This window comes from Amphibalanus amphitrite, unplaced genomic scaffold (genome assembly GCF_019059575.1).
Source record: "Amphibalanus amphitrite isolate SeventyFive unplaced genomic scaffold, NRLGWU_Aamphi_draft 000818F_arrow, whole genome shotgun sequence".
Lineage (NCBI taxonomy): Eukaryota > Metazoa > Arthropoda > Thecostraca > Balanomorpha > Balanidae > Amphibalanus > Amphibalanus amphitrite.
The window spans coordinates 15998-76945 of NW_024882312.1; the positions used below are offsets into that span (position 1 = coordinate 15998).

The 60948-nt window shown below is 52.9% G+C and overlaps 2 protein-coding genes across 4 annotated transcripts in view; both read left to right on the top strand.

The window, feature by feature from the left end:
- The window catches only part of LOC122366596 (ethylmalonyl-CoA decarboxylase-like), a 4960-nt gene extending 3876 nt beyond the window's left edge, over window positions 1-1084 (top strand). For all 3 annotated transcript variants that reach the window (XR_006253916.1, XM_043339014.1, XM_043339015.1), the window contains one exon: window positions 94-1084. Coding sequence is in view for 2 of the 3 variants with exons in the window: in XM_043339014.1 (XP_043194949.1) it covers window positions 94-767 (674 nt within the window). In the remaining variant the exon portion in view is untranslated. The remainder of the gene's footprint in view (window positions 1-93) is intronic.
- Window positions 1085-7684: 6600 nt separating this feature from the next.
- LOC122366595 (junctophilin-1-like) lies at window positions 7685-60706 on the top strand. The gene is made up of 9 exons (XM_043339012.1): window positions 7685-7954; window positions 16743-16954; window positions 36173-36450; window positions 37366-37536; window positions 38777-39111; window positions 52731-52849; window positions 57685-58565; window positions 59070-59273; window positions 59761-60706. The coding sequence occupies exons 1-9, from the start codon at window positions 7761-7763 to the stop codon at window positions 59845-59847; spliced, it is 2481 nt and encodes an 826-aa protein (XP_043194947.1). The 5' UTR covers window positions 7685-7760; the 3' UTR covers window positions 59848-60706.
- The last annotated feature ends 242 nt before the right edge of the window (window positions 60707-60948 follow it).

The window sequence follows — 60948 nt, forward strand, 5'->3', positions numbered from 1 at the left end:
TGATGTTCAGTATTCACCAGGCCAGCCGCCGATTCCTGGATGCTCTACTCGGTGCCTGCGCCCCTCACCGTCCCGCTCCCTCTCCTCCGTCAGGCGCAATGATGTGTCAGCTGGAGGAGGCAGTCGGCGAGCTCGAACGGTGGCCTCGGGGCCGCGGTCTGTTGCTGCACGCTGATGGTGATACCTTCTGCTCGGGCGGTGACCTAGACACGGTTCGCGCCCTCTGCCGGCCGGGCGACGGCGGACGCATGTCGGCGTTCATGCAGTCGGCGCTGGCGCGTCTGTCCGACCTGCCGCTGGTCACTGTGGCCGTGGTGTCGGGCCGCGCGCTCGGCGGCGGCGCGGAGCTCACCCTGGCCGCGGATTTCCGCGTGTGGTCGGCCGCCGGTCAGCTGCGTTTCGTCCAGGCCAGGATGGGCCTGCTGACGGGGTGGGGCGGCGGCGCGCGGCTGGCCCGCCTCGTGGGACCGCGAGCCGCCCTCGACCTGCTCCTCTCTTGCCGCCCTGTCGGCGCCGAGGACGCCCTCCGGCTGGGTCTGGCCGACGGACCCGTGGTGCCGCCGGACGTGGACCCCCTACAGCACGCGCGCCAGTGGCTGGAAGCCAGGGTGGCACACGATCCGTCCGTGGTTCGCGCTGTGAAGAAAATGATTGTGAACACGCGTGGTGATCTGACTGACCTCTGGCGGAAGGAGCGTGAACTGTTTGATCCTCTGTGGGGAGGAGAGGCGAACCGGAGAGCGCTGGGTGAAAATATTAAACATTAGGCCCACGGAAGACGAGCACAGTCACGGGTAGTGTGTAGTGTGTGACCGAGAGATCTGGAGTGGGGACTGGGAAATACGGGCGACGACTTATCTTGCCAAGTACTGTTTCTGTGAGATGTTTTGAGTGGAATGAACCGAGATTGTTGAGGTGCTATTTTGTGTCGCATTACAGGGAGCTCTCGTGTGGGAGCTCTCGTGTAAGATTGCTCGTGATGTTTTATTTTGTGCGGTGGCTGTTCGAGCTCAATGTGCTGTGCTGGAATACGGTGTAAGTACACCTATGCCATATCGCTGAATATACCTTGTGAGTTGTACAATGTGGCATATATTCATCGAAGGGAGCGTCATAGATGTTGGAGAAACTTGCCTCTCATTCACTGCTCCGCAGTTTTATTGGTCGTAGCGCGCCTGTGCTTCTCACAAAAATAGTACATTTTATTCATTGGAGTCTGAGTTGATCTTGATGGGCTTGTCTCTTGACAGCTTTGCCAGAACTCTTAGGTTTGATTTCAATTCAACTGTGATTGTCAAATCTGATTTATTTCGCCTCCAGAGTTGAAGATTGAGTAAATGAATAGTTCAACGAATCAGAAACACATTTCGGGTCAAATCCTATGTCGCTCGCAAGCTTCGAATGGGACCTTAATGTTACTTAACGCTGCGTATGCACCAACAAATTAAAATTGTTTGTTTTTTCATTATTGACATTCCCGTCTGGCAAGTGCGTGTATTCTGCGGCGACATGAACATTGACGGTAAAAGCGTGATGGGATTGTGGCCCACTCGTGTCCTTACTTGATACTGTTAGTCTTTTGATCTGTTCATAGATGGCGCTGTGTGTTCTGCGCCTGAATAACGCTGCACCGCAATGCATGTTTGAGTGGTAGGTTTATATGCTCGCTCATACTCGCTTATATGTAAGCACAGGCGCGGGCACAAAGACGTTGTAATGACCAGGGCTGTGGAGTCGGAGTCGGATTCGGAGTCGGTCGGAGTCGATAGTTGTGACCGGAGTCGGAGTCGATTTTGGAAACCCGAGCCGGAGTCGGAGTCACCGAAAATCCGTCGACTCCGCAGCCCTGCCAGGTCTGCGGAGTTGGAGTCGGTTGGAGTGGAGGCAACAGTTCTGCCCGGAGTCGGAGTCGGAGTCGCCGAAAATCTATCGACTCCGCAGCCCTGGTAATGACAGAGCAAAATTATGCTTGCATTAGTTAGGCAATGGATTGATGCATCCACTGTGCGCTGACTGGCTGTTTCAGTGATCAGTCTATGTAAGCAGATAATGGAGCGGTGGTTTTCTCAGTTGCCCGACATGGGAGAGATGACCCACGTCCCTTGAACCTATGTTTATGGAGCATCCAGTATGCACACCGTCTAACCACGACTCGGATGAACAGGCAGAATAGACCAGGGACTCATTGGCACGACACCCGACATCCCAACGTTTAAAAATCGGTAGTACCTACCTATCTCTGAGCTATGCGATTCATGAGCATTGAGCAGTGATGTCTCTTCTCGGCTGTGGTAAGAAGTTTTGAGTCTAATGTAACGCGCATGCTCATTTATCACCTTATCTTCAGCCCTCGTTTCGTTCGACCAAAATTCTACCGGTTTTAGAAGAGCTCCACCAGCCAATCACACGGCTCGGTCGTCATCTACCGCCTCACGCGCCGCACGTTTCACCGTCGTCGATTCCGACGGTCGTCGGACACTCAGACAGGGGCGAAACCCTCATGGACAGACCCATTAATCTCCCGCCCAGCGGCGGAGTAAGGCGGCACTGCAGGGGGAGACGGGCCGGCCGCCACGTCCAGGCTCGCCGCAGACGTGCCATAGAGTACGAGCGGCGCCCGAGCCGCGGCCGTGTCCTGATCCCCCTAACAGGCAGCCCCGGACTCGCCCATGCAGGACGAGACCGGACGGCTGAACCCCGGGATGGGCCGGGCCTGCCAGCGGACAGCAGCCGGCAGGAAGGCGTTGGGGCCAGTGGGTCCCGCCGTGTAGAGCGCCACCCTTCACTGGGTGAAACCAACCGATGTCTGCCCCGGCACACTCTGAGCATCGGTCATTCAAACATCAGTGGAAAGCCAGCTGACAACACGTACGACCGGGCTTACCTTATAGCGGGGCGTGAGAGGGTGAGGGGTGGTGCGAATAGCAAAATCGCCCAGACCATCCGAAGCAGTCTCCCAGCGCGCCTGACACATTTGGTCCGCCGCTCACATCAGCCAATCCGTGCCATTTGTGGATCTAACCGGCGGCCCCGTCCCATCGCCATTAGAGATGCAGGATACCAACAGCGAACGATCACGGTCCCAGCCCGACTCAGCATCGCGGAGACTCGCAGGGTACTGGGATCAGGGAAACAGCTAGCACCAGCCATCTTCCTGACCAACCCCACGTCACTCAACAATAAATTGGACGAGCTATACGCGAACATACTGGAGTATGCCCCTGACGTTGTCTGCATCTCGGAAGTCTGGCAGGTCGATCAGGACAAGGCAAATTTCCCCGGCTTCAGCTTCTTTCAGCGACCCAGACTGCATCGTCGGGGAGGTGGCGTCGGCTGCTACGTCAGACAGTCTATTCCAGTGAAGCTACTGAATAGCCTCCAACCCTCTGAGGAAGACGTTGAAGTGATATGGCTTCAATTACGGCCTAAACACCTTCCGGCAGGTTCATCTAATATCTGCATCGCCACAGTCTACTTCCCACCAGGCTCGTGTGCAGAGCTGCGAGTGAAATATGAGGAGCACCTTCAGTTCGCCATTGATGAGCTCCGTACCCTGTATGACTGCCCTCGATTTATCATCTGCGGTGATTTCAACAGCTTTCCAGTTGAGTCCCTCTGCCGGCTCAATGGTTTGCATCAAATTGTAACAGCCCCCACGCACGGGGACTCAGTTCTGGACCTCATCCTGACCGATCTGGGTGACTATTATCACGAGCCTGTGATGCTGTCGCCCCTCGGGCGCTCCAAGCACGTCATCGTGCACGCTCGACCGCGCACCATCCAGCCGACACCGAGGGAACGAACGACCGTGCGAATGCTGCCGGACTCGGGAGTTAGAGCATTCGGCAGGTGGATCACAGCACATGACTGGACCCCCGTATATGAGGCGTCTTCCCCCGATGAACAGGTGGCGGTGCTGCAGTCAACGCTCTCCACTGCTCTAGACCGGTTTCTGCCTACCAAAACATTGCCAGTGCGACATCGAGGGAAGCCTCACATCACCGCCACCGTCCGACACGCCATTGCCCAGAAGCACAGAGTTTTCCGACTCGAGGGCATGTCCGACCGGTGGCGACATCTACGAAATAAGGCCACTCATCTGTGCCGCAAAGCCAAGGCGGAATTCTACGACAGGAAAATACGAGGAATGAGGACAGCAAAGCCGGCTACTTGGTACCGTCAAATCAAGAGTCTGACCGGCCGAGTAAAGAACGAACAGCTTAACTTCGCTGAGTATGAGACTGGTGGGGCGCTGGCGGAAGCGGTCAACCAGCACTTCGCATCTATCTCATCCCAGCTGCCGGCACTCAACCTGGGGGAATTCCCTGCCTACCTACCGGCGGACGCACCCCCACCGGTCATCCGACGAGCTGACGTCCAGAGGGAACTGAGCAGCATCCGCCCCAACATCTCCACCACACCGAATGAGCTACCAGCACGGCTGGTCAAGGAGTTTGCCTTCGAATTATCGCAGCCACTCACTCACATCTTCAACTCCTCGCTATCCTCCGGAAAATTTCCGTCTGCTTGGAAGCTATCCTTCATCACCCCCATTCCCAAGGTCAACCCTCCAACCTCTTTCAACGATCTTAGACCCATTTCACTCACCCCGCTCTTCTCCAAAATCTTTGAAGGATTTTTGACAACCTGGATCATGGCTGACATTACCCCATCACTTGACCCACACCAGTTCGGAAACAGGCCAGGCTACTCTACGGTACATTACCTGATCTCGCTATATGACTTCCTGGCTAAGAACACAGACAGCTCTTCAAACGCTGCGGCCATCCTGGCGATCGATTTTTCCAAGGCCTTCGACCTGGTTAGCCATGATGTCGTGCTCAGGAAACTACTGGACCAGCAAGTTCGTCCCTCCATCGTGCCTACAGTAGCCAGCTTCCTCAACGAGCGGAAACAGGTCGTTCGACTTGGTGGCTCGAATCCTGTCTCATCAGAGCTCACTACCACGTGTGGAACGCCCCAAGGGACAAAAATCGCCCCGATTGCATTTTTGGCTCATATAAATGACTGCGCAGTTACCGAAGATCATCGGTGGAAGTATGTGGACGACCTCAGTATCGGCATCCTGTCTCCTGCAAGAGATGCAAACATTGTCCTTCAGAAAGCCCAGACGGCCGCATCCACTCTGGAAACATGGTCAGAGAACAATCTCATGAAGATCAACGGAAAAAAGTGTCATATACTCATCTGCAACTTCTCTCACAACACGGATATGGACGGCACAGTAATCATTAACAACGAACCAGTACCTGTCGTCTCTACCATGAAACTTCTCGGAGTCCATATTACTTCTGACTTAAAGTGGACGGCAAATACAAATCATATCACAAAAAACGCCTCTCGCAGGCTGTTCATGCTCACAGTCCTCCGTCAGTTCCATGCAGATCTGAGCGATATCCGCGCCGTCTACATCAGCTTCATTCGTCCATGTCTGGAATACTGCTCTCAACTGTGGCACACGGGACTGACACAGCAACAAGCACAAGCAATCGAGCAAGTTCAGAAAAGAGCTTGCAAAATCATGATAGGATACGAAAACTACACCGACTACGCCTCTGCCTGCCAGCTTCTCAACCTCGAGACTCTGAGTGAGCGTCGCGATGCTGTCCTCTGCAAGCTGGCGGCCGACATCCTCGCCAACCCCGCCCACCCACTGTACCCGGGCGAGCAGCTGGCAAATGTGAGGCGCCCTCTGCGCCGGCAGCGAAAGTTTGTCGTACCGCGGGCCAAAACTGAGCGGTATAAAAAGTCCACTGTGCCTGTACTCATAGATCTAATGAACAGGATGTGATCCCCACGTAGATATGTTCGGAGCTCTTTTGAAATGCACTGTGTTTTTAATTTTTGTGGTGCTTTTCACTTCTTCATGTGGTGCCACCATTGCACAGCTCATGTACGGCCTTTTTACCAGTCGTTGACTGTCACGTGGTCAAATAAACCTTTATGTACAGGGTGGGGCAGCATAATCGGGAATAAATATCAAACGGGATTATTTGGTCATGAATCTAAAAATATAGCTCCAAGCACTATTTTAGCAACATCCTATCAATCGGTCACCTTTTACCTATCCCTCATCCTATTTGACCGCCCTCGGCGTCGATGACCTTCTCAAGGCGGGTCCAAAAGCACGCGCATGCACGTGCAACCTCCTGCTTGTCCATGATCGCCCATCAGCTTCGTACCTTGCACTGAAGACTGTTTTTACTAATGATAAGTTGTTCATTAAACTTCTACCAAAAAACGCTCCATGTAAAGAATTTGGTCGGATTTAAATCGGCGGAGTTGAAGGACCAGAAGTTTTTGGTTCATCTCAGGTGGAGGTGCCCTACACAATAACATGTCGTCCTCACTGCAGTACCAGCACGGACAGAGTCCTCGTAAGACGTGATTTGGACCGTCAGTGATCCTCTCTTCCGACGGCTCCACGTGAGTCTGCCAGAGTGCGGTTGTATTTACCAGAGGTGCTCATTTTATCCGGGCTCGATGAAGTAGGGTGCACCACGTGCACCTCCCTTGAAGACCACCCATAGGTCCATCACCCCAACAGGATGTTTACTTTGCATGACCGCTGGAATATTCTCGATACAATCCCCTATATGGCATGCCATTCTTTTTTATCGTATTCCAGTCGGTGATAAGATTTTTTGTCGCTGAAGTTTTGAACATTGTTTCTTTTTAATATGCTCAAGTGCTTCTTCCTTATATTCAAGTGAGTCATCTTGTATGTCCTCTGCTAAGAGTTATTTTACGACGATTACGTTAACCTGTTGTCCTAAGTATCCCCACACAATCCTTATCGTCCGTGATAACACGTTGACCTGCCCAGCAACCTTTACGTGGAATTGCAGGGTTTTAAACAAAATGTTCTTGTTTTACTTGTTTAACATTAGTGTCTATGGGCGCGCGCAAAGCACTTGGAGCACCGTCGAACTATTTTGCTGCTCTTTTCCAGGAAGTTGCATGCTCATGGATGTAGTCATGTCAGATGATGCACAACTTTTGGGCGTTTCATTGCCATAATATAATCTATAAAAATAATGCCATGCCTACTCATGATCAGAGCCCAAAAAGCATTCCCGATTATGCTGCCCCACCCTGTATGTATGTATGTATGTATGTTTGGTGCGAAACATTTCTACTATGATCAGCAACAGCGCGTCTGTTTGCTCGACTTGTTTACCCTGAGTCCACAGCAACTCTGCAACGCACGATAACTGAGTTAGCCAGTGTTTTGGTTCGATATTAAATCTGATATCACGCTCAACCGAGGGGTAATGATCCTGTCTAATTGAAAGGCAATGAAAGTAGCAATAGGGGCTTGCACCGTGCAGCTGAAAACTCTACTCAAAAAGCGTGCTAATTAGTACAGAACACTGCTTAACAAGTCAGCCCGACAGCTCAGACAACCGTGGTGGGACTTCCTGTGACGGCAGTGTGACGCGCCACGGCTCACACCGGCGCGCGTGGCGTGACGCGGCACCGTCATCGCGCCGGTCGCCGGCGGTCGCGAGCTGGCGGCCCGACGCGGCGCCTCCGTCCGCGCTGGCACGCCGCCCGGCCCGCCGCCACGGCATCCGTTGCCCGGCTATCTCCGACGCGACGGCGCGCGCGCACGCGCCGATCGATCGCCGCTGCCGACGACGTCGACGGAGGCCGCGGCGGCGGCGGCGGCGGTGCGACAGCGTCCGAGCGGCGGCGAGTGAGCGGGCGCGGCGCGCAGCGAGCCGCCACCGGAGGCCATGGCGCTGCCCACGGCTAAGCCGCAGGTCAACGGCGGCCGGTTCGACTTTGACGACGGCGGCACGTACTGCGGCGGCTGGGAGGACGGCAAGGCGCACGGCCACGGCGTCTGCACTGGCCCCAAGGCGCAGGGCGAGTACTCGGGCTCGTGGCACTACGGCTTCGAGGTGTCCGGCGTCTACACCTGGCCCAGGTGAGTGGCCCGCCGGCGGCGGCCGACCGATGTTTACCTGACGGCGGCGTGGGGACGATCGATGCGACGTGCCGTCGCGCTGCTACACCTGTACCCGGGGGCTGCCGGTGCGTGCCGCTACTTTGATCTGTCTCTGTGCCGCCGCGCGGCCACCCGGGACTAAGAACGGTTGCCCCATCTTCCAACTGTCACATCTGCTGTTATTGTCTGATGGTCTGTCTCGGGTTGGCTAAACCGTCTTTCTGTCTGGAAGTCTGACAATTTGATCGTTTGACCTGACCACCTAGCCGTCCAACTTCCTGACTGTTGGGTCATCTGACCATCTGTCTGACTATTTGACTGATGAGTTGACCGTCTGACTTATTACTCAACAGTCTGACCATCGTAACCGTCTAAAAGTTCGGTTACCCGATAGTCTGATCGTGTGACCGTACCTGGCCGTGGTCTGACCTTCTAACTCTTTGACCGTCTGACCGTCTGACTGTCTGACCGTCTGACCGTCTGACCGCACCTGAGTCTAACTGGCTAGCCCAGCTGACTTGCGCCATTGTGCCGCGCTGGTGCTCCTCCGAAGTTTCTGGCACCGGCCGAGCCGCCGACCTGACGCCGCTTGTGTCACAGCTGGCGCACGGAGTCTGGCCTCAGAATAGACCCCTGCACTCGGCCCGGGTCGCCCCCGGGTCGCCGGGGCCTAGACGGGGTGCCACGGGTGGACGATGGACCCGTGGGTTGTGGGAATGGACAGAACAGAGGGCGATAAACTGTAATCGGTCGTGGTAGAAACCGTTCCGGATCAAAGGTGGGGTGTCCAGTCGAGCGGTGACACGCGAACAAGCGATCATCCTTGGTGACACTGTCTGCCCTTCGCCTGGGGTCCACAGCAGAGTAAGCTGCACGGCTGGGCCGGAGCTTCCGTTGAGCCCTGCAGTTTCATCGACGAACGTTCCGGCTTCCACGACACACGTCACGCTGGCTCGCCGATCCGGCACTTAATTGGATGAAATGCGGCGCTTGCTTCTTCGTGGAAACTCTTGCCTCAACGTTCTACCGCAAAATAAGGTCTGCACTGCGGACTGCGGAGGATAAATTATGCTGCTCGAATCTTACATGGGCGATAGTTTTCGTGTCTCGGCCCGGATGTAGGCGAAGTTCGTTTCTCAGTAGTGCCGTTGTTCGCATGCGGATCAGCTGGCCCCTCGGCTCACTTAGCTTAAAATCGAATTCCTGCGAACAAAGCATCGTCCAAATGCGTCATTTATCCTCCTTTTCACCCAAGTCCAGGCTGAATTCTTGAGCCGCTGAATGATCACCGGCGACATTCTTTTGCCGACGGCGAGGGGGGACGTCACGTGACTCACGTCACGTCACTTAGTGTCGCGTCACGTCTCGGGGGACAGCGGCGGCCAGCCCTCGGTGACGAACGGCTCGGCAGCTGGCCGCGAGCCTGGTGACGTCAGTGGCCGGTGATGACGTCGGAACGGCTGAATTCCAGAGAGGAACAGCCGCCCGGCGCGGCGCGGCTATCATGGTAGCAGCCCGGTAGAGGGGCCAAGTGATGATTCGCGGGGTTTTTGGACTCAGTTGGCCATTCGCCGCTCGGTTTGAGACGCGATGAGTTGTGTGTTGACGCTCGGATGGCACGGCGCTGAGTCAGATGAAGTGATAGAGAAACACTGCAGACACGGCACAGGCGACGTGTTTTTGTAGCGAGTGTTTCCGAGACGGCAAATTGGCGACGTCCGTGACATTGAGTGTGTTGGAATGTCGCCTAAGCACTTAACTTAATTTTTTCGCAATCGCTGCCAAAGGTCTCGAAGTGCATCACAGCAGGTGTCTTCTAGGTACAGCAACATTTGCTGTAAAATACAGATCTACTTAACAAATTAAAATCACTAATACTTGTGCAAAAATCAGAACTCAGCATTTACTTTGCATGCTATTCGTCTGGAACATAAATTATGCAACAACTCATGTACGCTACTAAAACATTAACTAAACAGCGCGATGTGTTTAGCCCGGAGTGGCCGACTTGAGCGACGGAGTGTCAGAGCAAATCGCAACTCAGGGGCAGCGCGGCACCTTTGATGTTGAAACTGCCAGTCGTCGGACGCTGCTCAAAGGACTCGTGTACCGGGGTCGCTCGACCCCGAGGGTGCACACTGCACACCGTTCTCTCGATATTCGGGTCAAGGTCACAGCTGCAGGGCACTGGAAAGGCCCCCCACCGAGACGATCGAGCGAGGGGACTCACTCTGCTCCGGCAACTAGGTCGGTGCCGGGAGCGCTGTTACTTTGACCCTGAATCGGCCGATCAATAGTTTACATATGCAGCTGCGAAAATAGGTAAAACTGATGGCAGGAAGGCCTTAGTATATGATAGCGTGCAATTCACGTTGGAATGGATACTTTCAAGTTTCAGTAGTTCCTTGGGACAGAAATGTGAATTCATTGCATATAGCAGAGCTTTTACAAAACTTACAAACCCACATAGATGACTACATATGGTCATATTTGACCGGTTAGGTACAACTGACCGGCTACAACCGACCTGTTATAACCCGCGCACCGACGGGGGTCTGCGCCAACTTAGAACCGACGGGGGGGGGCGGATGACCGCCCCCCCCCCCTCTGAGATCTCGAGAACGAAACAAGATAGCGACAAGCGGTAAACGGCATGGGATACGCACGAACAAGGTATACAATTTTTACAAAGGCCATTTTCAGGTCAGGTCAAAGATGACGTCACAAGGGTCAAAAAAGTCAAAATGGTGGCACTCGATATGGAGATAGTTTTTTTTTTCTCGAATAACTTTTGAACCAGTCAAGATAAGAACAAACTAAGGGCATCATCGTGATCCTCTCGTCAATCCACATCGAATGATATAAATGCTGACCTAGAAAGGTCAAGGTCAAAGGTTGACCTCGGGTCACGTGACCTCGAGGTCATCATGTATATCATTCGATGCGCCTTAACGAGCTGAATACAATGAGATCATCCGAAAACAGGGAGTTGATTTTCCCCCATTGACTTATAATGGGGAGGTCGCCAAATTGACCTGACCTTAGGTCATCGATATCAAAATTCCGAGATATACAAATTGTAGCTACTAATGACCTCATAACATCCTGCGACTTTCAAAGGCCTCCGACATCTACATACTGTAGCTCTGGCACGGTGACAAAGTTGCAAAAAAGTGACTTGAGGTTGGGTCATTCAAAGTGACCTGGTGACCGGACCTTAAAAGTAAGGAGATTCAAACTTGCACACAATGTGTAAAATTGATGAGAGAATAGTCGTACCAAATTTCGCGGCGCGGTTTTTCCGCTATCTACGAAAAACCTCAGGGGGGGGGCCGATATCCGCCCCCCCCCGTCGGTGCGCGGGATACTTGACCGGCTATAGCTGAACTGTTTTGACCGACCGTCTAGTTATAATCGACCAGTCTTGATTGACTGGTTATAACATACCAATTATAACTACCGGTTATAGCTGACTGGTTATAGTCGACCAGTTACAACTAACCATTTACAACTTTCATTTACAACTCACCGGTAATAATCAGCCGGTTATACTTAACTGGTTACAATCGATCAACTACAAGTGACTGGTTAAATCGCTCGGTTATTATTCAAGTTCAACATCTGAAAATAATTATTTGGCCACTATCATGTGATATCGGTGCCGGATTGCCGAGCCGTGCATCCCGCTCGCTGCCGTCAGCGGCCGGTCAGTGATCCACCGCCGGTCAGTCAGTTGGCCACGGCCCGCCGCGGCTGTCGTGTCGGTATGAGGTCGGTTTGTGCGCCCACACATCGACCGACGTACCACCCCACCCCCCCCCCCCCCCGCCTGAGGAGGCCCAACTGGGTCACAGCTGATGGCGCACGGGTCAGGTGGTGGGGGAGCGAGTCAGCTGCTGGGGATACGGTCATCTGGCAGATAATTAGGGATCATTGGAGACAGATGGAAGAAAAATAGGTTCGCTGATGACTTGGCTGCGGGAGCCAGGACAGACGCATCTTCTGGTGCGAGGAGGCGCATGGGTCAGATTCTTATCTTGTGGTGGATTGGGTTGCTGAGGGAGCTATCAGCTGAATCGATTTTTCTTTCAGCACAGAGACTAGAGAATGTAGGAAGTAAAGCCTTGGTACCTGGAAATGCGTAGTCAAAACTTCGATGAATCGGATAAAATTTGAAGGAAGCCGTTTGCTATCTTTCTCTTTTGCAAAGTTAGTCGGCAAGATATTTTGTATTCATTCAACAGCCTTAAACACGCAACTTTCCCCAAGTGCTGGATAAACTACATGAACCATGGTTCCGATGAGAAAATGTCGTAACTTCTGTTCATGCTTGAGGGAAGTTAAGCAGACTTAATTTTGCCGAGCATGACCAAGCATTCAATTATACCTATGTTATGTACGGCGCTCGGATTTGAGCATCGGTCATACTCGGATTACAAGAAATACATATTATCTTATCTCTTGCAAGTACAGGCAGATATGTGCATTCATAAAGGCACCCAGATTAGCTCAGTAGATGCGAACTGTTGACGAGCCACATTTCTTTCTTTTGCGTTTGTGGTAGGTAATCTGCGCCTATTTTAATCGGTACCTGCCGGCTGCCCAGACAGTCTCCCTCCATATCCCAGACGGACATATCCTACCCCTCTTCAGAACGGAACGCGTATTTGACAAGCGCTGACAGCTCGGATATAGACTGTCTGTCGGCTGCTGAGGTAGAGCGGCGGAGCGGCAGGCAGAGGGACGGAGCACCGGGCAGAGCGCCGGTGGTGATTGGCGCCGGTGCCGCCTCCTCCCTCTCCTCAACCCGGAAGTGAGAGGAGCTCGTCAAGCGGCCGGAACGGGCGGTCCATCTGCACGGAGTTGGTCAGAGGGGACTGTAACGCGACCAGAGGCTGCAGGAGCGGCGCTGGCAGGATGAGCTGAGGGTGAGGTGTAGTACACGGATGGTATAATTGCGCTAGAAGCAAATGAAGCCGAGGTTATTCCGCTTTGGTATGCGTTTGCGTAATGCTGGGATGATGGGAGCACCAACACACAATTGCAACATAATCAATTGCATTATAACAAACCTAGGCGCTACAATCCTGCGCATCAGACGGATAAACGGGCAACGGCTTTATTTTAGAAGTATTTTCTGCGCTTTCAACAAAAAGTAAGCCGACGAGTTTCTTCTTATGTCTGGGAATGATTTTTTATTCCTATTTTGTTCCTCGACTACATGCCTAAGCCAGTAGGTCTTTGCTCGCTTCCTGCCTCAGTCTCAGTGCTCAGCGTCAGCGTCAGCTTCAGTGTTCAGCCTCTTACTGTCAGTCATCGCTAGCCCTACTGCGGGCTGAATTCCGTCCCCATTTGTCCTTTACTCCTGCATTTCTTTGCACCATTACTCGACCCCGCGGTCGGTGTTACACTGCGGCTTTGTAAGCTGCGGCCGTGGAACAAAAGATCGCCCCCAACAACCAGGAAGCCGTACCGTACCGACTGACCCCGTCAGCTCCACCCTCCAAGGTCACGCAGCCGACGGACGGGCAAACGGAGCAGGTCGTCACTCTTCCCTCCGCAGTCCGAGGGCTCTCCAAGGCTGGAAAAACATCTGGTCAAGGAACGGGGACGGTGAAATGAATTAGTCAGTGGCTCGGAATCTGTGGCGGTTTTTACTGTTATATACTCACCGGAGGTCATCTTTGGGATTTTCTGCCAGAAATATAAACGATACAAATTACGAACTTATGTATTTATCAGTATCCTTCTTGCAGTTCGATCGTGGTTGATGAAGATTATGTAACAAAGTGATAGAAGCTCACGACGCAATATACGCAGAATGGCAGATATGAGATAACACTTTGAAAAAAGCTGTTTTAATTTATTTCGTGCTGTCAGGAATATCGCCCCACCTACCAACTTGTGTTCGTAATGCACCCGGCACAATGATGTAAAGGAAATGGAAGCCATTAGCCAGTAACGTTCAGCACTGCTCCCACTGCCGCTGTTAGAAGTAGGTACGGTGTATCTGTCACAGACCCCAGCCGCGGTATCCGACCAGTAAAATCCCGCAGGCCTGCGGGCGGGTCTCGTTTCCCGGAAACGACAAAAGTCGAGGGCCTCACTAACCACGCTAAGCTCCGTGGTCGGACAGCGTGCTCCGCAATATTAATGAGCTCGGCGGACTGCGGCGTGCTTGGTGGTTTGAGCCGGGACAGACAGGGGTGATGTCATAGGTCACGTGAGCACAAGGGCAAGTCTTGTGCTCTGTGAGCATAGCGGAAAGCTGCCTTATATACCGGATGGATGGCTGGTTGCGAAAAACCATAATTACATAAACCAAGTCCTAACACCAAACAGGCGCTCTCTGTTTCCAAGAAACTGGTGAGCCGCAGGACTCAGCGGTAAAACGGACCAGACCGGAAATCGAGCACGGGTCACTGGAATCAAACTGGGGCAATGCATAGAAGACTGCGGGATGTTTTTATTTTGCGCCTTTTAAATAGTCGACACTCGGCATCGTGTATACGTCAGCGTCTCTACATAAATAATCACGGATCAGGAAAGCCGTTCGACCGTAGAGCCGGTCACGACTTCGGACCCGAGTTCTCCGACTCTATACCCTCAAGTACTATGATGCACACACTCGCAGCGCAGGGTGGAATTAGCAATAGTGTACGACTTGATTGCAGTAGCGGGAAACTCTTTTCCCGGACCGGGTCTAGGACGTTCCCAGGATTACGCGTATTTTCATTGGGCTTGAACAGCAGCAGTGTTATTGCAACTCGAGCTGACTTTGATCTCTTAGTGGTCTTCTTTTGCCTGATGAATATTAGGTACGCGGTTTTTCCTTGAACTCGTACATTTTCAGAAAATGATTTCAGGCTCTGTGGTTCTGAGGTACCTACTTTTGCACAAAGTTTTAGGCTGCAGGAATGTTAAAATGTGTGCCACGTGGAGGTGTCTACCAAATCCTGGATTCGTCGAAAGGCGCAAGACTTATCGCCAACGAATATGTCCCTGTTACGGTCGTCTATTTACTATGTAAGCTGTAGGTATTATCCCCCACCAAAAACAAAAAGCAAAAAAAAAAGAAAAAAAAAGAAAAACATAAAATAGTAGAGTGTAGTGTCCCTCTAAAAATATTTTCTTGGTTTACCTGTCCTTCTGCGAACTCTAAGCGGTGCCATCGGCGATAGGTCAGCGGGCCAGGTCTGTTTGGGTTGGCCGGGCCGTCCGGTCGGCGGGCGCCGGTCCCACCGGGGCCGCCAGGCCCGGGGCCGGATTCTGGACCAGCCCCGAGCCGCTATTGTCCCTCAACTCCGGACTCAAGGAGGGTGACAGGGCGGCGATCGTCGGGCTGGACACTGGACAGTTTGTTTACCAAACTAAACGATTCTCCTATCGGGCTGGAGTGTCGGCTTGCCTGTTGACGAGTCTGCTTGTTGGTCTGGTCAGGCAGCTCGCGGGCTTTGAGGCTTGCTTACATTTGAATGATCTGCTTGCTGGACTGAGCCATTTTCTCGCTGCGGGACTGAGTCGCTTGCTCACCGGACGGAGCCGGCCATTTGCTGGACTGAACCGTCAACCCGCCGGACTGAGCCGTCTACTCGTATGTATGTAGGTGCTGGACTGGGCCATCTATTCGCTGCACTGAGCTTGGTTGAGCCTAGGCTTGATGACCTGAGCCATTCGCTCGCTGTACATACATACTACCCGTACTGGGTTGTGTGCTAACATGCTAGTGATATGGCTCAGGGTGGAAAAGCTCAGAAACGGATGCTGAGAACACAATGGTCACGGAACTGCGGTTGATTCCTTTGAGATATCGGAAGAACGTATAGAGCTAACAGCACTGTTCTCTGTGTTATTGACTGCAAAGAACTGGCACGGACAGACGCTTACATACACACGTGCTGACGACGACGCGTAATAGTTGCATTCGTCAGGCCCGGCCGTATAGTGCAAACATCCGGTGGTATTACAACATAAATTGTCCAAAACTATTAACATTTACTCCACGGAGCTTGTCAGGTATTTTCTGCGTGTACAATGGAGGGCATTACCACTTCGAAACGACTACTAGATCAATTTTATTACGACACTCTTACAACAATCGACATCAAACTCCTGTTATAACTCTGCCGTGCCTATATATCTGATGTATGTACTGAGTCATTAGCGTCCGGGGTATCTACCTACTCACACAACGTCGCACCTGTGTGTCGCATATTGGATTCAGTCGTATGATGCAATTGTAATGTCAAAGGTAGACATCATTACAATAATGATCTGCTAATCGTCATAGGGCTGGATGCATAAATTGGGTGTTTGTAACTCATTTGAGTTGAATGCTGCGCGTAGTTTCCAAGTCGATGTCCATAAACTGAACCGGCACCGAGCATTTGTAGACGGAATTGGGGAGGACAAGACGTGTGTATGGATTATGCTATAGCCGCGCTTCCATTAGACATCCAACGAGACGCTGAACGCATCTTACTGGCGTGAAATTCCCTAACCGTTTTTCACTTTATGAGAGCCTTCATTATAATTTTTCGTAAATGTTATCACATTCAAAGCTACTTCCCGTAATCATTCTTCCCCGGTAATCTTGGCTGCGCCACCGGGGTAAAGACCTTGTATTCCGTCGATCCTTCTGACTCTGACATAATGACCCTGATAACCTCACGTTGACATGGCCTGACCTCTGTTGACCTGAGTGGACCCGTGCTGACCAGCTCCGCCCTACACCCCCCGTTACTGACCTGTGACCTCTGCGTTTCAGCGGCAGCACCTACGAGGGTCATTGGCAGAACGGGCGGCGCCACGGCCTGGGTGTGGAAACACGCGGCCGATGGCTCTACCGCGGCGAGTGGACGCAGGGCTTCAAAGGCCGCTACGGCGTGCGCCAGTCGACCACCTCGTCGGCCAAATACGAGGGCACCTGGGCCAACGGCCTGCAGGACGGCTACGGCTCCGAGACGTACGCCGACTCAGGTGGGTCCCGCACGGGCCAGGAGGGTCCCAGTGAACTCAGGTGGGTCCCACGGGCCAGGAGGGTCCCAGTGAACTCAGGTGGGTCCCACGGACCAGGAGGGACCCAGTGAACTCAGGTGGGTCCCACGGACCAGGAGGGACCCAGTGAACTCAGGTGGGTCCCACGGGACAGGAGGGTCCTAGTGAACTCAGGTGGGTCCCGACAGGATCTGGTGGGTGAACTGATGGGCATTGTGGAAAAAGTGACAACATCGTTTTGCAGCGCAGTGTAAACGCGCCGGTATCGATATTGCTACGAGCCACGAGATGAATTTTAAAATGAAAACTTCAATAGGTCTTGTAATCACTTCGACCAGCGCCCATTTTGATCGTGACATTATACAATGAACACCCTCACCACGTACATCCTGTCCAATGTCTATTGTCCACTCTGTCCATTGTCCACTGTCCAGTGTCTATTCGGGGCCAGCCGGCCATCTGTGATCAGCCGGCCGTCCCACCGCTGCCAGATAGCAATCGGCGTCAGACAAACACCAGACTGGACCGCTGCTGTACCGCCTGGCAGCCCTCCCCTGACAGTCCCTGGAAGGGCGGCGGGGAAACAGTGGCCCGCAATCAAGCTGTATTGCTGCATTGTGACGCTAGGCATATGATTTCAGATTTCAGATTTCAGATTTATTTGGCGAAAGATCCACATTATCACACACTTTTCACACTTTTCACAATCGCACGTCAGCAATTCAAACGTTAAAAACCATTGACCTATAACCAGTAAAACGCCTTTTGGGCGAAGAACGAGCGAGCGAGATAGTGAGCCCTGCACGTGCGGAAGGGCGAGAGGGTGCTTCCAACGGGCTTGTGCAAAGCACCCTTCTAACCGGTCGCTAGCGGTGTGCCAAATTTGAACGCAATCGGCCCAGCCGTTCCTGAGATCTGGAAGCGGCATTCTGCACGTGCGCACGTGCAAACGGGGTCCAAAATGACTTTTGCACGGCACCCTACTAACTGGTCCCCAACCGTGTACCAAATTTGAGCGCAATCGGCCCAGTCGTTCTCGAGATCTGGAAACGCCCCCTGCACGTGCGCACGTGCAGTAGCACCCTAACCGCAACACATGGGAATGCAATGCCTGGTGGGTGCCTACCTGTATGCCAAGTTTCAGCGAAATCGCCCCAGTAATTACCGAGTTACTGAAATGGGAACAAATTTGGCACCTCTTATTGTTGTATTTTGCACGTGCACTGGGGGTGACCCACATACATCGAGAGTATCCTATTTTGGGAAGAAGGGATGCTGCTACCCTACAAAAATTACCGCAAGTCAATCGCCCAAGAGGCTGCTGAGATATGAGCCTCTCAAAATCACTACTTTTGCAAAACAGCTTGAACACCCCTGACTTTTCACGTGGCACGTGCCACGACGGTCACTGAGATGTATCAAAAGTAGTCAATTACGGGGTAGAAGGGATGGGGCTACCCAACAAAAAAGACCGCAGGCCAATCGATCCAGCGGTTGCTGAGATATAAGCCTCTCAAAAGCGTTACAGGCCGGGCCGGGCCGGGCCGGGCCGCTCATACTGAGATTTTTCCGTTATATTGAAAAGACTCACTTCGCTCGCTGCGCTCGCTCGCTCGTAATAAGTATAGACAGACTACACTGGCTTAATCAGCGCCTGAAGGCCGTTCCCGCTGAGCGACACTAGCGCCACCGTACGTGTAAGGGCACGAACTAATGACACAATGCTTTGTCTATGGGAAAAACGCGAAAGTTTATCAACTTCTTTCTCGTAAATAATACGACGGAAGGGAACGAGACTACGTCTACAATGTAGAAGCGTCCAAGCTTAATCACCTGAACATAGCACAAAGTCATAGGTTGAGGGACACGGCACGCGCCACGTGCCATATAAGTGGTGACAAATTTGTTCGATCTACAATAACTTTACAACGACTGGGTTGATTGAGCTGAAACTTGGCATGTCAGTGGACATGCAAATGATAATGCATTTCCACGTGTCACGGTTAGGGTGCTGCTGCACGTGCGCACGCGCAGGGGACGCTTCTAGATCTCGAGAACGGCTGGGCCGATTGCGCTCAAATTCGGTACGCCGTTAGGGACCGTTTGACAGGGTGCCGTGCACAAGTCAGTTTGGGTCCAGCTTGCACGTGCGCACGTGCAGGGGTCGCCTCCACATCTCGAGAGTGGCTGGGCAGATTGTGCTCAAATTTGGTACACCGTTAGGGACCGTTTGGCAGGGTGCCGTGCACAAGTCAGTTTGGGTCCACCTTGCAAGTGCGCACGCGCAGGGGTCGCTTCCACATCTCGAGAACGGCTGGGGAGATTGCGCTCAAATTTGGTACACCGGTAGCGACCGTTTAGGAGGGTGCCGTGCTTAAGTCCATTTGGGTCCAGTTTGCACGTGCACACGAGCACTTTCACATCTCGAAAGCGGCTTTGCCATTGCGCTCAGAATCATCATTTATTGATCCGTTAAAGGAGCATTCGGCTTCACTATTACGTAGTTTGCAGGTCTCATGCGCGTTTCTCTTCATGATTGCGAATTCGATTAATACAGTATGTTAGTTGATTTGACAATATGTATTGTGTATTTAAGATGAAGCTCAGCAGTAACATTCATGACATCATCAAAGCATCGTCAAAGCATATGAACTATGAATACATGAAAATAATGTTCATGGTCGTACATAGACTGTGGGATGAGTGGCGATATACTCATACCAATCTGAGTGCACATAATGATGCATCATTTCATTCACCCATGAGCCTCTTTAACCCGCGCCCGGGTGGGTGGGCCTTTCAGCCAACTTCGCCATTGCGATGGGAGGAGGGGGGACGTATTTGTCCACGCCATATTATCTCGCAAAGGAAGAAAGGTAGAAAGATGCGGAAAAGGCAGTAGGTAGCTCGCTATAAGAACTTTGAGAATCATCAGACAATTTTTCGATCAGTTCATCGCTAAAGGTCACTGGTGTCTGGTGATCACCAAAAGTTCACGAATTCTGTTTTCTATTTTAACAACGTTCCACAAATCAGCGCACACAAGTAAATGAGGGGCCTTCTGCTCTTGAACACTTATGTTGAGCCACGCAAGAAATAATTAAGCCAGTCATTAGCAGGTCACACTTGGTAGGCATTTCGACTGTTGCAGTCTTGCTGAGCTTCCATTCATTTCTTGACGGCTCCAGCCTCCACCGTGTTTAATTGCAGTAGCAACTTACAACTGAAGTTCGTCAATCTTTTTTACTTTATATCTTGGCCACAAGTCGGGCTATGTCTGGTTCAGTTGGCAGATGAATTTCAGCACACTCCAGAAGCCTTTCAGCAACAGGAACATAGGCCTGTGCCTTCTTAGGTAGACCTTGGGTAGACCTCTTCCAAACCGTTTCTTATGACATTTGTTAAGATTGCAAGTGTCTCTCAGTTTTTTTCTTCTCTTGACTCTAGCCATTATGATAAAATTATCAGTGTCTGGCTGCTCTAGCAGATAAACAGGATAAATTTAAAGAAAATGAAATAAAATGCTTTAATTACATAGATACCAAATATCTCAGATCACACTGCTTGAAATGCTTGCTGTAATAACGTAAGTCAATTTTATCGCCTTGAAATGATTCACTTATCACGTGCAATATGTGCATGATATTTGTTTGTGCTCTTTATTGGTGGCAAACTATCTTTTCTTGTTTAATATGCACAGGATTGTCAACACACCTTATGCAATTTGCAATGCGGCAACAATAAATGATGCCGAGGACTTTGTTTATTCCGTTACCATGGAGACGATTTCGTGAGGCTTGACTTCAAACCTTAAACGTTTAAATAAATGTTTTGTAGTAAATGTAAGCGTTCTGATACACATTTAAAAATAAATTAACGTTAAATATTTAACACACTTTTATTTCTACGTCCGTGCTTAAAGGTTAGGATTGCCCTTATCCTGCGCTGTAATTTCAGAAAACAATTTGCTTCTTTGGTCGACGTGGAACGCCGCAAAAACGTGAGTAGTTCGTCTATAATGTATGACTTAAGAGTCATGTTACCTTTTCCTCAAGTTATAATGAATATGAAATAATATTTTCGGAGTTTCTTGAGTGATATATATTGAAAAATTGATAGCAAATATTTCGATACTCGTAGTGGTACCTTTTTCAATGCGAGTGATGCACAGTGCGAGCTTTGTTAAGCACAACAAAATAACACAATTCCCATGCAATCGGTGGAGCTGGGTCCTCCAGTGCAGATAAAATAACCTATACGATACCGCCTTCCATGGGTGTCGATTTGTATACCTTTGGGGGTGCTGCAGCACCCCCAATGCTCAAATGAGCACCCCCAATGGTTTTCCGGGCACCCCCAATGATTTTGTCCCTCAATAACTCCCACTAACTCTGCTTGAGGAAAATAATTGTTCTGCAGTCTTTCACTACAAAAAATAAAACAATTACGCAATTTACAAGGCATGAAATAAAGATGTAAAGAAAAGAAAAGTTAGTTTTAAGAAGAAGGGCGAAAAAGACGGTAAATTGCAAAGACACTTGTATTGGTCCGTCGTACACGGGTGTCGGACTCTTAGAGCTGCTGGTGCGTACCCTTTACAAGCCGGCAGGGGGCTCCAGAGACCGGCGACGGGCCCTCAGAGGCCGGCAAAGGGCCATCAGAGGCCGGTGGTACCTTCAGAAACCCTGTGGGGTCGTCTTTAGAGACCGGAACGGACTCAGACGCCGATGGGGCCCTCAGAGTCGCCGGTGTGGGGCCTTCAAATGTCACCGGTGGCAGGGTGGCCGTCACATGCGCACTAGTGGGGCCTTCAGAAGCTACGATGCTGGGCCCTCAGAGCCGCCGATATAGGGCCTTAAGAGGCACTAGTGTGGGGCCCTCAGATATGGCAATGTGGGGCCCTCGGACTGGAGGCGCCGGTGTGGGGGCTTCGCAGTCGCCGGTGACGGCCCTCACAGGCGCCGTTGTGGGGGCTCTCAGAGACACTGGTTTAGGGCCATCACAGGCGCGCGTGGGGCCCTCAGAACTGCTGTTACGGAACGGACCCTTCATGGGCCGACAAAAAGATATCAAGAGGTCACCGGTGCCTTTAGGAGCCTTGTGGGGTTCTCAGAGACTGGCATGGTGCGCTCAGACGCCGCTGGGAACCTCCGAGTCACCTGTGTGAGCCGTCAGGGTCGCTGGTAACTGACAATGGCCCTCAGAACCGCCCATGTAGGGTTTTTAAAGGCATTGGTGTAGGGCCTCAGAGTTAGGGGTGTGGGGCCCTCAGGGACGCCGGTGTGGCGCTCAGGGGCGCCGGTGAGGGCCCTTACAGTCGCCGTTATATGGGCCCTCAGAGAAATGGGTGTGGGGCCATTATAGGCGGGTGTGCAGCTCCTAGAGCTGGCCCCCTATAGGCCGGTTAAGACCCCCAGCAAGTGGCCCTCAGAGGCTGGCTTGGGGCCCTTATGGAGATCTTAATGTTGGTACTTGTGGGCCCATGAGGTGTTCTTACGAGCCCTGTGGGGCCCTTCTGAGTCTAAATATAGCCAACGTGGACCCTCAGCGGCCAATTGACGCCGCAGGGCCCCTCAGGCCCGAATAACCCGATGGGCCCCTGAACCTGATGGGGGGGGGGGAATCCCGTGATTATCAGTACCTTATGGGGATACCCAACCATGCCTTGCACGGTTGTGCCCCATGGCAAAGCTGCAATCTTTCACCCGGTGCAGGAGTTGAGCACCCCCAACCATTTTGAAAAATCGACACCCCTGCCGCCTTCCTAAGAACTTATACAATATCACTGTCTATCACGGAATTTTAATTAAATATTTAGACAATCAGCGCTAATTTAATAAAAAGAGCGTCACTTCAGTTACAGGTAAGTCACACTTACACAAGGTGACCCCCCCCCCCCTCGCGTGTTCGTTCAGCGTGCCAACCACTATTTTTTTAGCACAATGTCCCATATTGGGCTCAGCTGGACGCCACCGCTGTGGAGATTCATTGACGGGCGCAGCTGTCGGATCTCGATGGCCTCCCTGATTTTACGTTTTTTCCAGTGGCGTTCGATGGCTAGGGTTCTCGCCTCGAACGGGTTCAAGTCACCGCCACAGGTACAAAAGTGTCTGGCCGTCGCTGACGTATCGCAGCGTCCGTGCTTGATATCGGCGGTGTGCTCCTTCAATCTGTCCTGTTTTGGTCGCCCTGACTCTCCGATATAGCTGGAGCCGCACGAGCACTTTATCTCATATACGGCCCCTTTCTTCTTGCTCTGCTCCACGGGATCTTTGACGTTAACCAGGTGACCCCTCAATCGCTTGGATTTGTGAGCTACCTTGATTCTGTGTGGCCTGAGAACCTTGGCTATCCTTTCGCTGAGACCTGGGACGTAGGGCACTGCCGCATAGGCTTCTTGGTCTCTGGCGGCGGCTTCCCCCTGTACGGTCTGGCTGGCGTCACGGCGTCTCATAGCCCTCTTGATAAACGGCTCCGGATAGCCATTGGCTACGAACACATCCCGTATCTTGCTCTTCTCCTCCTTCACACTTGACATGTCGCTGCAGACCCGTCTTGCTCTGGCTTCCATGCATCTTATTAGACCAGCTTTCATGGCCGCGGGGTGGCTCGAGTTGTACTTCAGGTACACGTTTGATGCGGTCGCCTTCCGGTAGACTGAGGTGCCCAGCCGACCTTCTGACCTCTGGACAAGAACGTCCAAAAACGGCAGTTTCTGGTCCACCTCCCGCTCCAGTGTAAACTGGATACTTGGGCAGAAATCGTTCAACCGCTGGTGGAACTCTTGCAGAGCTTCATCGCCGTGGGGCCACAGGATGAAAGTGTCGTCAACATAGCGTCTCCAGAGTGTGGGCTTCAGAGTGGCGGATATCAGGATGGACTGCTCCAAATGTTCCATATAGGCATTCGCCAAGACGACAGATAGGCTGAGCCCCATCGGAGCGCCCTCCTTCTGCTCGTAGAATGCACCTAGGCATAGGAAGTAGCGACATTCCAAGCAGGCCAACATGAGCTTCCGTATGGAATCCACGCCGATCTCACTCCTTTCAAACAGGGTGTCATCTTCAGCCAGCTTGTCACAAATGACGTCAACCGCCTCCTGCACCGGAACTCTGGTGAAGAGTGACACGACATCAAAGCTCATCATTTCTTCAGATCCATTCAAATCCAGCTGCTTTAGCTCATCAACAAATGAGCTCGAATTGGGCACCGTGTACTCGGTCTTCCCTAGAGCAGGACTGATGATCTTGGTCAAGTAGGCGGCTATGCCGTAAGCGGGGGAGCCAATCATGGAAGTGATCGGGCGCAGAGGTACTCCCTCCTTGTGGATCTTTGGAAGACCGTACATCCGAGGCGCTGATGAATGGCTGGGCTTCAGTTTCTTAGCTAGCTCTTCTGACATTTGACCTCTCCGACAGATGTCGTCTACTACACTCCGCATTTGTCTCTCTCGCTTGGCTGTAGGATCTCTGTCAACTCTAACATAGGCTGGGTCGTCAAGAAGTTGTGACATCTTATCGCGGTAGTCCTCGGCTGATAGCACGACTGTCGTGTTACCCTTGTCAGCGGGGAGAATTTTGATATCAGCGCGTTTTCCTAGGTCTCTCAGAGCCTTTCTTTCAGCTGCGGTCAGATTATCATTCGTGGGCTGACTTCTGGATCTGGTGAGCATATTGCTGACTCTCGACCTTACGACATTCGCATCTCTTTCCGCGACCTTTGAGAGGCTGGCTTCCACAGCGCAGATAATTTCTTTCACTGGAAGTCTGTCAGGCGTAGGAGCGAAGCTTAGCCCTTTCTCCAGAACACTGAGCTCGTTTGGGGTCAGCTCATGACCGCTCAGGTTTTCAACCGACTTTGTGATGACCGTGTTCTTACGTACGCTGGATCTCTCCTTGTCTGATAGGAGTGCGGCAAACTTCTTGCGTTGGGTCCTCTTTATTGCTTCAAAAACACCACTTTCAGCCTTGTCGGTAGCCTGCTGCACCGAGTTGAAGTCGGCCTCTGACATGGTGTTCTGCAGCGAGAGAATAACCCTACTCTTCGTTTTCAGTTCAGCTGCCTTCCTCCGTTTCAGACTATTGATTTGATCCCTGACAAGCGCGTGTTCAGCAATCTTCAAAATATTACTTGCCTTAGTTGATGATAAGACGCAACGAAGCTTCATACCTTTTGGCACGATCCCGTTGTCCCGGCACCGAATCAGGAATATTATATGATTGGTTATTTTGGCTAGCTTGCACTTAACGGTTTTCAGCACTGTCGTAAGATGGTATATTCTCCCTCCGTAGAGCTCCGTAATGTATGACTTAAGAGTCATGTTACCTTTTCCTCAAGTTATAATGAATATGAAATAATATTTTCGGAGTTTCTTGAGTGATATATATTGAAAAATTGATAGCAAATATTTCGATACTCGTAGTGGTACCTTTTTCAATGCGAGTGATGCACAGTGCGAGCTTTGTTAAGCACAACAAAATAACACAATTCCCATGCAATCGGTGGAGCTGGGTCCTCCAGTGCAGATAAAATAACCTATACGATACCGCCTTCCTAAGAACTTATACAATATCACTGTCTATCACGGAATTTTAATTAAATATTTAGACAATCAGCGCTAATTTAATAAAAAGAGCGTCACTTCAGTTACAGGTAAGTCACACTTACACAAGGTGACCCCCCCCCCCCCTCGCGTGTTCGTTCAGCGTGCCAACCACTATTTTTTTAGCACAATGTCCCATATTGGGCTCAGCTGGACGCCACCGCTGTGGAGATTCATTGACGGGCGCAGCTGTCGGATCTCGATGGCCTCCCTGATTTTACGTTTTTTCCAGTGGCGTTCGATGGCTAGGGTTCTCGCCTCGAACGGGTTCAAGTCACCGCCACAGGTACAAAAGTGTCTGGCCGTCGCTGACGTATCGCAGCGTCCGTGCTTGATATCGGCGGTGTGCTCCTTCAATCTGTCCTGTTTTGGTCGCCCTGACTCTCCGATATAGCTGGAGCCGCACGAGCACTTTATCTCATATACGGCCCCTTTCTTCTTGCTCTGCTCCACGGGATCTTTGACGTTAACCAGGTGACCCCTCAATCGCTTGGATTTGTGAGCTACCTTGATTCTGTGTGGCCTGAGAACCTTGGCTATCCTTTCGCTGAGACCTGGGACGTAGGGCACTGCCGCATAGGCTTCTTGGTCTCTGGCGGCGGCTTCCCCCTGTACGGTCTGGCTGGCGTCACGGCGTCTCATAGCCCTCTTGATAAACGGCTCCGGATAGCCATTGGCTACGAACACATCCCGTATCTTGCTCTTCTCCTCCTTCACACTTGACATGTCGCTGCAGACCCGTCTTGCTCTGGCTCTGGCTTCCATGCTTCCATGAGCAAGACGGGTCTGCAGCGACATGTCAAGTGTGAAGGAGGAGAAGAGCAAGATACGGGATGTGTTCGTAGCCAATGGCTATCCGGAGCCGTTTATCAAGAGGGCTATGAGACGCCGTGACGCCAGCCAGACCGTACAGGGGGAAGCCGCCGCCAGAGACCAAGAAGCCTATGCGGCAGTGCCCTACGTCCCAGGTCTCAGCGAAAGGATAGCCAAGGTTCTCAGGCCACACAGAATCAAGGTAGCTCACAAATCCAAGCGATTGAGGGGTCACCTGGTTAACGTCAAAGATCCCGTGGAGCAGAGCAAGAAGAAAGGGGCCGTATATGAGATAAAGTGCTCGTGCGGCTCCAGCTATATCGGAGAGTCAGGGCGACCAAAACAGGACAGATTGAAGGAGCACACCGCCGATATCAAGCACGGACGCTGCGATACGTCAGCGACGGCCAGACACTTTTGTACCTGTGGCGGTGACTTGAACCCGTTCGAGGCGAGAACCCTAGCCATCGAACGCCACTGGAAAAAACGTAAAATCAGGGAGGCCATCGAGATCCGACAGCTGCGCCCGTCAATGAATCTCCACAGCGGTGGCGTCCAGCTGAGCCCAATATGGGACATTGTGCTAAAAAAATAGTGGTTGGCACGCTGAACGAACACGCGAGGGGGGGGGGGTCACCTTGTGTAAGTGTGACTTACCTGTAACTGAAGTGACGCTCTTTTTATTAAATTAGCGCTGATTGTCTAAATATTTAATTAAAATTCCGTGATAGACAGTGATATTGTATAAGTTCTTAGGAAGGCGGTATCGTATAGGTTATTTTATCTGCACTGGAGGACCCAGCTCCACCGATTGCATGGGAATTGTGTTATTTTGTTGTGCTTAACAAAGCTCGCACTGTGCATCACTCGCATTGAAAAAGGTACCACTACGAGTATCGAAATATTTGCTATCAATTTTTCAATATATATCACTCAAGAAACTCCGAAAATATTATTTCATAGTTCGTCTATACTTATTATAGGTCAATGTTAAAAACAGGAAGAGGTCGGCCAAAGTGGCCACACGGATGCACGTGACGATGTTTTAAACACTCCTTATACTAAAAATATGCTGCTTTAGCTGGTGTTTGAAGGACACACCTGGCTCGGTAACTGGGAGCTGGTTGAAAGCTTGTACAGCCCCATAGCACAGCCTGCGTCGTCCCGCTTCCGTTCGGATGCGTGGGAGAGCAAGTTCAGAGGCGCGTCGCGTATTATGAGCGTGTCTCTGTCTCGCCGTCTGACCGAGCGTGTCGGCTATTTCCTCGGGCTGACCACTGACAAGAACGCTGCGCAAACTACACACGCGGCAGTACATCGCCATCTCAGATGCAGTGAACCACCCCATATCATGGAATACATCGGAGATATGGTCCCGTTTTCGTTTCCCGGACACTACACGTGCACAGAAGTTCAGAATCTTCTGAACGCGGTGTAACTGGGTCTGGCCACAAGTCCCGTACACTGACATGCAATATCTCACGATTGATATAACAAGAGCTTGAACTATTGGCTCATAGGCGTAGGAACGTTTTCGAAAGTGGGGGGGCCAGGGTCCCAGAGGTCCAAAACCTAACCTACCCCCAAAATCCGATTTCTCCTCGGATTTCGGCCACTTTGTTTTCGCAAACATGCTCAGAGGTAAAAAAAAAATCGAGACAAAAAAAGAAAAAAAAATTGGTTGAAATTTCAGGGAGTCTCCCGTCCATAAGCTCAAACTGATGGACGCGTTCCCCTGACCTCCGCAGCCGTTGGCACCCTTGCAAATTCCAGAGGCATCCAGCAACTTTTTCATTACGAGCAAGCGTGAAACGTGCAAAGCGAGTCTTTTCAATATACCTATAAAAAGCAGCATGAACGGCCCAGCTAGGCTCAGCCAGGCCTATAACGTTTTTAAGAGGTTTTATATCAGCGACCACTGCAACTGGGCTGATTGACTATCACTTATCAGAGGCCGGTGTGGGATTTTTAGACGGTCTGGGCCTTCAGAGGCCAGTTTAACCCTCCACGGCCCGGTCCTATAGGTTTTCTACATACGCGCTGGCCGAAGGGGCGGGCCGGCGGGTACGACCCCCTCGCCGTTTCGCCCCAGGTGGAGCTAGCGCGTCGCGGTAAAACGAGCGTGTGCGCCGTTACGGGACGCAGAGATCGATACCCGATTTTATGGTCCTAGGTCAACCGGTGACCTCTGACACCGTTCCGTGCTTCTATCCTCAGGATACTGAAATCCTTCTCCTCCACACCGCAACCCCCTCCGGGCTGGACAGGCAACTTTATCTCATGCGGGCTGCTCCCTTGGAGCGGCACCGCTGCTCCCGAGGGAGCGCACCCCGTAGCCGGGTGCAGTGAGTGCCTTGGGGCTGGGTGGCCTGTCCTCTGGACGGGCTCAGCCCCGGCGACTCACTAGGGTGCCTGCCCAGACCAATGTCTCCCCCTATATCATATCATCCTTCCGGCTCTGAAATGGTCTCATTGGACCGAAAGGGCCTAACCCAACAAAACAAACAAAAACCGGTGAACTCTGAGGTCAGGTCAAGTGCCTCAAGGCACGGTTCCGTTTTTGGTGAATAACTTCGCAAAAAAATGGCCGCAGAGCCGCGATTTTGCCAGCATCGTGTTCGCCTCTCTCAGGCGCGTCGAATGATATACTTTTTGTTTGGGTGAGGTAAACTTAGGGTGTTGACCTCGGGTCACGGTCAGGTCGGCGTCCCCAGGTCACGAAATTGGTCGAAGGAGGTCATGTCGCATATCATTCGATTCGGCAGGTCTTCTTGAGTCCATAGGTGGCTTTCCCGACTCGCTAGCTCAATTTGATCGGTACCTAGTTATTGACGAAAAACTAATAAGACCCTTATAACTTCATAAATGACGTCGCGCAAGGTCAACATTGCAAAAGTGACGCATCGAACCTTGCAAGGAGTGCATGAAATCACGATTCGGTGTGCTTGAGATAGTTGGAGATCGATCATTCCCGGCGCCAGAAAAAGTTTTCAGTTTATCCCCATTGACTTATACCTAATGGTGAGGTCACGAAAATGACCTGACCTCATATGAACTTTAGGAAAAATCCGAGATATACATTATACAAGTTGAAAGACTCCTATTGGATACTAGGTCCTCCAAGGTTCATTTCCCTGTGAAATCTCCTCTGGCAGTGAGGGCGTTGCGAAGTTGCGACATCTGAAGACCGTGCAGAGGTTCACTTATGACCACATGGGTCAGTGACCTGATCTGACCCGAAAATGCGGTTGGTGTCAAAAGATCCCGTTTGATTCAAAGGTCAGGTATGCCAAGCTTCAGCTCTCTATCGCCGGCGCGTTCGGAGCTATCGCGAAAAAAAAAAACTATGGAGGGGCGGCACCCCCCCCCCCCCGGCTGGCGAGGGTTAAGGCCCTCAGAGACCAGTACAGGGCCTGCAAAGGGCAGGATGAGACCTTAAGATGCCGACTTGGGCCATCAGAGGCTAATGTGGGTCCTTACAGGCCAGTATGGGCCCTCAGAGGTCAGTGTGGGACCCTAAAATGCCGGCATGGGCCGGTGTTGGACCCCAGAGGCCAGCAGAAGACCCTCAAAAACCAAGATGGGCCTCAGAGGCCAGCATCGGGTCTTCAGAATCCAGTGCAAGGCCCTCAGAGACTAATGCGTGTCCTTACAGGCCAGCATGGGCCCTTAGAGGTCAGTGTGGGGCCGTAACAGACCGGCATGGGAGGGACTTGGAACCTAGAGACCAGCGGAGGGCCCTCATAGGCCAAGGTGGGCCCTCAGAGGCCGATGCGGACCGTTGGAGACCGGCATCGGATCTCCGGAATCCAGTGCGGGGCCCTTAGAGGTCAATGTGGGACCCTAAAATACCGGCATGGGCCGGTGTTGGAACCCAGAGACCAGCAGAAGGCCCTCAAAAACCAAGATGGGCCTCAGAGGCCGGCATCAGGTCTTCAGAATCCCGTGCAAGGCCTCATAGGCTAATGTGGGTCCTTACAGGTCAGCATGGGCCCTTAGAGGTCAGTGTGGGGCCCTAAAAGACCGGCATGGGCCGGCGTTGGACCCCTCAGGCCAAGGTGGACCCTCAGAGGCCGATGCGGACCCTTAGAGGCCGGCATCGGGTCTTCAGAATTCAGTGCGGGGCCCTCAAAGGCACCTAAAGGCACCCCAGAGACAGAAATGAGGCCACCAGAGGCCGGTGTGAGGCCCTCAGACGCCGGCTGGGCCCTTGAGGCCGGTTTAGGGGCCCTCAAATGAGGTCAATGTGGGTTCTCAGCGGTCAATGTGGGCGCTTGACCGCCACTGAAGGGCCCTCCGAGATCAGTGTAGGACCCTCAAAGACTGGTTTGGGAGCTGTTAATAGCTAGCGTGGGATTCTTGAGTCTCGTGACAATCGAATAAGGGCCAGAGCCCCATACGCCCATGGGGGCCCATTGGTTGTTTGGGGGGGGCCAAATGATATGATGGCCCCCTGATTAGCCTTTGGAGGGGGGAAGGGCATGGCCCTGATCCCCCTCTGCGACCGTCACTGCACTGAAAGTGGAAGGGGGAGGGGCAGAAACAGACATTGCTGGCCCCCAGCCTGTTTGAAACGAGGCTGAGGCACGGTCACCCTGGCCCCCAGCTAGTACGTCTTTGACGAACTATGCCGACCCCAAGCAGATAAGGTCAAGCGTTGGTCGTTTGTATACGCATTCTCCTGCACCGTGCTAGTATTGTCTTAGTATTGCCTATACCTTTTTAGTGCTCGCTGTCCCGCGCCTCGTATTCAACAAAATGCTGTCACCAGGACTCACAGTCTTGTCTCTGATATGGTTTCCTTCATTGAGTGAAGGAAATTGCGGTCAATAACGCTGTAGAAACAAAAAGGAATCCTCATTAAAGGGCAAGCTGAATAGTTGTCAAGTTACCGGGTGGTAGGTTAGGTACAGACAGACACTTAAGTCAGCAAAAAGTGGGGGGGCCAGTTAACATTGCTGGCCCCCCCACCTCCGAAAGTGGGGGGGCCATGGCCCCCCCGGCCCCCCCTGTTCCTACGCCTATGTATTGGCTTCAGCGCACGCCTTGGGATCACATGTCTCGCATGGCTCAGCGCAACGAGGACGCCGTTGCATTTACGTGTCATCTCGTCAATATGCTATGCAGCCAGGCTGCATGGTGAAGTTCTTTTATTTACGAGCATAATTGCTGTGTGAACTTCTGGCAAACCGCGGTTCGCTTTCTTGTCCTCGAAGGTATTGCACGGGAAACTTTGTTTGTGTGTCATAGTTAAAATGTTTGTTAGTCTGTTTATCAGTATCTCTAGTCTATCTACTATGTGTCTGTCTGTCTGTCTGTATGTCTGTCTGTCTGTCTGTCTGTCTGTGTGTCTGTCTGCCTGCCTGCCTGTCTGTCTGCTCTTCTGTCTATCTGCCCTCCAGCTAAGGCTCCAGCCTCCAAAGTCACCCAGGGGGAGGCGCGGGCAGCAGGATCGATGCCGGTGTCAATATCGCCGGCACCGCCATTAGTGTTCCGGTACTGGTATCGGTGTCAGCATTGACGTCGATCTCGGTTACATTTACGGTGTCGGGTGTCTTAGTGCGTCCGTGTCTGCGCCTATTGCAGTGTCAGTGTTAGTGTATACTGTCTGTGTCGGTTTCGTTGCAGGTGTCGAAACCACTGTTCGCGCTAATGTCGGTGTCAGTGTCGGTGTCAAAGTTGGTGCTAATTTCGGTGTCAGTCTCTATCAGTATCGGTGTCAAAACCTTTGTTTGTGTAATACCCGTATCCTAGCCAATGTCAGTGGTGCTAGTGTCAGTGTCAGTGTCTGTAGTTGTGTCGGTATCGGTGCTCGTGTAAGCGTCGGTAGGGATTGGTGTTTTCAACGTCAGTGTACGTATTGGTGCGGTGTATAAAAGCGCTGTTGCGATGTCAGCCTCGCTGAGTCCATCCCAGCTATATTTTATCTGTGGCGCCGCCCCGCCTCGTGACCGCGGAGAACTGTCTGGAAGGAGAGAATGGGTGCCTGGGGGTCCAGCCCCCCTCCCCTCGAGTCAGAGGCGACGGGTGCAACCGCATTGCGTCATTCCAAGTCCATTCGTCCCAAGTAATACACTAGAGTTCTGCGGAAAATTGGAAAACGGACGTGCCATCTCACGGCGTTCCTGCATACATGCCGGAACTGGCATTACAGATTACCTACATACCTTGTGCTGCATAGCGAGATGGGTGTCGGCGGTATTCGGCTAACAAAGAGCCATCGAAGCTGTTACTGCTGTGATGATGGGTGCTGAGACGCGAACAGTGGTGTGTTTGGCTTGTTTTCAAGCGGGCTGAGGTATTCGGCGGCCAATGCTGGACACCTGGCACCGGTCTGAGGCTGGCTGGCCGGGCCGGCGGGGCGACCCGCGAGCGCTGCCAATTTGGCACAATCGGCCCCACCTTCCCGGAAGGAATGCACTAAACTGATACACAGTACAGCGTGACAGCGGAGATTGGGAAGTTACCTTCACTTTTTGCTGAACGCTATTGCAATATCCGGAATGTGGCTTCTAAACTGCCGCGCTTAATAATGTTTCCCATGTGACGTTACTGAATTGATGTCGCGTTTCTCCTAATCGCTAGACGGTGACAGTCTGAATGGATCCAAATGAAGGCGCAGTCTGAATGAAGGCGACCATATATCTGCCAGCTGCCGCAGACAGGAAATGCAGCATGCATCGCTGCTTAGCAAATGTCTGCTGCGAGTTCTGCGTTGACAGCTCAAATGCTATACATCTACTGCAGCACAGCTAAGTTCATCTATTGGCTACGCATGACTGTTAAATAGTCAGGTAAATGGTCCAAGTTCCAACTCGCAACGCTGTAGCTGAAACTGTGCGAGACGATGCTCAGAGGATAGAGGTTCACTTGTAAGAAGACGGGACTGCATAGCAGATAAGACAGTAGTTAGACGTCATTTTTGAGACGGTGGAATAGTGGGACGGTAAGAGCGGCTGGACGGTGGAATAGTGGGACGCGAGCGGCTGGACGGTGGAACGGTGGGACGGTAAGAGCGGCTGGACGATGGAATAGTGGGACGGTAAGAGCGGCTGGACGGTGGAATAGTGGGGCGTTAAGAGCGTCTGGACGGTGAAACGGTGGAGGAACAATGTTACGGTGCGACGGGAGACAGGAGGACACTGTGACGCTGGGACGATGTAACGGTTAGACGGCAGAGCAGCGAAAGTGCAAAACGGAACGGAGGAACGGTGGAACGGTGGAAGACGATGTAGTGGTGGAACGGCGGATAACGATATAGCGGTGGACGGCGGCACAGTAGTGATACGATGAGACGGTTGAACGGTAGAATGGCGGAACGGTGGAATGGTAGAGGATGATGTAACGGTGGGACGCCAGTGATGGAGAGCGGGGTCCGGCTGACTCACAGGCACTGTCCGCAGAGGCATGCCCCGACCTGGCGGCGGGCCAGGGCGACCCGCCCACCGACCGATGGGACGGCATACTGGGCGACCGCTCCCCCTCCCCACCCTGCCGGCCGATGGGACGGCATATTGAGCGCCTTCTCCAACCCAACCCCATCCCCACCCCAGTGCAGACACTGCTGTGGCGGAATCACTACACTGAATCGGCATCTACTTCGTGTGTAGGTCCTGTCCTGCGATCTGCCGGTTCAGAAGGACTGTATTATAGAACTCAGTCGTTCCGCCTCGGTCGTCTGCCTGTGGGCATCCGATTCATTTCAAACAGCGTGGAACACCCCATTATGTGACAGCTATTAGGCTTCTGTGTGCAAAATGATGCGCTGTAACTTCGAAATTGCCGTTGTTGAGGCCAGACGAGTTATGGTCGAAGGTCGAAATCACCGTGGTGAAAGTTGTGTTAGTGTTGGCGCCAAACTGCTCGATGAGCGTTAGGTGCATTGGTCACGCGTCGGTGTCGCCGCCGCCGAGCGCTACAATTTGACGGGACACAACGAATAAACGTCACAGGCTATGGCCGTAATTCGCGGGACAACACTTGATGACCCGACATAAAACCAGGCTAGTTGTCTTTAGCGAGCTTTTGTGGTAAATTTTCACCGCTGAACAGCCCTGACAGTTAATTGTCTCCACCATAAGTCCCCTCATACCCTGTAAATATTCCGAGGGCGTCGTTTCCGGCATCGACCCGGCGAACGGCGGTCGGGACTAGCCTACAAGGTGCCGCCTTCGGCGCCGTAACCGAGCCTCCTCCTAATTTCACCGTCCGCACTGGAACATGGGTTGGTTCTGCACCTATCCTACCCACCTCCCACCCCATGACCTGATCGATTTCCAGTATGACCAACCAGCTCCCGTGCGGTGATTTTTTAAGCCTGTGTAACCAGCCATGATCCTGTGCGTCCCATTCTGAATCCTTGTGGCCTGGCCTGGTCCTTTTTGACTAAGGCTGATCTCTAAGTGACTTGTCCTGACCTTTTATGGCCCACTCTGGTTTCGTGTAACCCTTTGCGTGCCACACTTCCTGGCCTTAGAAGACTCGGCATTACCCTTGTATTTACGATAAACAGCGACTTATGAACACTGTTAGGTCCGAAGAACAGTACCTAAACAACTAAAGCCAAAGACAAAGAACACTGTCCCTGCACCATCCCCCTCTGTCCCTCCTGTGCCACCCGTGATGCCGTGTGGGACCCGTCCTCGAACTCTGTGGCGCCGCCGCGAACGGTCTCCGGTCACGGTTCGCCTGAGGCGCGGGGGTCGCGGTGCAACCCGACGTTCCTCGCCCCGGCCTTGTATGGCCTCCGCGACCTTGAGCGACCTTGGACGTCGACAGCGGCGCGGTCACAAGGCTCTGTTTGGTTGGGTTGTCCGGGATCGGGGTCGGCGAGGGCCATCGCACCGCGGCCGCTCACACGGTCACAGGAAACATGACGCTTTATGGGAGACGAGCGACGACCGGTCATGCTCGCGATAATGACAAACACGACTGGGTGGTACGTTATAAAACGGTGCCCTGGGTGTGTGCTCTGTCACGGGAGCATACCACGGGGTACAAATGAGCACATGTCTGGAAAGGAGAAAAGGTGTGTAGAAACTATCAAACAACGACAATGTTGACTTGAGAACGGATCGCGGACTATGACGTAGCCGTTAACGTTGATCGGCACTGAATATAATCATCGGGAAATGTGAGCCTCCCACACATTGTTATTTAATTGATACGCTCTTATAAACTTACAAGAAACTCAACGAGGTCAACTGTGAATGCAGCTAACATTCTCTTTAAGCATTTTCTTTCTTTAAACGTTTTCCATTTACCTATTTAAAATTTGAGCGCAATCGGTCCAGCCGTTCCCGAGATCTGGAAACGACCCCTGCACGTGCGCACGTGCAGCAGCACCCCAACTCTGGCACATGGATATGCAGTGCCTAGTGGGTGCCTACCTACATGCCAACTTTCAGCGCAATCGGCCAAGTAGTTACCGAGATATTGCAACAATTACAAAACTGACACCTCTTCGTTTTGCACGTGGCACGTGCATAAGGGGTCACCCACATGCATCGGGAATAGTCCAATACTTGGTAGAAGGAATGAAGCTACCCTACAAAAATTACCGCGTGTAAATCGGTCAAGTGGTTGCTGAGATATAAGCCTCGCAAAAGCGTGACCACGGCCGGCCGGCCGGCCGGCCGGCCGGCCGCTCATACTCAGAAATTTCCGTTAATCTAAGGAAAGACTACGCTCGCTTCGCTCGCTCCGTAATAATTGCAGATGAGCCTATATAAATTCCCACTCAAACAGCCTCTCATTTTGACGCCGCGTGCCTCTTGTCCCGACAGGCACCTACCAAGGCCAGTGGCAGCGCGGCTTCCGGCATGGCTACGGCGTGCGCACGTCCTCTTCATTCGGCGCTGCCAGCTCCTCCAAGAGCAAGGCGCACCACCAGTCGTCGGCCTCGCTGCGGAGCGAGGGAGCCGGGGAGCCGACCGCCGAACGCGACAGGCGCATGGCCGACACGCGCGGCGGCTTCGTGCTCAAAGCGCGCTCCGATGAGCCGCCACCGCGCCGCGGCTCGCTCGTCGAGAAGAGCACCACACTCAGGAAGAATATTCTGCAGGTGAGATTGTGAGACGCTGTACGTATGAGAGTGGTGCAGGGGTGAAAATGCATGTGCAAGAGTGGTGAGGAGGAGTGGAAATGTTATGCTGGTATGGGACTGTGGGCTTCGGTTGAACAAGAAAACGCGAGAGCGTAATGCGTGGACTGTCAATTTGTAGCATGGACTGTGTCCGGTCTTATGCATTTTAGTAGTAGGGATTCTGGTTCATGACTCAGTGCCACAGCCGCATCAGCAGGATTCTCTACCTGTTCATCATTTTTCTCGTTTATCATTAAGGTGAGCTTTCAAATAATTAATTTTTTTTTACGTGACATCTGATATAAGTCCATTAGTATCTCCACCATCAAGCGCCTGTCGCCGCTGGTGACTTCCTTTCAACCAACGCATGAAGTATCGTTATCAGTGCTGTTTTGAAGTTGTGCAGCGTTGCAGCTGAGCTCCAACACTCAGCTTTCCGGCTGAGTGACGGCGGCCCTGTCCGGTATATCTGTCACCGGTCTCGGCCACGGGCCGGCGACCTGCTGCCGCTGCAGGTCGCCGCCATGTGATCCCTCGCCGCCGCGCCGCGCCCCACGGCGGCTCTATTTCGGGCCGGCCGCGCGAATCAGACCCAGCGACCGGCGAGGCGGCCGCCGCGCTCCTGGCGAGCCACCGATCAGCCGCCGGCCGCCGATGGAGATCGGAACACGGCGCCGGGCGCGGCCAACCCAACCCTAATGACCGCCGCGTCGGCAACCCCACCCCTACCCGCCCCGTCTGATTTCCGCCCACCTCTGACCCCCCCCCCCGCTGATCTCTCCGCCCGCCTCTGAATCTCGCCCCCTCGTCCGCCTCTAACCCTCTTCCTCACCCGTCTCTGACCCCCATCTCTGAGCCTCCTCTGACATCCCCTCCCCCCGTCTAACACCGCAGGGCCTGCGGCTGCGGAAACAGCGCAGCACGGGCGACCTGGAGAAGCGCGGCACCGGCAGCAGCATCCGCTCCACCAACAGCAGCGTCTCCTGGATGTCCACCGACTCGGCAAAGTCCAACATGACCAACGGCAGCTTCCACACAGAGTCCAACGGCAGCTTCGTCGTGGAGGTCAGTCGGTGTTGGGCTTGGCTTTACGGTTTGCCCGATGGAAAGTAATGAAGGTGATCATTGTTGTTTGCGTAGTCAAAATGTATCCATTAAATAAATTGATTTTAAAATATACATTGTTGATGTTTGGTTGATTTGTGACTTCTTAGGAATCAGGTATTTATGCAGTAGGTAATTGCCTATCATTTATTGAGTTCGAAAGTTCACTTATGCTTTTTCAGGAGTTGAGTGCTCATTAATCTACCCTATCAGGATATACATTCATTTGTGTATATCCGTCTACCTTTTATTTAAGTGATGTTTTCAGCAGGTATAGGTCTTCCTGCACTATTAGCCGGACAGAATGTCCTCCATCACAGACGACCAATGCAATGGCTGTTCAATTGTGCATGGAGTGCTGCATCAGTATACATGTCCTATCCATATTCGATCTATCGCTGACTGGAATATGACAGCGCCTATCCGACAACGTTTGCTTATGCACAATTCAGCTGTTTTTTTTTTGTGGACGAGCACGGTGCTTGCGTGACAAGGTGGTAAGAGACGGGATAGGAACACGACCAAACCTGGCGTGACCGCACAAGACCGGTGTCTAATCTGTTGCTAAGAATAGAAAAAGTAAGGTGAGGGATGATCGGCAGATGAGAAAACGCCCGTGTCTAATGAGAAATACCGTCAAGCATCAAGCTGAATGCGGGGCAGAGCTTATCGATCGTGTGCGGTGGGCGCTGTGCACCGAATAAGTGAATCAAAGTTTCCCTCCTACCCCTTCCCGTCCCTTCCATGAGTCCCACCTCGATCCGTTTCGTCTCCAAAATAGTCGGCTATTGCTATCGCCTATCGACTATGCGGTCCCGTTGAGCCACCAGCGAGCGATGTCTGCTGATAGACTGTGCCGCAATGCAGCCGTGTACGGCGGCACAGACTACCAGCGCAGGCATCCCGTGCCCAGGCGCAGGCGCTACAGACCGAACTGGAGAAAATTTGGACGGACGGATGGCATTTGCTTATTTGCTTATATGGTTTAATTCTCAGTGTCGAAAATTTTCTTAAGGATGTGTGATTAATCCTGCCCTCTTATCCATGCAAATCGAGAAAACGGTTGCATGTAAAACTGCGAAAACGGTACGCTTAGCGAATTGAGCAGCCTCGCGGTTCACTCCGGCCCGCCGAGAGTCTAAGGCTGATGGCCACTGACTGTTGTGTACTGACTGCTGGCTGCTGATGTTGTCGTTTCTAGGACGAGCAGCTGGACAGTAGCACCACGGAAACCTACATGGGCGAGTGGAAAAACGACCGGCGCGTCGGTTACGGCGTCTGCGAGCGCTCCGACGGACTCAAGTACGAGGGCGAGTGGTACAACAACAAAAAGTACGGCTACGGCGTCACCACCTTCAAGGACGGCACGCGTGAGGAGGGCAAGTACAAGAACAACGTCATTATCACGTCCAACAAGAAGAAGCACCTGTTCCTCATCCGGTCGGCAAAGTTCCGCGAGAGGATCGAGGCGGCCGTCAACGCGGCCAACCGGGCGTCCAAGATCGCTCTTCAGAAAGCGGACATCGCCATTAGCAGGTCAGTTCAGTTGGAAAACTCGCGTGTCAGTAAGAGTCAGTCACAAAACAACGACTTCATGTTTCTGGTGGGAGTGTTGGCGATGCAGGAGTTAATTTCTGACGGCTAATGGTAACGCTGAATGAGTAACCAACATTTAGAGTAGATAGCGTGGCCGACTAATACCAGAAAACCGGCGAAACTGCGGACGCCGCATGCAGGCCTGTCCGCACCGACCCGCAGCTGCAGCTCGTGGTGCGGTGTTCCGGCTCCACTTAGCCGCATGACACGGCCGTGCAAATGGCCGGGACCGCGTTAGGCCATTACTGGCGGCGTCTGGTGCGCCGTCCGTCCGTCTGTCGACCGTCGTCGGCCGCCAGGCGCCGAGTTCATTGCCGGGTCCCGTGTCACCAGCTGCCGTCTGGTCGGCGTTGGCAGCCGGCCGCCGTCGCCAAATGTGGCGCCGCCGCGACAGACGCGGCGCTCCGGCGACCTGGACTGGCTGGGCCGGGCCGGCTTTATAGGGAGCTGACGACTAACCGACTGCGTCAGCGAAACGTCACCAAACCATCCCAGTTTGAACGTGGCATATTTGAAATATAATAATATGTCACATGCTTTGGTCTAGAATACATTCCGGTGAGGTTCTAAGAAACCTGGTTTGAGGCTTCATCTGATTAATTTTAAATTCATGGACCGAATATGAAACGTTTGTCTTGGTTACAATAGTTATGTAACACGTAAACCGAAGTATTATTTTCCAATTTTATTTCAAACTTAGCGTCTCTCGGTGATTCCAACGAATGGACGACTGGATATGGTCGCTACTGGACCTCAGAAGTGTACCTACTTCACTTTCCTGGAGAGTGGAAATTTTGGCGAGACCGTGGTGTCCGAAACATCAAACAAAATCCTGTTCAATTGTTATCTCAAATCTCAATCGCACAACTGGAGTGCCGTCATTCCGCTTCCGTCTATAGCCCGGTTTTCATTCAATGCGGATGTGGTGGTTTATTTTCCACTGTCGGCCGCGTCCGCTCGGGTCCGAACAGCTCAGTATACGGGTGTTGTGTGACGGTTCCCCGTCCGCGGCCGACCCGACCCGCCCTGCCCGCCGCCTATTTGTGTTGGCCGGGGAAGGCGGGTCCGGGATGCGACGGCAGAACAACACGAGCGCTGTGGCGGCGCCGGCCGACCGAAACCCGCTGTTTACCGGCGCCCACCGCTGTTTACCGCGATTATCCCTTCGCAGCACCTCCGAGCAAAAATGAGAGATTCTTACCGGTGAAGGAAGCGTCGGTTTTGGACGGTTTTGGATGGTGGAAATGTCGAAACGTTCATGGGAATCAGTGCTTATTATGGACTGCATTTAGTCCGTCATGAATTCTGCGGTAGTGTAGCGGGGTTTCGCGGCGTTGCGGGGCTAACCGGGCAGTGTCTTTCGGTAGTGGGATGAGCTCCGTCGGCGCGCTCCATAGAAGCCCATCTCTTTATCCGGCCCCTCGCGAACCCGTTCCGACTGTGAATCTAGCTTTCCGGGGCGATCAATCATCGGAAACACATAGGCCAGGGTTAAGGAATGGGAGGAGGGATAATATTAACCTATTACCTTGATCACACTGAAATACGAACCCAACTCTACTAAACAAAGGTCCCACTCTCAAACAATAGCACCCGTCCTAGCTGAGGGTTATCTCCCACCGGATATACATGCCAATCATACGTTCATTTGCCCGTCCCCTCTCATTTCTGTCATACGCCCAGCCATACCTTATAAATTTTCAGAGTTAACCATCTCTGATCCCCCCCCCCCCTTTGCCTAACTTCCCCCGGTGGTGCTAGGGCGCGCGCAAAGTCGTTATCGAGTCATTGGCCTTAAATGTCATTTAACCGTTATCCCTTCATAACCACAATGTTCCGTACATCAGACAAACGCTTCATAATGCTCACGCTACACAATTAGAGATACGACCCACCACATATTTCGGCACTCGACCTTCGCGTTACGTGACTTATTGCGGTCCGTCCCATCACCATGTCGAACTACCTACACAAAAAAACATAAATGTCTTCGGCCAGCGGTTCCGAGACTACGGCTCGCAGGACACTGTGTAGTCCGGTTTCCGCGGGGGACTTATTTGAAATTTGAGACCGGGGCTGGGTAACTAAGGTCCGTCCGGGCTGCCTGCGTCGTCTCCGTATAGCCGCGGTTTTCGGGCCAGCCCCCGGCGACCGAAAAGGGTTAGTCGTTCGTCGGCTTTACACGAATCCATGACTACCAGCTTATGCCAAATTGCCTATAATAAAACGAAAACTAAGCGTACCACGGCCCGCAATGGGCTTATCTAAAATTTGAAACCGGGCTGGGTAACTAGGTCCGTCCGGGCTGCCTGCATCGTCTCCGTATAGCCACGGCTTTTGGAACAGCACCGGCGACCGAACGGGTAAGCCTCCGTTGGCTTCACACAATCCACGACTACCAGCGTTATAGGTGCCCGAAGCCCTATCTATCCGTTGCTGGTAGTTAAGCTGTCGTCACAGACCTAACCGAAATGACCGCTGCACGGCCGGAGTAAATCGACTGACAGCGGGGTGGCCAGTACCGACTTACCGCGATCACCCGACTCGCATGCTTTGGTATTTAATGTTCACCCCCGTCCTGCAGCATCACACGTTTCTTCGCGGGACATTACTTAACCGGCGGCATACGTCTCCTCGCTGGGACGCCTGGGGTCCTAACCATCTCCGAAACTACCTACGTCACTTATCGAATGTCATCCTGCGCTGATCACTCAATGGACCGATAGCGGACCTAACCTATCTTTTAAAACCGGGCGGGGTCACTAGGTCCCTCCGGGCTGCCTGCATCGTCTCCGTATAGCCACGGCTTTATGGGGCCCGCGCCGGCAACCGAACGGATTAGCCTTCGTCGGCTATGCACTCATCCTCAATAATCGATCCTCAACTCGCTCTCACCCTTCCTCTTCACTTCGCGACTTATTGCACGTATCCAGGGCTTACCCAAGCGAGGCCTACTATTTAAGTGGGGTCTATCCGAGCTGAGCTTCATTCAGGAAATCCGATTCCTCTACGTGTACAGTCTTCAATTCCATTTCACTCGCTTCTTATCTCCCTCCTAACCCATGGCCGCGTCGGTGGGCTTTCCACGCACAGGGGCGTGACGTGCATCATCTATCTCCCCGGTTCCGTCCCTTGCAGTGTCCCCAGTGTCCATGTGGGGTAAAGTTACAAATATTTCGTGTGCGGCAAGGTCTATGTGTGCTCCTTATATTCGGACCGCTGGATAGGATAGAGCGCCAGGAAATCCGCTGGCGAGGGCACTTGGGAGTCAACCGGAGAAGCTCCAGTATCGGTTGGGCTAGGGAGGTCCCGTATGTGTTGTGTATAATCGATATCATTTGGACCGTGGGATAATTTGGGGAGGATGGAGTGCCAGGAAATCCACTGGCAAGGGCACTTAGGAGTCAACCGGAGAAGCTCCAGTATCGGTTAGGCTAGGGAGGTCCTGTGTGTATTGTGTGTAATCGCTATTGTTTGGACCGTGGGATAATTTGGGGAGGATGGAGTGCCAGGAAATCCACTGGCAAGGGCACTTAGGAGTCAACCGGAGAAGCTCCAGTATCGGCTAGGCTAGGGAGGTCCTGTGTGTGTGTGTTGTGTATAATCGCTATTGTTGGACCGTGGGATAATTTGGGGAGGATGGAGTGCCAGGAAATCCACTGGCAAGGGCACTTAGGAGTCAACCGGAGAAGCTCCAGTATCGGCTAGGCTAGGGAGGTCCTGTGTGTGTGTTGTGTATAATCGCTATTGTTGGACCGTGGGATAATTTGGGGAGGATGAAGTGCCAGGAAATCCACTGGCAAGGGCACTTAGGAGTCAACCGGAGAAGCTCCAGTATCGGTTTGGCTAGGGAGGTCCTGTGGGTGTTGTGTGTAATCGCTATTGTTGGACCGTGGGATGATTTGGGGAGGATGGAGTGCCAGGAAATCCACTGGCAAGGGCACTTAGGAGTCAACCGGAGAAACTCCAGTATCGGTTAGGCTAGGGAGGCCCTGCATGTGTTGTGTATAATCGCTTTGTGCACTGTGTAAACTCAACAGATAAAGAGAACTGATCGTTGTAAATTACTCTGGCCGGACACCTTGGAAACGACCTCTTTCCTGACTGTGGGTTATCATATGGCCTTTTATGCTCCATCCTCCGATCCCTGCCCCTTCAGCACTACTCACACTCGTATTTCAATATTTACAAGTCCCATTTATTTACATACTCCGACGCAACACCTTAAATTCCCTTACAAGTCAAATTTAAAGGAAACATTCTGGGCCCAGGCCGCCCATCAACTGAGCCCCACAAGCCGCGCGGTGCGGTACACAGTCGCCCGTCCCTTTCCCGACTCCCCACGGTGCATAATCCCCTCCGTCCGCTTAAATCACAACGGGGCGCCAGACGACTGAAGAGGGCCCACGTCGGCACGCGTGTCGCACTACGCGCACAGTTACATAATTGATCGAAATCGAATTGTGAAATTAAGCTACCTAGACTGAAAGTCCCAAGAATAAATTTAAATACCCAAGCTGAATGGCCTAAAATATTGCGGACGACACCTAAAAGGGGAATATAATGTGGCTCACATAGCAGTAACGAAAGGGGGGGGGGTTACTTGGAGGATTTAGGGACTAGGTGCGCACCCGTGTTCACCGCGTGACCTTACTTGAGATGGAGTCGCTGACATGATGGTCGTGACCGTCCAGCGCCCGGCCAGGCGGCCGGAGCCGCCGCCGGCGCCGTGATGCCTGCCGCTGGTGTCTCGTGGGCTGTCCACGATGTCAGATGTGAGCCGAGAGCGAAGAGCGGCCTCGAATGCGTCGTCCAAGAGAGTTTTTCAGTTCCGTTTCATCAACTTATACTTCTGATGACGTCATACTTCAGAGGGCCGGGCAGCATCACCTTGTCCAATCTCCGTCCTCCATTCTCAGAAGCTGCACTCGGCTCCGCCCTCGAAAGTTCGTGATTTGCTGACAAAGTTCGGTTCCCCTCCGGCCATGGCAGTCGCACCCTTTCACGCAGCGATCGGGTGGAATTCGCCGCCGGCGCTCACGGCGCCTGAGGCGCCAGGTGGCGGGCCTGGCCCTCTGCTCCCCTTGTTTTGAAGTCAGGTCCGGCCAGATGTCCTATATTTTGTCGTTGGCGACCGAGTTCCATTTCATCCTGTTTTCGTACAAACCGGGTCGGTCTCCACTCCCCTTTCTTGTTTTGGTTCAAATCAGGGCCGGTCTGCCCTCCCCTCTCCTTGTTCTCTGGCGGGGTGCCGAGCGTGGGACAGAGTCTTGTTTTCCAAAGGCTAAACTGATTAATGGCTCGAGGCTGGCAGAATGGCGCGTTTCGGTATGCTATTTGTTGGCTTCAGATCCGGGTTCTCATGAAGTGGGGTGGTCATCTATAGAGGACCCCTGTTTGTCAGAGCCGACTGCGCCGTCTGTGTGGACGCCAGCTGGGACGGAGAGAGGGTATCACAGCCGATTTAGCCGGCTGACCGTGTCTGTGCGGCGCTCGCAGATGGCCGTGTTTCAGCTTGTGGCACAGCTTGCAGTTCAGCATGAAAGATGAAAAATGTAACGCATCTGCGTTACATTTTCAGACCTCTTTTTATAGTCGCGCCCCGCGACTAAACGTTTGAGAGCCCACTTCTGCCGTGCTATTTGGTGCCGTTTCGTCGTGTTTCTTGGTGACTTCTTTGACGAGAGCGGGTGGCCGTCTTCTAAAGGATTGGTAGTTATTTCAACAGGAGTGTTCGGTTGGGGAGAATGGTAGGACGAGCTTGGATGATTAGGACATAAGGATTGCGGGTTTTGTGTCATTGCACAGTATTTCAGGCCATTCTTACATTTCCAGAACTAAACATTCACGTACTATCCCGTAAAACACCACCAACTACACATCAAATAATTAGCGCGCAAAACTATGGAAATTGAATTAACCATTGAAATAATCGACACATGACAATACAAAAATAACATTGCTACATTTGGTTACTATAATTCTGATCAAATTAGCGATAACATACCGGTGCAGATTAGGTATGGTATGCCAAAGAAGTGAGCCCGGCACCTGATGGTGGCTCCATGAGCCACGACAGATCCGGTCCGGGATGGCCGTGATGACGGACTGGAGGTCGTCCGCGACTTGGTCTCGAATCGGCCGGCTGCTACTGTAGTCTGGTCCCAGTTCCGGATTTCCCCAGTCTCGTAGTTGTAGACGTAGTCCTCGCCGACCATCGATGTCGAACGCAGCTGCCCTGGTGAGCTGTCAGGGCTGGCTATGATCGGCTCCAAACTCGTCGTCTGTGGCTGAGCCTGGGTTGAACGTGGCTCTAGCGCACCTCCGAGCTGTTCCTGTTGGTCTGGTGGACGCAGAGGCTGCGCTCTGGTGTAGACTGCCGATGATGGTTTGGCTGTCACATCCAGCGGCAGACGTGGCTATTGGCTACACTGCAGCCTTTCCGATGATTTGCGGCTGTTGTTGTAGATGAGCCACAGCTCTGGTCGCTGCCGGCACCCTGCAGTTGGTCTGGTAGTCACGGGAGAGGTAGCCCACCTTGACTGCCGATGCTGGAACGGATGCAGTCGGTGTTGTTACCCAGGCCTGTTGTCCTTGCTGTCTGCTCTACGGTTATTTGGCTGCGATGATGGGCCCTTCGTTCTGACTTGCAGCACATCTCATGAGTCGGTCTCCAAGCCTGGGAAGTGGGAAGTGGGAGCCGCCTGCATTTGATGGAAGGGCAGATTACCACCTTCCAGTGCAGCGGGCGGCCAGAAATCGGCTCTCAGGCTGGTCCGGTCCATTACGGCTGTTCATTGTGGTCCGTGGTCGAATCTGGTGACATTCAGATCTGTCCGAACGGTTGTGCCAATGATGTTCCATGGTTGTAGTTCTCGTCACCATTATTCCGGTTGCCGTCTGATTTTGTCGTCATAGACGTGCGATGGTAGCTGCTAACAACATTGTAGTTTTGGTTCTATTCGTGTCTCCTTCTCCTTCTTCCGGTCTTCTGTTGTTATTTATTTCAGGCGTTGTCTTCATTTTGAGTCTCCTTTGGTACTGGTTGTCAGCATCAGCCAGTCTGCTGTTGATGACTAGCATTTTGTGCCGGCGTCTCTCGTCACTCCTTGTTGCGCGCTTGCTCTCCCCACTTTCTCATTTTGGGAAGAGAATGCGCGAGATCTCATTATTTTCAAAGCATTTCATCTTTTTCTTCTCAGATGTTGTTTCCCTTCTGTGGTTTCAGGTCTGCATTGTAATTCAGTATTAGTGGCATCGTTTTCATCGGTCTCCTTCATTTTGTTTTCTTCCGCCGTCAATCTCCGCTGTGTGCCTTCCTTCTTTTCACTTTACTGTTCTTCATATTACTTCAATAACAACCTCGATCATCTTCAATCTCTGCCGTCACCTTTTTTCAATATGATGCGTCTTATGTATCATTCTTGCCTTCTTCAGCCCTGATTTCATTCGACAACATTCGATACCTTCATAGCGTCGCGCTCAGTCGTATCTTCATTATATACATCGGATTCGGCAACACACATGACTGCCTGCTTTGTAACGGGGTTTTCCGTCGCGGAAAACGGCTCGTGGACGGTTGCCGGTCTCCTGTCAGTTCTCTCCAGAGGCGGGTCAGTCCACGGGTCACACATAGGTCACTGCACCTTTTTGGTATAGGATGGGTACAATCTCTTAAAAATTGGGTTAAAATGGCATCCTCGGTGTGATTACTCTAGCTTTGGATCACGGGATTTCACTCAAGGTTAGGGTTCGCTAGATGTAAGCCACATAATTTTAGTTAGCGATACCTGTAGCCGAAAAAAATACACCAAGCCCGCTCGCCCGTCACTTAAAATTGATCCTCGATTTACCCTTATCACTTCATGATATATACACCCTCCAGCAATCCACGCTTTCTGATTTCAATCAAATCAATTTAACCCGAGTAACGCTGCACTGAGTGACCAGCTCCCACTGCATCTAGCTCAGACATAATACGTTTTCTCACTCACGCTCGCATTTCCTCTGAAATTTTAGCTTTGGGTTCGGCAATGCACGTCCGTCCACCGACTTCATGTTTCCTTTGATTGATCCTACCCCACGTTGGGTGCGCCAAATCTGTAGCGGGGTTTCGCGGCGTTGCGGGGCTAACCGGGCAGTGTCTTTCGGTAGTGGGATGAGCTCCGTCGGCGCGCTCCATAGAAGCCCATCTCTTTATCCGGCCCCTCGCGAACCCGTTCCGACTGTGAATCTAGCTTTCCGGGGCGATCAATCATCGGAAACACATAGGCCAGGGTTAAGGAATGGGAGGAGGGATAATATTAACCTATTACCTTGATCACACTGAAATACGAACCCAACTCTACTAAACAAAGGTCCCACTCTCAAACAATAGCACCCGTCCTAGCTGAGGGTTATCTCCCACCGGATATACATGCCAATCATACGTTCATTTGCCCGTCCCCTCTCATTTCTGTCATACGCCCAGCCATACCTTATAAATTTTCAGAGTTAACCATCTCTGATCCCCCCCCCTTTGCCTAACTTCCCCCGGTGGTGCTAGGGCGCGCGCAAAGTCGTTATCGAGTCATTGGCCTTAAATGTCATTTAACCGTTATCCCTTCATAACCACAATGTTCCGTACATCAGACAAACGCTTCATAATGCTCACGCTACACAATTAGAGATACGACCCACCACATATTTCGGCACTCGACCTTCGCGTTACGTGACTTATTGCGGTCCGTCCCATCACCATGTCGAACTACCTACACAAAAAAACATAAATGTCTTCGGCCAGCGGTTCCGAGACTACGGCTCGCAGGACACTGTGTAGTCCGGTTTCCGCGGGGGACTTATTTGAAATTTGAGACCGGGGCTGGGTAACTAAGGTCCGTCCGGGCTGCCTGCGTCGTCTCCGTATAGCCGCGGTTTTCGGGCCAGCCCCCGGCGACCGAAAAGGGTTAGTCGTTCGTCGGCTTTACACGAATCCATGACTACCAGTTTATGCCAAATTGCCTATAATAAAACGAAAACTAAGCGTACCACGGCCCGCAATGGGCTTATCTAAAATTTGAAACCGGGCTGGGTAACTAGGTCCGTCCGGGCTGCCTGCATCGTCTCCGTATAGCCACGGCTTTTGGAACAGCACCGGCGACCGAACGGGTAAGCCTCCGTTGGCTTCACACAATCCACGACTACCAGCGTTATAGGTGCCCGAAGCCCTATCTATCCGTTGCTGGTAGTTAAGCTGTCGTCACAGACCTAACCGAAATGACCGCTGCACGGCCGGAGTAAATCGACTGACAGCGGGGTGGCCAGTACCGACTTACCGCGATCACCCGACTCGCATGCTTTGGTATTTAATGTTCACCCCCGTCCTGCAGCATCACACGTTTCTTCGCGGGACATTACTTAACCGGCGGCATACGTCTCCTCGCTGGGACGCCTGGGGTCCTAACCATCTCCGAAACTACCTACGTCACTTATCGAATGTCATCCTGCGCTGATCACTCAATGGACCGATAGCGGACCTAACCTATCTTTTAAAACCGGGCGGGGTCACTAGGTCCCTCCGGGCTGCCTGCATCGTCTCCGTATAGCCACGGCTTTATGGGGCCCGCGCCGGCAACCGAACGGATTAGCCTTCGTCGGCTATGCACTCATCCTCAATAATCGATCCTCAACTCGCTCTCACCCTTCCTCTTCACTTCGCGACTTATTGCACGTATCCAGGGCTTACCCAAGCGAGGCCTACTATTTAAGTGGGGTCTATCCGAGCTGAGCTTCATTCAGGAAATCCGATTCCTCTACGTGTACAGTCTTCAATTCCATTTCACTCGCTTCTTATCTCCCTCCTAACCCATGGCCGCGTCGGTGGGCTTTCCACGCACAGGGGCGTGACGTGCATCATCTATCTCCCCGGTTCCGTCCCTTGCAGTGTCCTCAGTGTCCATGTGGGGTAAAGTTACAAATATTTCGTGTGCGGCAAGGTCTATGTGTGCTCCTTATATTCGGACCGCTGGATAGGATAGAGCGCCAGGAAATCCGCTGGCGAGGGCACTTGGGAGTCAACCGGAGAAGCTCCAGTATCGGTTGGGCTAGGGAGGTCCCGTATGTGTTGTGTATAATCGATATCATTTGGACCGTGGGATAATTTGGGGAGGATGGAGTGCCAGGAAATCCACTGGCAAGGGCACTTAGGAGTCAACCGGAGAAGCTCCAGTATCGGTTAGGCTAGGGAGGTCCTGTGTGTATTGTGTGTAATCGCTATTGTTTGGACCGTGGGATAATTTGGGGAGGATGGAGTGCCAGGAAATCCACTGGCAAGGGCACTTAGGAGTCAACCGGAGAAGCTCCAGTATCGGCTAGGCTAGGGAGGTCCTGTGTGTGTGTGTGTTGTGTATAATCGCTATTGTTGGACCGTGGGATAATTTGGGGAGGATGGAGTGCCAGGAAATCCACTGGCAAGGGCACTTAGGAGTCAACCGGAGAAGCTCCAGTATCGGCTAGGCTAGGGACGTCCTGTGTGTGTGTTGTGTATAATCGCTATTGTTGGACCGTGGGATAATTTGGGGAGGATGAAGTGCCAGGAAATCCACTGGCAAGGGCACTTAGGAGTCAACCGGAGAAGCTCCAGTATCGGTTTGGCTAGGGAGGTCCTGTGGGTGTTGTGTGTAATCGCTATTGTTGGACCGTGGGATGATTTGGGGAGGATGGAGTGCCAGGAAATCCACTGGCAAGGGCACTTAGGAGTCAACCGGAGAAACTCCAGTATCGGTTAGGCTAGGGAGGCCCTGCATGTGTTGTGTATAATCGCTTTGTGCACTGTGTAAACTCAACAGATAAAGAGAACTGATCGTTGTAAATTACTCTGGCCGGACACCTTGGAAACGACCTCTTTCCTGACTGTGGGTTATCATATGGCCTTTTATGCTCCATCCTCCGATCCCTGCCCCTTCAGCACTACTCACACTCGTATTTCAATATTTACAAGTCCCATTTATTTACATACTCCGACGCAACACCTTAAATTCCCTTACAAGTCAAATTTAAAGGAAACATTCTGGGCCCAGGCCGCCCATCAACTGAGCCCCACAAGCCGCGCGGTGCGGTACACAGTCGCCCGTCCCTTTCCCGACTCCCCACGGTGCATAATCCCCTCCGTCCGCTTAAATCACAACGGGGCGCCAGACGACTGAAGAGGGCCCACGTCGGCACGCGTGTCGCACTACGCGCACAGTTACATAATTGATCGAAATCGAATTGTGAAATTAAGCTACCTAGACTGAAAGTCCCAAGAATAAATTTAAATACCCAAGCTGAATGGCCTAAAATATTGCGGACGACACCTAAAAGGGGAATATAATGTGGCTCACATAGCAGTAACGAAAGGGGGGGGGGGTTACTTGGAGGATTTAGGGACTAGGTGCGCACCCGTGTTCACCGCGTGACCTTACTTGAGATGGAGTCGCTGACATGATGGTCGTGACCGTCCAGCGCCCGGCCAGGCGGCCGGAGCCGCCGCCGGCGCCGTGATGCCTGCCGCTGGTGTCTCGTGGGCTGTCCACGATGTCAGATGTGAGCCGAGAGCGAAGAGCGGCCTCGAATGCGTCGTCCAAGAGAGTTTTTCAGTTCCGTTTCATCAACTTATACTTCTGATGACGTCATACTTCAGAGGGCCGGGCAGCATCACCTTGTCCAATCTCCGTCCTCCATTCTCAGAAGCTGCACTCGGCTCCGCCCTCGAAAGTTCGTGATTTGCTGACAAAGTTCGGTTCCCCTCCGGCCATGGCAGTCGCACCCTTTCACGCAGCGATCGGGTGGAATTCGCCGCCGGCGCTCACGGCGCCTGAGGCGCCAGGTGGCGGGCCTGGCCCTCTGCTCCCCTTGTTTTGAAGTCAGGTCCGGCCAGATGTCCTATATTTTGTCGTTGGCGACCGAGTTCCATTTCATCCTGTTTTCGTACAAACCGGGTCGGTCTCCACTCCCCTTTCTTGTTTTGGTTCAAATCAGGGCCGGTCTGCCCTCCCCTCTCCTTGTTCTCTGGCGGGGTGCCGAGCGTGGGACAGAGTCTTGTTTTCCAAAGGCTAAACTGATTAATGGCTCGAGGCTGGCAGAATGGCGCGTTTCGGTATGCTATTTGTTGGCTTCAGATCCGGGTTCTCATGAAGTGGGGTGGTCATCTATAGAGGACCCCTGTTTGTCAGAGCCGACTGCGCCGTCTGTGTGGACGCCAGCTGGGACGGAGAGAGGGTATCACAGCCGATTTAGCCGGCTGACCGTGTCTGTGCGGCGCTCGCAGATGGCCGTGTTTCAGCTTGTGGCACAGCTTGCAGTTCAGCATGAAAGATGAAAATGTAACGCATCTGCGTTACAGTAGTTTGGTCATCGCTGACGCTGCCGTATCGTCTTGCCATAAGATATAGGCCGGAAAAGCGGGGGAATGCTAAATGCGTCATGGGTCATGCAATATGTTGGACTATAATGGGCTTTAGATGTGTTGTATGGATATGGTTCTCAGATGTGAATACGAACATGCACTCGTCTCGTATTTACGTCTTTCATTACGGGGACAGTAGACGTGTACGCGCGACATTCAATATTCCACCAGTAAATGGCGTGTTGGATAGATCCACTATTCACCAATAATCAAACTCCGATAGGCACGTATTAGGTAACTCCCGAGACTCTGAGATTGTAGACCGAGCTCTTCGTATCCAGGACTTCCCCGTCCCAGGACTTCCTGTCTGCTCAAAAGACCGTCTGTCTTTGAGCATTGAGAGTCGATAACACGGCGTATGGGTTTACCAAGATTCAATTTACCGTCTGTCACGTATCCGGCTGCACTCCGACATCAGATCAAAGTCAACTTTGGAAAGAACAACTATCCGAAAAAAAAAACATTCCACTAAAGTTCCATTCCCTTTGTTTACATCGACCACTTCCACGCTTATATAATCGTTGTATAACAACGCATCGTGCTTTGCTTCATTGCATGTTTAATTTTCGCCGCACCATTATCGCCTCCGGGTATAGAGGTCACGTGACGGTCGGTACACCGCCACCACCGCGTGGTGGGGAAGGCACGTGGCCGTGGCTGCACCCGGCATCGAGCGTGGCTGGGGCGGGGCGGGGTAGAGAGGGGGTGAGGTGGGGGGGGGGCGAGACCGACCGGGCGGTGATCCAGCACCGATTGGCTATTGACAATCGATTCTCGCCGTGCCGCCCTGGCCGAATGAAATAATTAACAGAGTGGCGGTACAAATCGTTGGTGCGATCGAAACCACTCTCTGCAGCGGCTGATCGCTAATGAAAATTTATTTTTGACTCCAAGAATATCACGAATGTCATAAATAGACATCACTGGCATTACCATCTAGAGATCGCGTCATGACATCGTCTAGACATTTGTATATCGTCTTGTGATTTTATCGCAAGAAAACCATTATTTTTAGGGCTTTCCTACCCGCCCGTGATCGCCTTATTTCCCATGTTTGCACATTATCAACCACGCAGAGTTTTGAACCCTTCGTTACTGGACGAACCCTCAACTGACGGAGCCCACCCCTCTGCAGGACGGCCACAGCGCGCGGAAAGGCGGAGCAGGCAGACATCGCGGCCATCCACTCCAGGGAGGACTCGGACGTCGCCCGTATTCACGCCAAACAGTTCGCGCCCGAGTTTCATCAGCCGGGTGAGTTTGGTCGCAATACGGACGTCCGTTCTGCTGTGTAGGACTGAAAAGACGTTGCTAGAAGTGAATTACAGTCATGGTGTATTCATTGTCCTGCCAACGCCTAGTCGGTAAGTTTCTGCTTATTGTTTGGTAGTTAATCAAAGCAGCAAAACCGACATTGTGTGGAAGAGATTGTTAGGTCTCCGCACCGGACCACCCTCCGGTGCATGGCAGCGCCGGACGATTAATACCGTCCCATCTATATTACTATTTGAGGAGGGCGTAGTTTCTGTCTATTACGAAGGTCGCGACATGGTGCTACGTAGCGCGGGTTACAGATCACACCGTTGCACCTACCGAGCTGAAATTTGCGCAAGTTATAGAACAAGGATGGACAACGTGCCTTTGAGCGGTCTCGGCTCGATCGGATCGATAGCGAGCGCGTGGCGCGTGCCCAAAAAGTGCAAATTCACGTCATAGACTTTACATGTATTAATCGGCTGGCAAAAACGGGCGAAAATGGCTAAATTTGCCCGACACGGGTCCGGTCCCGGTGCAATATCTCGGTAGCCGTGCGCCCGATCGGCACGGGGAAAACAGCATCGTGTAGAGAATCGAACGGGCTATCGAATAGTGTGCGGTGCAGGGGTGGCACGCGCCACGTGCAAGTGTGAGGGCATTTTCATTTCAAAAAGTGCCATTTTAAACGGATTTTGGATTTTATTTTATTTTCCCGTGACCATCAGACTGAGAGAGTTGAAACAACGTCAATTGCCAAGAGAAATGTACCGCCTCTCATGGAAAAATTGTGGACAGCTAATTGATTAAAAACAATGTGGAAAAATCGCTGAATTAAAATGGTATTTGTCCATAATGTGCCACTAAAAAGATACACGGGATTTGCTGCTTAACCTGATACGCTTGACAATTGAAAATGCTATCATTAGAAAGAGCATTCAATTCTCTCCAAGATCCAATCATCACGTTTGCATGACAAGCAACAGTATTCTTAAAAATATAAATGTTTTAAACCTCTGCAAAACGATTTTTAGCGAAAATTATCTACGCCTTTCATTTGTCTTAAAACTACGCACCTCAATTATAAAGCACATTTGACAGATTCTGAAGTGGAAAGCATGCTTATCAGACACGGGCACCTCGATGCGGTGGATATTTTTTCCACAAACCAAAACGTTTAGCCGTCAAAAAGCAATCGACCGAAATGGATAGATAACCCAACCGACACAAGAACAACCGAACACCCGCCGATCGCAAATATCCCTTTTCGCGTTGCGGAGCACGCGGGTCACCCTAGTCTATATTACTATTTGAGGAGGGCGTAGTTTCTGTCTATTACGAAGGTCGCGACATGGTGCTACGTAGCGCGGGTTACAGATCACACCGTTGCACCTACCGCGCTGAAATTTGCGCAAGTTATAGAACAAGGATGGACAACGTGCCTTTGAGCGGTCTCGGCTCGATCGGATCGATAGCGAGCGCGTGGCGCGTGCCCAAAAAGTGCAAATTCGCGTCATAGACCTTACATGTATAAATCGGCTGGCAAAAACGGGCGAAAATGGCTAAATTTGCCCGACACGGGTCCGTTCCCCGTGCAATATCTCGGTAGCCGTGCGCCCGATCGGCACGGGGAAAACAGCATCGTGTAGAGAATCGAACGGGCAATCGAATAGTGTGCGGTGCAGGGGTGGCACGCGCCACGTGCAAGTGTGAGGGCAATTTCATTTCAAAAAGTGCCATTTTAAACGGATTTTGGAATTTATATTAATTTCAGGTGATCGTCAGACGGAATGAGTTGAAACAGCGCCTATTAGCAATAAAAATGTACCGTCTCTCATGGAAAAATTGTGAAAAGCTAATTGATCAAAAACAATGTGGAAAAAATCGCTGAATTAAATGGTATTTGTCCAAAATGTGCCACTAAAAAGTTACACGGGATTTGCTGCTTAACCTGATACGCTTGACAATTGAAAATGCTATCATTAGAAAGAGCATTCAATTCTCTCCAAGATCCAATCATCACGTTTGCATGACAAGCAACAGAATTCTTAAAAATATAAATGTTTTAAACCTCTGCAAAGTGATTTTTAGCGAAAAATATCTACGCCTTTCATTTGTCTGAAAACTACGCACCTCAATTATAAAGCACATTTGGCAGATTCTGAAGTGGAAAGCATGCTTATCAGACACGGGCACCTCGATGCGGTGGATATTTTTTCCACAAGCCAAAACGTTTAGCCGTCAAAAAGCAATCGACCGAAATGGATAGATAACCCAACCGACACAAGGACAACCGAACACCCGCCGATCGAAAATATCCCTTTTCGCGTTGCGGAGCACGCGGGTCACCCTAGTATATCTCTATTTCCCCGACAGGAGCAACGCAGACCGCCCCTGCGCCGAGCTCTGCACAGACGGGATCTGCGTCGTGTGGTGCAATCGACAGGTGCCGGGGCCACGCCGTGTTCTGACATGTTCCCAGTGCGCACCACCGGCTCTCCAGTGGCCCCGTGACCGAGATTTCGTGCCCTGGGCCCCCGGTAGGACGGGGGGAGGGTAGGGGCAGAGAGTGGAGGTCGGCGGGGTTTCGTCACCACCCGTACCCCCTCCCTGCGGAGCTGTGCTGACTCACGACCCCCAGCGCTGACGGAACACCGAACAATGCACCAGTAGCCGGAACGCGGCCCCGTTCGCAGAACCGATCGGCTCTTGGCGGACGCGTCGGCGCCGACGCCACATACCACGGCGACGACCGTTTATACGAGTTGCCCGGCTGCGTATACAGGCCAGCGCGGCGCTAGTTAGTGAACGGGGCTCTGTTGCGGGGAGGCGCCGCACCGAACAGAGGTCGGGCGATGTGGGAAGCGGGTCAGTGGTGAGGTTTCGGCACCGAATCGGTGGCCGACCGGACAAGGTGGCGGTGTTTAGCCAGACGGTCCAGCCGCCCCCCTCCCCACCCTGGCCGGTCCGGACGCAGGTCCATGGGGTCCGCCTGGCAGTCTCGCTCGCTCAGACCGGCCGGCCAGGCCACGGTCAGGTTAACTAGGTCGGACGGGCCCCGCTCGCAGCTCCCTCACTTCCGCCTGTCTGACCGGGGCGGGGGGGGGGGGGGCGGCAGGAGCGCGTGCTGTGTTGATATGCCGGGAGGGCGGGGAGGGCAGGCGACCCGGCTGCCCGGCTGCCGGGGCGCTAGGACAGAAATAGCTGGTCAGGCCGCCGGGCCACCGGGGGGCGCGGGCAACCCGCCGTCACCGGCCGCCCGGTCGCCACCCGGCTGCCGACGCTAAATCGGAGCGGCGCCGTCACGTGCAATTAGTGCAGACCCGCCCATAGGCGGCGGAACGGGGAGGGCACCGGGGCACCGTGCCCCCCTCTTGATTTTGGCATTTTAACATTAGCGCTATTGGCGTTGCATGGAAAGAATGGGACCAAAAGTCGGCAGTGCCCCCCCCCCCCTTAATTGAAGGTGTTCCGCCGCTACTGGACCCGCCCCGAGTCCGGCGCGACCCCGGCGGCCCGGCGCCGCCAGCAGACCCACGCCCGGCAGTCTGCAGCGGTGCACCGGGCGCGGCCAGGATCCGGCGGGGCAGCTGGAACCCGGGATCGGCGCAGCGGGTGGGGTCTACGAACCGATGCGTGTGCCCCATGGAGCCAGTTAAGTGCTATGCGAACTGCAACAGTTTTACACAAAAGAATCATTCAACTGCACCGGTTCACAGAAGAAGTGTCCTGATGGAATATGATGGTGCCGTCGGCAGGGTTGGTCTGGGTTGGACGTGGTCCGCTCCCGTCTGGAAGCACATGAAAGCTGCAAAAACGTCGTTCGAAAGGACGGCTGGAACTGCGCAATATCGATCAAGATTCAAGGAATTGCTTCTCCAACTAGAAATTTCTTCTAGTTCTGCATATCACCAATTCAATCCTAAACAGAAACGGGAGAAGGACTTGATGCAGATGCTACCGGCTGCGAGTGGGCACTGCACTGGCAGCCAGCCTTCACGTTATACCAGGATGCTGTGCCGCCCGGCCGCTATGTAATGCGGCACAGTCTACCAGCTCAGGCCCGCCGGCAAGCCGATAGAGAGCAGCCAGTCCGCTGTAGGACAGCTTCAGCAGGCGGAAACGGCATCCCCATTCCGAATTCCGCACAGATGGCGGAGCAGGACGGCAGCGAGAGAGAGAGAGAGAGAGAGAGAGAGAGAGAGAGAGAGAGAGAGAGAGAGAGAGAGAGAGAGAGAGAGAGAGAGAGAGAGAGAGAGAGAGAGAGAGAGAAGAGTGTGATGAGTCAGATGGCATGGCTGGCCTGCTGCCTAATGGCCTCATGTGTGCGCCAGTTTGTACTTACAGCGAGGGTAGGGTTCACCGACCCCAGAGTTCTCCGCATGTCGAACGACGGTGGTTCGGTGAAGTTGCGGGAAGCCAGCACTCTGGAATTATTTTTTAATCCCCGGCAGCTCCCGCAGAGAGTAATAGAACCCGGATGTGAGATGAATGGAAGCAATGCGGATGTGAGATGAAAGCAGCGCGTGTGCAAGAGACTGGAAATCATAATTCGTCGCGCAAATGTGGCGGCAAAAAGAGTTCGTTCGCCTTACAGTTGACTTGAGAAAACAATTCCATGAACAAGCCGGGTATGCTAGCGCGTAGTTTCATGTGGCATGTCTCCACTCTCTCTATTTCTCCAATCGTATCAAATTGTTGACTGTCCCCTTTTGGTCTGACCTCCCCCAGCGCTCGTGTTTAATCTCCCGTTCGCCTAGCCTCCGTTCGTCTGACTGCCCAGCCGGTTTGACCTCACCCAGCGTTCTTCTGACCTTCCTTTCCGCCGTTGGCAGGGTCGGATGTGGTCCGCTCCCGGCTGGAGGCACGCGGCGGCGCCGCCAACATGAACACACTCGCCCCTCCCAAGGCGCGCGACGAGAACTCGCTGCACCAGAGGTCGCGCTCGCTGTATGTGCGGCCGCGCGGCGAGGAGCAGCCGCCGCCGAACGGCCTGCCGCCGGGCCTGAACGCAGAGGACAGTGGGGACTCGGAGCGCGAGCTGCCGCCGATCCCGGGCCCGGTGACCGTGCCGCACCCGGCGCCGCTCTCCGTGTCACCCCTGGCGCACATGACGCCCGCTCATCAGACGGAAGAGAACGACCTCTCCGCCACGACGCTTGCCGATCACCGACTCAACGGAGACGCCGCGCTCGACGGCGGCCCGTCGTCACCGGCGGCGGCGGACAGCGCCGACGGCCGGCCGCGCGGCAGGATGCTGGCACGGGCCGGCTCTCGGCCGGCGCGCGCCAGCTCGCGGGGCCCGTCAGCCGGCGGCGGCGGGCAGTTCCAGGCGGCCATGAACGATCATTTCGACCACTACCGGCGGCCGCCGAGCCGGGACGTGTCCGTGGACAGGTTCAGCCGGTCGGCGCGCCAGACGCCGCAGCCGGAGCCGCCGCCAGTCCGCCTGCCTCCCGACCTGGTGGCGCGCGTGCGCGGCAACTCGCGGCCGCCGCCGGGCGCGCCCGAGCCGCCCGAGCCGGAGGAGGTGCCCGTGGGCGGCCGGCGGCAGACGCTGCCCAATCTGGCCGACCAGGAGGTCACCGGCGGCCTGTTCATCCCGAACACACCCGAGGAGGCGGCCCGGCTGCTGACTCCGCCCGCCGGAGGGAGCGGCGTCAAACGCACCGAGAGCACTGTCACCGCCGGGCCGACGGCGCGCCGCGGAGCCACGGTCAGTAGCCAGTAGCCAGTAGCCACTGAACAACCCCTCGCATTAGTAGAGGCATTACTAGTCAGTAGCCACTGATCAACTCCTCGCATTAGTAGAGGCATTACTAGTCAGTAGCCACTGATCAACTCGCATTATTATAGCCAGTAGCCACTCGACAGCCACCGTCATTAGCCTCTCGACAACCTCTCAAAAGCCACGACCAGTAGCCGGTGCACAGACACGGTCAGTAGCCACTGGACAGTCACTTTTGCTGACAACTGTGCCAGGAGCACAACCGAAGCATCTTTTGGCCCATATTTCGAGCACAATTGATGAGCTATTGATGTCATATACGACCCATCCGTTCTCGTTTGATTTCACCCATCTAATTGACCGAACAGGGCCTGACTGGATGTGGATGTTCAGTCACTCAGTGGGTGAATCCACGTCCACCACCTGTATCCACCACCGCGAATCCACCACGTCCCTGGCACCTGTATGATTAGTTCTCGGTTTGTCCGCCAGCCGTCGCTGTCGTCGAGCGGCACCTTGCAGCGGAAGAAGTCGCTACCTGACGCCTCCGCGCTACCAGTGAAGGCGCGTGTCATGCCACGAGAGGAGGCTAACATGCTGGCCGCGCACCGTCGTGAGGACGTGCGACGCCAGGCGGCCGAGGCGGAAATGTACCGGGCCAACCCGCTCCTCTACGTGGTCAATCCAAAGGTCAAGGTCAGTTGCTGTGGGAGGTCTGCCAGGTGGAAAGGGTCTTGACTGGGGAGTGGGGAGGATAAATGGACATAGTGCACTGGAATCGTTTCAATTTCTACGGTAACGGGTAGATGCCAGTTATTCATTTTAAAATCATTTTCACATGGGCTCCACTTCATCACTGATCATCCCTGGCTTACAGAAAAAGGGTCAGAACAGGTAACTACTAAATTGGTGATCTAGTAATAAACAGCCGTTTGAAGTGGAGCCCAACCTCATCCTCGGTGAGCGCAGAGGCGGATCCAGCTCAGAGTTTTTTGGGGGGGGAGGGGCAAACCATAACAATTTATCGATTCTTTCCATGCCTCGTCCATAGGCGTAATGTTAAAATTACGCCGTTTGAGAGGGGCAAATGCCCATTTTGCCCCCCCCCCCCTGGATCCGCCACTGGGTGAGCGTGTCTGGCTGGTGACTGACTGGTGTCTGACTGGTGACGCCGTTTCGCCAGGATTGGCTGTCGCGGCAGAGGCTCATCATGGCCGTCATCGTCCTCAACATCTCCCTGGCGGTGCTGTTCATCAAGCTGCTTACGTAGCGACGCGCAATGCAACGCCACACATCCCGCCCGGTGCTGATTGGCCCGCGAGCGCCTGACGTCATCGACCCAGCGACCAATCCGTGCCTTCCCTCTATACGAAGCCAAGCCTTCTCGGGGACTGAAACGGAGACACTGACGAAACGAAAACGAGTGAAGCGTTTTCATGCAGGTTCAAGGACCTCGATACTGTGCCTTTGAACTTGTTTTTAACGCGCTAAATTAGTGTTTATCAGCCCAGAGTGCTACTTGTGAATACCCCTCTTGTATTGTTACCGCGTTCGAATCAAAGAGGAGGAAGTGCGTGAGTGCGTGTTACAAGACTATAGAGTGACAGTGCGAGAGTGAGATCACTTTTGCGCCGGACTCGTTTGTTTTTTCTCCGCTTGACATCCGGCCCCAGGTTATGCGTCCATTCTCGATCAGCTCCTGATTTTCTGCCAGTCGTCCCTGCTTATACCGTCGTGATGCCTCGAGGCGTCTGTTTTTGCGTCCTCGCACACATATTACACACGTCTATATCTCTTCTCGATTCGTCTCAGCACCGAGGATCTGACCGAGTCCGGTGCTGCTGCGCCTTCTCCCTGTGATACGAACTGGACTGACCTGCGACACCGCAGGGCAGCGGACCGGCTAAATCACCGCTATAGGTGGCAGCACCAGTCGGTATATAGGTGACGCCGTCGGCGCACGCAGCCGCCGCTAGCAATGCTCAGTAACACTTGCGGCGCTGGTCCGACGGCCGCTCGAGGTCGGCCGACGCGGCCGAGTGATATGGGCCGCGTGCGCGTGTGCAATCTTTTTCCCACCGCCCGCTCCGAGGATACTGTGCCCTTACAATAAACACGAACCCATGACAGCGGCGAGTTTGACCGGCCGAACGGTTTGAGTCAGTGCGTGCGAATGTGGCCTTTCTTGTTTTCCATCCATAATCAGATCGATAATAATTCAGGCAAACTCACAAACTTATCAACATAGCGCCCAACATTCCCGTCCCGGCGGCGGTGGAGGTCGGACGCTCCGAGCGCGAGGGTCGCCGGCCGTGCCCTGAGGGACGGGTACCGGGCCGGTAGGGTCGCCTAGCCGCGCCAGTTACCGGCC

Excerpts from the sequence above, each read along its gene's own strand:
- LOC122366595 (XM_043339012.1), top strand. The coding sequence starts at position 7,761 with ATGGCGCTGCCCACGGCTAAGCCGCAGGTCAACGGCGGCCGGTTCGAC. Across the intron at positions 16,955-36,172 it reads CGAGACGTACGCCGACTCAG|GCACCTACCAAGGCCAGTGG; the intron begins GTGGGTCCCGCA and ends TTGTCCCGACAG. Across the intron at positions 39,112-52,730 it reads GCGGACATCGCCATTAGCAG|GACGGCCACAGCGCGCGGAA; the intron begins GTCAGTTCAGTT and ends ACCCCTCTGCAG.